General features: G+C 55.0%; 1 protein-coding gene and 1 long non-coding RNA gene across 2 annotated transcripts; both read left to right on the top strand.

Annotated features, from left to right (window-relative positions):
• Positions 1-47,061: 47,061 nt before the first annotated feature.
• On the top strand, positions 47,062-50,634 carry LOC135404890 (serine/threonine-protein kinase pim-3-like). The gene is made up of 4 exons (XM_064639617.1): positions 47,062-47,712; positions 47,918-48,284; positions 48,924-49,522; positions 49,712-50,634. The coding sequence occupies exons 1-4, from the start codon at positions 47,062-47,064 to the stop codon at positions 49,736-49,738; spliced, it is 1,644 nt and encodes a 547-aa protein (XP_064495687.1). The 3' UTR covers positions 49,739-50,634.
• Positions 50,635-50,670: 36 nt separating this feature from the next.
• On the top strand, positions 50,671-56,694 carry LOC135406445 (uncharacterized). Its single transcript, XR_010426255.1, has 2 exons — positions 50,671-50,970; positions 51,337-56,694. It is a non-coding gene; the product is annotated as an uncharacterized LOC135406445 (long non-coding RNA).
• Positions 56,695-69,627: the final 12,933 nt, after the last annotated feature.

The raw sequence follows: 69,627 nt of genomic DNA, 5'->3' as shown, positions 1-69,627 counted from the left end.
CTCTGTCCTCACCTTTGGTGCCGGAGCTTTGGGGGGAGCGGAAGAGCTGCACGAGCCGGGTCAGGGCTGATCTCCAGCTCACAGAGCGGCGCCACAGAGCTGACAGGGCCATGGTCAGTCACGCTCGGTGGCCGGTCGCTTCTGTTGACTGGACACAGGTCTGGATGCTCCTCTTGGAGCGTCTCCAGGGATGGAATGTCGGGCCTCCCATTGTGTCATAGAGACAGCAGTAATGCTGGGGCTTCCCTGAGGTGCTGTTCAAGGCACGAACCCCACTCTGACACGAACAAGTGCCAGAGCAGAATTACCGTTTATTCAAACTGCCCAGGTTTAAATACCACACCTGAACATGTCACGTGACCCTCTAACCAATGACAATCAAATATTGTCTGAGAACCCGGGAGACCACAACTCCCATGGTTCATTGCTACATTCTTCCTGCCACATCTCCCTCCTCTTTTTATTAACAAGTTGAGAAACACTATGTTTTTAACATTCTTATTAGAACCAATCTTATTTCAACTAATTATAAAAAACAGGGCCTATCGTCACAAGGCCTTTATTGAACTGTTGACAACTTTATTGGTTCGTGCAATATTCAAGCAATCTCAAATTACCCAGGGTTTGTAGGTGTGGATAACCTTTTATCTGAGGGTGACTTTGTGTAATGGCATCATCTTTATTTAAAAGGGAAATGTGTTGGGTTGTAGATGTTGTGTCTGAGGTGGTGTTGTCTGAAGTAGTGTTTAAGATGTCTTGCTATAAAGTGTACTTGCTTTCACACACACATACATGCGTCCACTCAACTTTCTCATTCATACTCTGGTGGCCACCGTTTCATTCTCTCCTTACACATGCACTCTTAAACCCTTTATTGTGTTTGACTCATGGAGTTTTGGTTCTGTATTGGTTACTGTTTATGTGTTTCTTTTGGTTCTGCCTTGGTTACTGTTTATATGTTTCTTTTGGTTCTGTTGTATCATTTACTGCTTCTTTGTGATTCTCCCTGTTTTAAGGAAATGTTAATGTAGATTTACACACATAGGGAACAGACCCATATCTCTTTTCCCCCTTTTTTTTTTTTTTTTTCTCCCCACTGTGTGATGTGTTTACTATTGTTGGTCGTGTTTCTTCTAATCCAAATCCTTCACTTATTTCTTCTGGTGGTTGCTCCTGTTGTGGTGGAGGGCTAATATAAGGCCTGACACATCTAGAAGGGACCCATTGTAATTTGGTACCCTTGGATACACAGGCATATCCCCTTCCCCATGTTATGAGATCTACTGGTCCTGACCATTGCCCAGATATTAGATCTTTGATCATAACTGGTGGTTTGGAAGATGAAAGTATTTGAGTTTTCTGTTGGCGTTCATACCTGCTATGGTCTGTATCATCACAGTTTAAGAAATTTAGAACATATGACGCTTTCCGTAAGCGTTCCTGGGGGCTATATACCGACTCCCCTCTTTTTTGTCTTTGAAGCATTTCTTTTAGTGTACGGTGAGCTCTTTCTACAATCGCTTGTCCTGTGGGTGAATGCGGTATACCTATGGAATGGAGCATTCCCCAATCTGTGAGAAATGTTTTGATTTTTTCAGAACAATAAGCAGGGCCATTGTCGGTTTTTATGGTTTTTGGAATTCCTAGGATTGCGAAACAACTGAGCCAGTGTCTGATAACGTCTTTGGCTTTTTCTCCCGTGTGTGCTGTTGCATTAATGTATCTGGAATACATGTCTACTGTAACATGGACATATTTTAGTTTACCGAATTCAGCTATATGTGTAAGGTCTGTCTGCCAGATTTCATTGGCTGTTATGCCCCTGGGATTAACCCCTTCCTTAGCTGGCATGGGGGTAATTCGCTGGCAGTCAGAGCATGACATAATTATGTCTCTGGTCTGGTTTATTGTAATTTGGAATTGTCTCTTTAATGAACGTGCATTTTGGTGGAAGAACTGGTGTGAGACTTTAGCCTGTTCCAGAATTTTGGGAACTGTAGTTGCCATAGCAGTTGCATCAGCTTTTTGATTGCCCTCTGCTATGGGTCCTGGAAGTTCTGTGTGTGACCGAGTGTGCATTATGTAAAAATCAAATTTTCTGTGGTTGATAAGAAACCATATGGTACGAATTTCTGTAAATAAGTGAGGATTAGTGACATCTCGAAGGAAGGAGGCTTCGAGACGTGAGACCAACCCTGCTGCATAGTGAGAATCTGTGACAACATTCATAGGTTGATCATGGAACAATTCAAATGCCATGCGGATAGCTGCTAGTTCTAAAACCTGTACAGAACCTTGGTCCAAGGTTTGTACCTTATTGTCCCATTGTCCTGTGGCAGGGTTCTTCCATGTCACGATGGCTTTTTTCGATCGTCCAGATGCATCAGTGAAGACTGTGACTCCATTTACTGGTCGTAGTTTGCAGCGACGCGTGGCCATCAGGGGTAGATTTCCTATTTCCGCCCAGAGTTTATGTTTCGGGAAGTGAATGGAAATATTACCGTGGAAGTCCGCTAATGCAGTCTGAAACCCAGCGTCCTCTGCAAGAAGCCAGTCTAAGTTGTCTTTTGTGGCTGGAATGTAGATCGTCTCAGGATCCCTTCCATCCATCTCCTGCAGATGTCCTCTACCTTTCATAATGAGCTTAGCAAGCATGTCATTAACGGTCCAAACAGTCTTAGGTGGAGAGTGGGGAAGAAATAACCATTCTAGAATTCTCAAAGGGTCAGATTCTGCCTGATCCCATTGGAAAAGGACAGCAAAAGGTTGGAACTTGCTGGATATGATGGCGAGGCGAATGTGCAGGTCAGGGGGTTGTCGTCTGCTTTGCCTGTTTTCGACAGCTTGGGAGCATACTTCCAGAGCTTGTTTTGCTTCTGGGGTTAGGGATCGAATAGATGTGAGAGTTGGGTCGCCTTTAAGTAGCTCGAAGAGGGGGTGCAATTCCTCTGTTGTGATGCCCAAGACAGGCCTCAGCCAGTTAATGGCTCCTAAAAGCCCTTGCAAATCATTCAGGGTCATAGTGTCCGTTACTTTGAAAGTCACTGGTTGTGGCATGATTTCCTGTTGAGTGATCCTCCATCCGAGGTAGGTCCAAGGTTGGGTGCGTTGAATTTTTTCTGGGGCAAGCTGCAGACCTGCTTTTTGGATGGCGTCAGTTAAGGCAGTCAAGGTGGATTGTAGTTCAGTCCCGTGTTTTGCTGCTATCAGGATGTTTGATATTCCTGTCTTTGCCTCCCATTCTAATTGTTCAATTTGGGTATAGGTCAATTTATGCATGTTTGTGTTTTGAGTAGATCTAGAGGTGTGTATTGCTGTATGTTGCAACTTTGTGGAGCATCTTTGGGCTTGTGTTGTATGAAGGTTTTGTTTGTTTTGCTTTCTCAAGGCTCTTGCAGTGACTGTGTATAAAGAGTTATGTGTTTCTGCAGTTGAAATTGTAACTGGTTGTTTGTTTGCTACTTGTTTAAGTTTGGCTTTCCATGTTGTGTATGGCATATTGTCTAACAGCATTTTAAAATAGTGAGAAGTAAATACTTGATTTGGGGCCCCTCTTATTATTATTCTTACCCTCTGTAACACAAAAGAACTTTTTATAATAGCAGATCATCTGTCAATTAGTAAAGTTGTCCTTCTGTGACTTAGAAAATTAAACATGGTAGTTGATAGCTGTATGTCTGCTGTGTTTTGCAATGCTACCTCTAGGTTGTTGGTTCTGTCAGGAGGTGGATGGTGTTGTCCCAGCTGAAATTCTCGCAGTACAAAACCAACCACTGTCATTGCCAGCAACGCCGTCAGTACACGTGCTGTCCACTTCAACGTTGGTAGCTTTGACTTTGCTGATGGTCTGGGCTTGGGTAGGCAGATGTTCTGTGTGCTTTCCCAGTCTACATCTTCTTCCTCGAGCTGAAGTAGTAGCTGTAGCCATGTTTGCTGTTCTTCCTCTTTTGCAGGATTCAAAACTGCTTGTCCTTTTTCTGGTTCTCTTGTCTCACTGAGTTCAGTTTGCCACAGCTCAGCTAAGCTTTCTAGGGAGTCAATATCTCTTCTTCCTCCTCCATCAGGCCATCTTCGGCATAGAAGCTGTTCTGAGGCTGGTGAGGGCTGTGGGTTGGTTTCTGGGTAGGAGAGCCACAGTGATGCTTTAACTGTTGTGCATTTGTTGTGAGTTGGTTGAACTGGTGGTGACGGAAGAGGCACTTTCACTTCCGCCTCACGGCCGGAGTAAGCTTGCTGCATCCATGTTGCTGCGTGGTTGTTCTGCAGCGGTCTCATGGCCGCTGCGCAGCCAAAGGGTGTTAGTGGAGCGCCCTGGCTAAAGGGAGCTAGCAGATTCTCTTCTGTGTCCTCTATAGACTCGCTGTCTATTTGTCCGTCACAGTCATCCTCCCCCCTTCCCGGCGAAATGCCTGAACCTGGGGGTGGCGGCTTCACTTCCGGCACACGGCAGGGGCAACATGGCAGTGCCTCCGGTGCCACTCTCCTTCTGCACGTTGACTGTGCAACCACCGTGTCACGGTCGCCCCGTAACGGTCCAGGGGTCGGCGCTGCTCTGTAATGGTCCTCGGCTCCAGCAGCACTGCTTGCTGCTCTGTATGGCATGGTCTCAGCTGCAGCCATGGGCGCTGGCATAAAGCCAGCATCCCCCCCGGCTGCCATGCTCATGCTGCCAGCCCCCAAGCCATGCTCCTTCACACCACACGCTGCCACTGCACTGTTCCCCCCAAGGGCTCCCCCTCCCCCTCATCCCCCCTGACCAACGTGCATTCCCCCCCTGCCCCACTCGGTCGGTGGGGGGGCTGGGGTTGAAGGGGGGGGGGTTGAGGGGAAAGGAGTGAAGGGGGGGGAAGTCCACTCTCCCGGGTGCATTTGCCTTTCTGTAGTGCTTATTCAAGGCTATCATAATGTCTTTCCATGTAGCCAAATTCTTGAGGGCGTCTGTTTTTCCCTCACTGGCTTTTTCAATAATTTTGTTCCCTATTTTCCTCCAAGATGACACTTGACAAGGTCCAGTCAGAGGGAATGCAGGTTCAGGCAACGAAATCCAATATAACAAGTCCCATAACTTACTTTCTTCTATGGTTGTTCTTGTAAAAGTTGAGAGACAGCTTCTGCTGTTTGTTTGATTTTTGGAGTAATTCCCTCCTGACGGGTAAACCACCCTCCCATATTCACCAATTTTTGGTTACCTCTGTGCGGAAGCTCTGTTGTCCTTTCTTCTGGTCCTTTTTTCTTCCTTTTTTGTTCCTTTTTGCAGAGGTAACCCAGCGCGCTGAATTCTTTCTTTTCTTCCTTTTGGTTTTGGCGATATGGACACCCCCGGACAGGTTCCCCAGAGCTTCTGCTCCTGGTTGCCGGTAACCTGCTGAAGACCCTGTTCGGGCTCCATTTGAGGTGCTGTTCAAGGCACGAACCCCACTCTGACACGAACAAGAGCCAGAGCAGAAATACCATTTATTCAAACTGCCTAGGTTTAAATACCACGCCTGAACATGTCACGTGACCCTCTAACCAAAGACAATCAAATATTGTCTGAGAACCCGGGAGACCACAACTCCCATGGTTCATTGCTACATTCTTCCTGCCACACTTCCCTTCTTCTGCCCCACCCCCAACAGCTTTGCCAGCTCTTCCTGGCCAGAGGAAGGCTTAACCAAAGAGCTCGAATCACATAACATCCTGCCTTGGAAGGGACCCACAAGGGTCGCCCAGTCCAACTCCTGGCCCTGTGCAGGACAGCACAGCCATCCCACCGTGTGCCTGAGAGCGTTGTCCAAACGCTCCTTGAGCTCTGGCAGCCTTGGGGCCGTGACCACTGCCCTGGGCAGCCCGTTCCAGTGCCCGACCACCCTCCGGGGAAAGCACCAGGGCAGTTGAAGTCTCCACGAGAAGCAGGGACTGTGACCTGGAGGCTGCTTCAAGCTGCCTGTAGAGGTCTCCTCCCCATCTTGCTCCTGCTCAGGAGGCCTGGAGCAAACCCCCACAGCAGTGTGCCCATTCCCAGCCTGCCCGCCCTTTGATCCTGACCCATCAACTCCTGAGTGGCTCGCCATCCCCCCCAAGACAGAGGTCGAGACCTTCCGAGTGTCACCTCCCTGAGATCTACGGATGTCGTCTCCCTGGGCTCCTGCGAGGCCCCGCATGTGGTTGCCAGCGCATTCTTCCCTCTCCCTTATGGGCCCTGTCCAATGCAGCCCCAGGGCAGCCCGGAGGAACCCTGTCTGGGGCTGCGCTGGGGTGACCGGGGACACGGTGGGCTCACTGGGAGCAGCCTTCCAAAGCCCCAGAGCGGCAGGATGGTGCCCAGGCTCTGCTCAGGGCTACTTTGGGCGTGGGGCCGTCTGCGCGAGTCCTGCACGGGACCCATGTGTCCTGGCTGCCACGCCAAAGGGCTGCTTCCCCAGGCGAAGGGGACAGGGGAGTGACCCTGCGTGAGAGCCTGCACCTCTGGCAGTGACTCAGGCCCGGGGTGCCCTTTGGGTGCCCTTGGTGCCCTTTGGGCCTTGCTGGATCTGCTTGCTGCCATTTGCTGGGGCCACCCTGCACTCCCTCCCCATTCCAGGCAGACACAGGCAGGTGTTGGAATAAAATCTTTTCTTCCGTAACCAGAAGAAAACTGTTAACTATATCTATGGAACGGCGGAGGGGGTCAGACAGAAATGCACACAAATCAGCAGGATTGGCAAAAATGTCTGCTTTATTAGAGGACAGACAGCTCATATGCTGCCTGCGACACACAGACATGTGGTTCTTCCCCAGGTTACATTGGATACATAAGGCAAACATACTGTGGTGTACAGTACTAATTGGATATCAGCAGGTGTCCATAAGCCTTGTTTTCCTGCCAGAACAACTCCTCCTTCACCTTGGCACAAGGCCTGCGCCATAGAAGTGGCGCAGTATTTTTTACTCTCTGCACCCAGCCATGCCAAGGGGAAGGTCTCAGAAATGCAACTGAAATTGTTCACACAATTTCTGTCCACCGACATCTACGTCTACATCTATCTCTACATCTTCCCTACATCTCTATCTACATCTTCCCCACATAAACACCCTCCCTCCCTCCCGCTGGGATAGATCCCCAAACGATCTATCCCTCCAACTGGCATAGATCCCCAAACGATCTATGCCTCAACCTGGGATAGGTCCCCAAACGACCTATCCCTCAAACAGGGATAGGTCCCCAAACGACCTATCCCTTTAACAGGCCTAAGCCAATCTTCCTGCCCCAGCCCCGGCTGCGGGAGCCTTGATCTTGATGGCAGGCCCTGGCTCAGAGCCCCCCTTCCTCTTCGCCCCGCGCCTTTCCAGCTTGGTGTCTCCGCGGTCCGTGGGCGCGGGGACGCTGCTGCCACCATCCTGGCTGGTCCCTGCAGCCCCCGGGGAGGAAGCCAAGTGCCCCTGAGTCCCCTGCGGCAGGACCTTCCCACTCAGCAGAGCGCGGCTGGTTGGAGTCACCCCAGGCTCCCTGGTGGCTTGGAGCTGGGGTGCGGCTGAGGGGCTGGCGGTGGTGTGCCTGGGCGGGGAGGTGTCCTCCTCCATGGCGACATCGCTGGCCAGCGAGAGGTCGCAGCCTCTGGGGGCGTCCTCCTCCATGGGGACGTCGCTGGCCAGCGAGAGGTCGCAGCCGCGGGCGGTGTCCTCCTCCATGGGGACGTCGGTGGCCAGCGAGAGGTCGCAGCCGCGGGGGGCGTCCTCCTCCATGGAGACGTCACTGGCCAGGCTGATGTTAAGTGCCGGGGTGACGTCCACATCCATGGGGGTGCTCCCGTCTGGGGGGCTGCCACTGCCCAGGGGTGTCCCGGAGGGGTTGGCTGAGCTGGCAGGGCTGCGCTGGCTGTGCCGCGCTGCTGGGACCGGGGCCACTGCTCTCCCCTGATGGTGGTAGGGCTGCAGTTGACCCTGGGGGGCACGTTGGTCTGCCCCAGCCAGGGGCTTCCCACTGCCCTGGGGCCCCCCCCGGGCAGTGTTGGATGGAACAGCAACGCCAGGGCTGCTTGCCAGTGGGGCTGGTGGAGGCAGGTTGGCTGAGCCTGTGAGAAAGAGCAAAGCCTGGAAGTCACATCCCGAGCTGGGGCCATCAGGCGCTGAGAGGACTGAGGAGGAGGAGGAGGAGGGCGAGGTGCAGGGGAGGAAGGGCTGTGAATGTCCCCACCGTGCACTGCGGGGCTTTCGGGGTCAGGCTCTGTCCTCACCTTTGGTGCCGGAGCTTTGGGGGGAGCGGAAGAGCTGCACGAGCCGGGTCAGGGCTGATCTCCAGCTCACAGAGCGGCGCCACAGAGCTGACAGGGCCATGGTCCGTCACGCTCGGTGGCCGGTCGCTTCTGTTGACTGGACACAGGTCTGGATGCTCCTCTTGGAGCGTCTCCAGGGATGGAATGTCGGGCCTCCCATTGTGTCATAGAGACAGCAGTAATGCTGGGGCTTCCCTGAGGTGCTGTTCAAGGCACGAACCCCACTCTGACACGAACAAGTGCCAGAGCAGAATTACCGTTTATTCAAACTGCCCAGGTTTAAATACCACACCTGAACATGTCACGTGACCCTCTAACCAATGACAATCAAATATTGTCTGAGAACCCGGGAGACCACAACTCCCATGGTTCATTGCTACATTCTTCCTGCCACACTTCCCTTCTTCTGCCCCACCCCCAACAGCTTTGCCAGCTCTTCCTGGCCAGAGGAAGGCTTAACCAAAGAGCTCGAATCACATAACATCCTGCCTTGGAAGGGACCCACAAGGGTCGCCCAGTCCAACTCCTGGCCCTGTGCAGGACAGCACAGCCATCCCACTGTGTGCCTGAGAGCGTTGTCCAAACGCTCCTTGAGCTCTGGCAGCCTTGGGGCCGTGACCACTGCCCTGGGCAGCCCGTTCCAGTGCCCGACCACCCTCCGGGGAAAGCACCAGGGCAGTTGAAGTCTCCACGAGAAGCAGGGACTGTGACCTGGAGGCTGCTTCAAGCTGCCTGTAGAGGTCTCCTCCCCATCTTGCTCCTGCTCAGGAGGCCTGGAGCAAACCCCCACAGCAGTGTGCCCATTCCCAGCCTGCCCGCCCTTTGATCCTGACCCATCAACTCCTGAGTGGCTCGCCATCCCCCCCAAGACAGAGGTCGAGACCTTCCGAGTGTCACCTCCCTGAGATCTACGGATGTCGTCTCCCTGGGCTCCTGCGAGGCCCCGCATGTGGTTGCCAGCGCATTCTTCCCTCTCCCTTATGGGCCCTGTCCAATGCAGCCCCAGGGCAGCCCGGAGGAACCCTGTCTGGGGCTGCGCTGGGGTGACCGGGGACACGGTGGGCTCACTGGGAGCAGCCTTCCAAAGCCCCAGAGCGGCAGGATGGTGCCCAGGCTCTGCTCAGGGCTACTTTGGGCGTGGGGCCGTCTGCGCGAGTCCTGCACGGGACCCATGTGTCCTGGCTGCCACGCCAAAGGGCTGCTTCCCCAGGCGAAGGGGACAGGGGAGTGACCCTGCGTGAGAGCCTGCACCTCTGGCAGTGACTCAGGCCCGGGGTGCCCTTTGGGTGCCCTTGGTGCCCTTTGGGCCTTGCTGGATCTGCTTGCTGCCATTTGCTGGGGCCACCCTGCACTCCCTCCCCATTGCAGGCAGACACAGGCAGGTGTTGGAATAAAATCTTTTCTTCCGTAACCAGAAGAAAACTGTTAACTATATCTATGGAACGGCGGAGGGGGTCAGACAGAAATGCACACAAATCAGCAGGATTGGCAAAAATGTCCGCTTTATTAGAGGACAGACAGCTCATATGCTGCCTGCGACACACAGACATGTGGTTCTTCCCCAGGTTACATTGGATACATAAGGCAAACATACTGTGGTGTACAGTACTAATTGGATATCAGCAGGTGTCCATAAGCCTTGTTTTCCTGCCAGAACAACTCCTCCTTCACCTTGGCACAAGGCCTGCGCCATAGAAGTGGCGCAGTATTTTTTACTCTCTGCACCCAGCCATGCCAAGGGGAAGGTCTCAGAAATGCAACTGAAATTGTTCACACAATTTCTGTCCACCGACATCTACGTCTACATCTATCTCTACATCTTCCCTACATCTCTATCTACATCTTCCCCACATAAACACCCTCCCTCCCTCCCGCTGGGATAGATCCCCAAACGATCTATCCCTCCAACTGGCATAGATCCCCAAACGATCTATGCCTCAACCTGGGATAGGTCCCCAAACGACCTATCCCTCAAACAGGGATAGGTCCCCAAACGACCTATCCCTTTAACAGGCCTAAGCCAATCTTCCTGCCCCAGCCCCGGCTGCGGGAGCCTTGATCTTGATGGCAGGCCCTGGCTCAGAGCCCCCCTTCCTCTTCGCCCCGCGCCTTTCCAGCTTGGTGTCTCCGCGGTCCGTGGGCGCGGGGACGCTGCTGCCACCATCCTGGCTGGTCCCTGCAGCCCCCGGGGAGGAAGCCAAGTGCCCCTGAGTCCCCTGCGGCAGGACCTTCCCACTCAGCAGAGCGCGGCTGGTTGGAGTCACCCCAGGCTCCCTGGTGGCTTGGAGCTGGGGTGCGGCTGAGGGGCTGGCGGTGGTGTGCCTGGGCGGGGAGGTGTCCTCCTCCATGGCGACATCGCTGGCCAGCGAGAGGTCGCAGCCTCTGGGGGCGTCCTCCTCCATGGGGACGTCGCTGGCCAGCGAGAGGTCGCAGCCGCGGGCGGTGTCCTCCTCCATGGGGACGTCGGTGGCCAGTGAGAGGTCGCAGCCGCGGGGGGCGTCCTCCTCCATGGAGACGTCACTGGCCAGGCTGATGTTAAGTGCCGGGGTGACGTCCACATCCATGGGGGTGCTCCCGTCTGGGGGGCTGCCACTGCCCAGGGGTGTCCCGGAGGGGTTGGCTGAGCTGGCAGGGCTGCGCTGGCTGTGCCGCGCTGCTGGGACCGGGGCCACTGCTCTCCCCTGATGGTGGTAGGGCTGCAGTTGACCCTGGGGGGCACGTTGGTCTGCCCCAGCCAGGGGCTTCCCACTGCCCTGGGGCCCCCCCCGGGCAGTGTTGGATGGAACAGCAACGCCAGGGCTGCTTGCCAGTGGGGCTGGTGGAGGCAGGTTGGCTGAGCCTGTGAGAAAGAGCAAAGCCTGGAAGTCACATCCCGAGCTGGGGCCATCAGGCGCTGAGAGGACTGAGGAGGAGGAGGAGGAGGGCGAGGTGCAGGGGAGGAAGGGCTGTGAATGTCCCCACCGTGCACTGCGGGGCTTTCGGGGTCAGGCTCTGTCCTCACCTTTGGTGCCGGAGCTTTGGGGGGAGCGGAAGAGCTGCACGAGCCGGGTCAGGGCTGATCTCCAGCTCACAGAGCGGCGCCACAGAGCTGACAGGGCCATGGTCAGTCACGCTCGGTGGCCGGTCGCTTCTGTTGACTGGACACAGGTCTGGATGCTCCTCTTGGAGCGTCTCCAGGGATGGAATGTCGGGCCTCCCATTGTGTCATAGAGACAGCAGTAATGCTGGGGCTTCCCTGAGGTGCTGTTCAAGGCACGAACCCCACTCTGACACGAACAAGTGCCAGAGCAGAATTACCGTTTATTCAAACTGCCCAGGTTTAAATACCACACCTGAACATGTCACGTGACCCTCTAACCAATGACAATCAAATATTGTCTGAGAACCCGGGAGACCACAACTCCCATGGTTCATTGCTACATTCTTCCTGCCACATCTCCCTCCTCTTTTTATTAACAAGTTGAGAAACACTATGTTTTTAACATTCTTATTAGAACCAATCTTATTTCAACTAATTATAAAAAACAGGGCCTATCGTCACAAGGCCTTTATTGAACTGTTGACAACTTTATTGGTTCGTGCAATATTCAAGCAATCTCAAATTACCCAGGGTTTGTAGGTGTGGATAACCTTTTATCTGAGGGTGACTTTGTGTAATGGCATCATCTTTATTTAAAAGGGAAATGTGTTGGGTTGTAGATGTTGTGTCTGAGGTGGTGTTGTCTGAAGTAGTGTTTAAGATGTCTTGCTATAAAGTGTACTTGCTTTCACACACACATACATGCGTCCACTCAACTTTCTCATTCATACTCTGGTGGCCACCGTTTCATTCTCTCCTTACACATGCACTCTTAAACCCTTTATTGTGTTTGACTCATGGAGTTTTGGTTCTGTATTGGTTACTGTTTATGTGTTTCTTTTGGTTCTGCCTTGGTTACTGTTTATATGTTTCTTTTGGTTCTGTTGTATCATTTACTGCTTCTTTGTGATTCTCCCTGTTTTAAGGAAATGTTAATGTAGATTTACACACATAGGGAACAGACCCATATCTCTTTTCCCCCTTTTTTTTTTTTTTTTTCTCCCCACTGTGTGATGTGTTTACTATTGTTGGTCGTGTTTCTTCTAATCCAAATCCTTCACTTATTTCTTCTGGTGGTTGCTCCTGTTGTGGTGGAGGGCTAATATAAGGCCTGACACATCTAGAAGGGACCCATTGTAATTTGGTACCCTTGGATACACAGGCATATCCCCTTCCCCATGTTATGAGATCTACTGGTCCTGACCATTGCCCAGATATTAGATCTTTGATCATAACTGGTGGTTTGGAAGATGAAAGTATTTGAGTTTTCTGTTGGCGTTCATACCTGCTATGGTCTGTATCATCACAGTTTAAGAAATTTAGAACATATGACGCTTTCCGTAAGCGTTCCTGGGGGCTATATACCGACTCCCCTCTTTTTTGTCTTTGAAGCATTTCTTTTAGTGTACGGTGAGCTCTTTCTACAATCGCTTGTCCTGTGGGTGAATGCGGTATACCTATGGAATGGAGCATTCCCCAATCTGTGAGAAATGTTTTGATTTTTTCAGAACAATAAGCAGGGCCATTGTCGGTTTTTATGGTTTTTGGAATTCCTAGGATTGCGAAACAACTGAGCCAGTGTCTGATAACGTCTTTGGCTTTTTCTCCCGTGTGTGCTGTTGCATTAATGTATCTGGAATACATGTCTACTGTAACATGGACATATTTTAGTTTACCGAATTCAGCTATATGTGTAAGGTCTGTCTGCCAGATTTCATTGGCTGTTATGCCCCTGGGATTAACCCCTTCCTTAGCTGGCATGGGGGTAATTCGCTGGCAGTCAGAGCATGACATAATTATGTCTCTGGTCTGGTTTATTGTAATTTGGAATTGTCTCTTTAATGAACGTGCATTTTGGTGGAAGAACTGGTGTGAGACTTTAGCCTGTTCCAGAATTTTGGGAACTGTAGTTGCCATAGCAGTTGCATCAGCTTTTTGATTGCCCTCTGCTATGGGTCCTGGAAGTTCTGTGTGTGACCGAGTGTGCATTATGTAAAAATCAAATTTTCTGTGGTTGATAAGAAACCATATGGTACGAATTTCTGTAAATAAGTGAGGATTAGTGACATCTCGAAGGAAGGAGGCTTCGAGACGTGAGACCAACCCTGCTGCATAGTGAGAATCTGTGACAACATTCATAGGTTGATCATGGAACAATTCAAATGCCATGCGGATAGCTGCTAGTTCTAAAACCTGTACAGAACCTTGGTCCAAGGTTTGTACCTTATTGTCCCATTGTCCTGTGGCAGGGTTCTTCCATGTCACGATGGCTTTTTTCGATCGTCCAGATGCATCAGTGAAGACTGTGACTCCATTTACTGGTCGTAGTTTGCAGCGACGCGTGGCCATCAGGGGTAGATTTCCTATTTCCGCCCAGAGTTTATGTTTCGGGAAGTGAATGGAAATATTACCGTGGAAGTCCGCTAATGCAGTCTGAAACCCAGCGTCCTCTGCAAGAAGCCAGTCTAAGTTGTCTTTTGTGGCTGGAATGTAGATCGTCTCAGGATCCCTTCCATCCATCTCCTGCAGATGTCCTCTACCTTTCATAATGAGCTTAGCAAGCATGTCATTAACGGTCCAAACAGTCTTAGGTGGAGAGTGGGGAAGAAATAACCATTCTAGAATTCTCAAAGGGTCAGATTCTGCCTGATCCCATTGGAAAAGGACAGCAAAAGGTTGGAACTTGCTGGATATGATGGCGAGGCGAATGTGCAGGTCAGGGGGTTGTCGTCTGCTTTGCCTGTTTTCGACAGCTTGGGAGCATACTTCCAGAGCTTGTTTTGCTTCTGGGGTTAGGGATCGAATAGATGTGAGAGTTGGGTCGCCTTTAAGTAGCTCGAAGAGGGGGTGCAATTCCTCTGTTGTGATGCCCAAGACAGGCCTCAGCCAGTTAATGGCTCCTAAAAGCCCTTGCAAATCATTCAGGGTCATAGTGTCCGTTACTTTGAAAGTCACTGGTTGTGGCATGATTTCCTGTTGAGTGATCCTCCATCCGAGGTAGGTCCAAGGTTGGGTGCGTTGAATTTTTTCTGGGGCAAGCTGCAGACCTGCTTTTTGGATGGCGTCAGTTAAGGCAGTCAAGGTGGATTGTAGTTCAGTCCCGTGTTTTGCTGCTATCAGGATGTTTGATATTCCTGTCTTTGCCTCCCATTCTAATTGTTCAATTTGGGTATAGGTCAATTTATGCATGTTTGTGTTTTGAGTAGATCTAGAGGTGTGTATTGCTGTATGTTGCAACTTTGTGGAGCATCTTTGGGCTTGTGTTGTATGAAGGTTTTGTTTGTTTTGCTTTCTCAAGGCTCTTGCAGTGACTGTGTATAAAGAGTTATGTGTTTCTGCAGTTGAAATTGTAACTGGTTGTTTGTTTGCTACTTGTTTAAGTTTGGCTTTCCATGTTGTGTATGGCATATTGTCTAACAGCATTTTAAAATAGTGAGAAGTAAATACTTGATTTGGGGCCCCTCTTATTATTATTCTTACCCTCTGTAACACAAAAGAACTTTTTATAATAGCAGATCATCTGTCAATTAGTAAAGTTGTCCTTCTGTGACTTAGAAAATTAAACATGGTAGTTGATAGCTGTATGTCTGCTGTGTTTTGCAATGCTACCTCTAGGTTGTTGGTTCTGTCAGGAGGTGGATGGTGTTGTCCCAGCTGAAATTCTCGCAGTACAAAACCAACCACTGTCATTGCCAGCAACGCCGTCAGTACACGTGCTGTCCACTTCAACGTTGGTAGCTTTGACTTTGCTGATGGTCTGGGCTTGGGTAGGCAGATGTTCTGTGTGCTTTCCCAGTCTACATCTTCTTCCTCGAGCTGAAGTAGTAGCTGTAGCCATGTTTGCTGTTCTTCCTCTTTTGCAGGATTCAAAACTGCTTGTCCTTTTTCTGGTTCTCTTGTCTCACTGAGTTCAGTTTGCCACAGCTCAGCTAAGCTTTCTAGGGAGTCAATATCTCTTCTTCCTCCTCCATCAGGCCATCTTCGGCATAGAAGCTGTTCTGAGGCTGGTGAGGGCTGTGGGTTGGTTTCTGGGTAGGAGAGCCACAGTGATGCTTTAACTGTTGTGCATTTGTTGTGAGTTGGTTGAACTGGTGGTGACGGAAGAGGCACTTTCACTTCCGCCTCACGGCCGGAGTAAGCTTGCTGCATCCATGTTGCTGCGTGGTTGTTCTGCAGCGGTCTCATGGCCGCTGCGCAGCCAAAGGGTGTTAGTGGAGCGCCCTGGCTAAAGGGAGCTAGCAGATTCTCTTCTGTGTCCTCTATAGACTCGCTGTCTATTTGTCCGTCACAGTCATCCTCCCCCCTTCCCGGCGAAATGCCTGAACCTGGGGGTGGCGGCTTCACTTCCGGCACACGGCAGGGGCAACATGGCAGTGCCTCCGGTGCCACTCTCCTTCTGCACGTTGACTGTGCAACCACCGTGTCACGGTCGCCCCGTAACGGTCCAGGGGTCGGCGCTGCTCTGTAATGGTCCTCGGCTCCAGCAGCACTGCTTGCTGCTCTGTATGGCATGGTCTCAGCTGCAGCCATGGGCGCTGGCATAAAGCCAGCATCCCCCCCGGCTGCCATGCTCATGCTGCCAGCCCCCAAGCCATGCTCCTTCACACCACACGCTGCCACTGCACTGTTCCCCCCAAGGGCTCCCCCTCCCCCTCATCCCCCCTGACCAACGTGCATTCCCCCCCTGCCCCACTCGGTCGGTGGGGGGGCTGGGGTTGAAGGGGGGGGGGTTGAGGGGAAAGGAGTGAAGGGGGGGGAAGTCCACTCTCCCGGGTGCATTTGCCTTTCTGTAGTGCTTATTCAAGGCTATCATAATGTCTTTCCATGTAGCCAAATTCTTGAGGGCGTCTGTTTTTCCCTCACTGGCTTTTTCAATAATTTTGTTCCCTATTTTCCTCCAAGATGACACTTGACAAGGTCCAGTCAGAGGGAATGCAGGTTCAGGCAACGAAATCCAATATAACAAGTCCCATAACTTACTTTCTTCTATGGTTGTTCTTGTAAAAGTTGAGAGACAGCTTCTGCTGTTTGTTTGATTTTTGGAGTAATTCCCTCCTGACGGGTAAACCACCCTCCCATATTCACCAATTTTTGGTTACCTCTGTGCGGAAGCTCTGTTGTCCTTTCTTCTGGTCCTTTTTTCTTCCTTTTTTGTTCCTTTTTGCAGAGGTAACCCAGCGCGCTGAATTCTTTCTTTTCTTCCTTTTGGTTTTGGCGATATGGACACCCCCGGACAGGTTCCCCAGAGCTTCTGCTCCTGGTTGCCGGTAACCTGCTGAAGACCCTGTTCGGGCTCCATTTGAGGTGCTGTTCAAGGCACGAACCCCACTCTGACACGAACAAGAGCCAGAGCAGAAATACCATTTATTCAAACTGCCTAGGTTTAAATACCACGCCTGAACATGTCACGTGACCCTCTAACCAATGACAATCAAATATTGTCTGAGAACCCGGGAGACCACAACTCCCATGGTTCATTGCTACATTCTTCCTGCCACACTTCCCTTCTTCTGCCCCACCCCCAACAGCTTTGCCAGCTCTTCCTGGCCAGAGGAAGGCTTAACCAAAGAGCTCGAATCACATAACATCCTGCCTTGGAAGGGACCCACAAGGGTCGCCCAGTCCAACTCCTGGCCCTGTGCAGGACAGCACAGCCATCCCACCGTGTGCCTGAGAGCGTTGTCCAAACGCTCCTTGAGCTCTGGCAGCCTTGGGGCCGTGACCACTGCCCTGGGCAGCCCGTTCCAGTGCCCGACCACCCTCCGGGGAAAGCACCAGGGCAGTTGAAGTCTCCACGAGAAGCAGGGACTGTGACCTGGAGGCTGCTTCAAGCTGCCTGTAGAGGTCTCCTCCCCATCTTGCTCCTGCTCAGGAGGCCTGGAGCAAACCCCCACAGCAGTGTGCCCATTCCCAGCCTGCCCGCCCTTTGATCCTGACCCATCAACTCCTGAGTGGCTCGCCATCCCCCCCAAGACAGAGGTCGAGACCTTCCGAGTGTCACCTCCCTGAGATCTACGGATGTCGTCTTCCTGGGCTCCTGCGAGGCCCCGCATGTGGTTGCCAGCGCATTCTTCCCTCTCCCTTATGGGCCCTGTCCAATGCAGCCCCAGGGCAGCCCGGAGGAGCCCTGTCTGGGGCTGCGCTGGGGTGACCGGGGACACGGTGGGCTCACTGGGAGCAGCCTTCCAAAGCCCCAGAGCGGCAGGATGGTGCCCAGGCTCTGCTCAGGGCTACTTTGGGCGTGGGGCCGTCTGCGCGAGTCCTGCACGGGACCCATGTGTCCTGGCTGCCACGCCAAAGGGCTGCTTCCCCAGGCGAAGGGGACAGGGGAGTGACCCTGCGTGAGAGCCTGCACCTCTGGCAGTGACTCAGGCCCGGGGTGCCCTTTGGGTGCCCTTGGTGCCCTTTGGGCCTTGCTGGATCTGCTTGCTGCCATTTGCTGGGGCCACCCTGCACTCCCTCCCCATTGCAGGCAGACACAGGCAGGTGTTGGAATAAAATCTTTTCTTCCGTAACCAGAAGAAAACTGTTAACTATATCTATGGAACGGCGGAGGGGGTCAGACAGAAATGCACACAAATCAGCAGGATTGGCAAAAATGTCCGCTTTATTAGAGGACAGACAGCTCATATGCTGCCTGCGACACACAGACATGTGGTTCTTCCCCAGGTTACATTGGATACATAAGGCAAACATACTGTGGTGTACAGTACTAATTGGATATCAGCAGGTGTCCATAAGCCTTGTTTTCCTGCCAGAACAACTCCTCCTTCACCTTGGCACAAGGCCTGCGCCATAGAAGTGGCGCAGTATTTTTTACTCTCTGCACCCAGCCATGCCAAGGGGAAGGTCTCAGAAATGCAACTGAAATTGTTCACACAATTTCTGTCCACCGACATCTACGTCTACATCTATCTCTACATCTTCCCTACATCTCTATCTACATCTTCCCCACATAAACACCCTCCCTCCCTCCCGCTGGGATAGATCCCCAAACGATCTATCCCTCCAACTGGCATAGATCCCCAAACGATCTATGCCTCAACCTGGGATAGGTCCCCAAACGACCTATCCCTCAAACAGGGATAGGTCCCCAAACGACCTATCCCTTTAACAGGCCTAAGCCAATCTTCCTGCCCCAGCCCCGGCTGCGGGAGCCTTGATCTTGATGGCAGGCCCTGGCTCAGAGCCCCCCTTCCTCTTCGCCCCGCGCCTTTCCAGCTTGGTGTCTCCGCGGTCCGTGGGCGCGGGGACGCTGCTGCCACCATCCTGGCTGGTCCCTGCAGCCCCCGGGGAGGAAGCCAAGTGCCCCTGAGTCCCCTGCGGCAGGACCTTCCCACTCAGCAGAGCGCGGCTGGTTGGAGTCACCCCAGGCTCCCTGGTGGCTTGGAGCTGGGGTGCGGCTGAGTGGCTGGCGGTGGTGTGCCTGGGCGGGGAGGTGTCCTCCTCCATGGCGACATCGCTGGCCAGCGAGAGGTCGCAGCCTCTGGGGGCGTCCTCCTCCATGGGGACGTCGCTGGCCAGCGAGAGGTCGCAGCCTCGGGCGGTGTCCTCCTCCATGGGGACGTCGGTGGCCAGTGAGAGGTCGCAGCCGCGGGGGGCGTCCTCCTCCATGGAGACGTCACTGGCCAGGCTGATGTTAAGTGCCGGGGTGACGTCCACATCCATGGGGGTGCTCCCGTCTGGGGGGCTGCCACTGCCCAGGGGTGTCCCGGAGGGGTTGGCTGAGCTGGCAGGGCTGCGCTGGCTGTGCCGCGCTGCTGGGACCGGGGCCACTGCTCTCCCCTGATGGTGGTAGGGCTGCAGTTGACCCTGGGGGGCACGTTGGTCTGCCCCAGCCAGGGGCTTCCCACTGCCCTGGGGCCCCCCCCGGGCAGTGTTGGATGTTACAGCAACGCCAGGGCTGCTTGCCAGTGGGGCTGGTGGAGGCAGGTTGGCTGAGCCTGTGAGAAAGAGCAAAGCCTGGAAGTCACATCCCGAGCTGGGGCCGTCAGGCGCTTGGAGGACTGAGGAGGAGGAGGAGGAGGAGGGCGAGGTGCAGGGGAGGAAGGGCTGTGAATGTCCCCACCGTGCACTGCGGGGCTTTCGGGGTCAGGCTCTGTCCTCACCTTTGGTGCCGGAGCTTTGGGGGGAGCGGAAGAGCTGCACGAGCCGGGTCAGGGCTGATCTCCAGCTCACAGAGCGGCGCCACAGAGCTGACAGGGCCATGGTCAGTCACGCTCGGTGGCCAGTCGCTTCTGTTGACTGGACACAGGTCTGGATGCTCCTCTTGGAGCGTCTCCAGGGATGGAATGTTGGGCCTCCCATTGTGCCATAGAGACAGCAGTAATGCTGGGGCTTCCCTGAGGTGCTGTTCAAGGCACGAACCCCACTCTGACACGAACAAGTGCCAGAGCAGAATTACCGTTTATTCAAACGCTCCTTGAGCTCTGGCAGCCTTGGGGCCGTGACCACTGCCCTGGGCAGCCCGTTCCAGTGCCCGACCACCCTCCGGCGAAAGCACCAGGGCAGTTGAAGTCTCCACGAGAAGCAGGGACTGTGACCTGGAGGCTGCTTCAAGCTGCCTGTAGAGGTCTCCTCCCCATCTTGCTCCTGCTCAGGAGGCCTGGAGCAAACCCCCACAGCAGTGTGCCCATTCCCAGCCTGCCCGCCCTTTGATCCTGACCCATCAACTCCTGAGTGGCTCGCCATCCCCCCCAAGACAGAGGTCGAGACCTTCCGAGTGTCACCTCCCCGAGATCTACGGATGTCGTCTCCCTGGGCTCCTGTGAGGCCCCGCATGTGGTTGCCAGCGCATTCTTCCCTCTCCCTTATGGGCCCTGTCCAATGCAGCCCCAGGGCAGCCCGGAGGAGCCCTGTCTGGGGCTGCGCTGGGGTGACCGGGGACACGGTGGGCTCACTGGGAGCAGCCTTCCAAAGCCCCAGAGCGGCAGGATGGTGCCCAGGCTCTGCTCAGGGCTGCTTTGGGCGTGGGGCCGTCTGCGCGAGTCCTGCACGGGACCCATGTGTCCTGGCTGCCACGCCAAAGGGCTGCTTCCCCAGGCGAAGGGGACAGGGGAGTGACCCTGCGTGAGAGCCTGCACCTCTGGCAGTGACTCAGGCCCGGGGTGCCCTTTGGGTGCCCTTGGTGCCCTTTGGGCCTTGCTGGATTTGCTTGCTGCCATTTGCTGGGGCCACCCTGCACTCCCTCCCCATTGCAGGCAGACACAGGCAGGTGTTGGAATAAAATCTTTTCTTCCGTAACCAGAAGAAAACTGTTAACTATATCTACGGAACGGCGGAGGGGGTCAGACAGAAATGCACACAAATCAACAGGATTGGCAAAAATGTCCGCTTTATTAGAGGACAGACAGCTCATATGCTGCCTGCGACACACAGACATGTGGTTCTTCCCCAGGTTACATTGGATACATAAGGCAAACATACTGTGGTGTACAGTACTAATTGGATATCAGCAGGTGTCCATAAGCCTTGTTTTCCTGCCAGAACAACTCCTCCTTCACCTTGGCACAAGGCCTGCGCCATAGAAGTGGCGCAGTATTTTTTACTCTCTGCACCCAGCCATGCCAAGGGGAAGGTCTCAGAAATGCAACTGAAATTGTTCACACAATTTCTGTCCACCGACATCTACGTCTACATCTATCTCTACATCTTCCCTACATCTCTATCTACATCTTCCCCACATAAACACCCTCCCTCCCTCCCGCTGGGATAGATCCCCAAACGATCTATCCCTCCAACTGGCATAGATCCCCAAACGATCTATGCCTCAACCTGGGATAGGTCCCCAAACGACCTATCCCTCAAACAGGGATAGGTCCCCAAACGACCTATCCCTTTAACAGGCCTAAGCCAATCCTCCTGCCCCAGCCCCGGCTGCGGGAGCCTTGATCTTGATGGCAGGCCCTGGCTCAGAGCCCCCCTTCCTCTTCGCCCCGCGCCTTTCCAGCTTGGTGTCTCCGCGGTCCGTGGGCGCGGGGACGCTGCTGCCACCATCCTGGCTGGTCCCTGCAGCCCCCGGGGAGGAAGCCAAGTGCCCCTGAGTCCCCTGCGGCAGGACCTTCCCACTCAGCAGAGCGCGGCTGGTTGGAGTCACCCCAGGCTCCCTGGTGGCTTGGAGCTGGGGTGCGGCTGAGTGGCTGGCGGTGGTGTGCCTGGGCGGGGAGGTGTCCTCCTCCATGGCGACATCGCTGGCCAGCGAGAGGTCGCAGCCTCGGGGGGCGTCCTCCTCCATGGGGACGTCGCTGGCCAGCGAGAGGTCGCAGCCGCGGGCGGTGTCCTCCTCCATGGGGACGTCGGTGGCCAGTGAGAGGTCGCAGCCGCGGGGGGCGTCCTCCTCCATGGAGACGTCACTGGCCAGGCTGATGTTAAGTGCCGGGGTGACGTCCACATCCATGGGGGTGCTCCCGTCTGGGGGGCTGCCACTGCCCAGGGGTGTCCCGGAGGGGTTGGCTGAGCTGGCAGGGCTGCGCTGGCTGTGCCGCGCTGCTGGGACCGGGGCCACTGCTCTCCCCTGATGGTGGTAGGGCTGCAGTTGACCCTGGGGGGCACGTTGGTCTGCCCCAGTCAGGGGCTTCCCACTGCCCTGGGGCCCCCCCCGGGCAGTGTTGGATGGAACAGCAACGCCAGGGCTGCTTGCCAGTGGGGCTGGTGGAGGCAGGTTGGCTGAGCCTGTGAGAAAGAGCAAAGCCTGGAAGTCACATCCCGAGCTGGGGCCGTCAGGCGCTTGGAGGACTGAGGAGGAGGAGGAGGAGGAGGGCGAGGTGCAGGGGAGGAAGGGCTGTGAATGTCCCCACCGTGCACTGCGGGGCTTTCGGGGTCAGGCTCTGTCCTCACCTTTGGTGCCGGAGCTTTGGGGGGAGCGGAAGAGCTGCACGAGCCGGGTCAGGGCTGATCTCCAGCTCACAGAGCGGCGCCACAGAGCTGACAGGGCCATGGTCAGTCACGCTCGGTGGCCGGTCGCTTCTGTTGACTGGACACAGGTCTGGATGCTCCTCTTGGAGCGTCTCCAGGGATGGAATGTTGGGCCTCCCATTGTGCCATAGAGACAGCAGTAATGCTGGGGCTTCCCTGAGGTGCTGTTCAAGGCACGAACCCCACTCTGACACGAACAAGTGCCAGAGCAGAATTACCGTTTATTCAAACTGCCCAGGTTTAAATACCACACCTGAACATGTCACGTGACCCTCTAACCAATGACAATCAAATATTGTCTGAGAACCCGGGAGACCACAACTCCCATGGTTCATTGCTACATTCTTCCTGCCACATCTCCCTCCTCTTTTTATTAACAAGTTGAGAAACACTATGTTTTTAACATTCTTATTAGAACCAATCTTATTTCAACTAATTATAAAAAACAGGGCCTATCGTCACAAGGCCTTTATTGAACTGTTGACAACTTTATTGGTTCGTGCAATATTCAAGCAATCTCAAATTACCCAGGGTTTGTAGGTGTGGATAACCTTTTATCTGAGGGTGACTTTGTGTAATGGCATCATCTTTATTTAAAAGGGAAATGTGTTGGGTTGTAGATGTTGTGTCTGAGGTGGTGTTGTCTGAAGTAGTGTTTAAGATGTCTTGCTATAAAGTGTACTTGCTTTCACACACATATACATGCTTCCACTCAACTTTCTCATTCATACTCCGGTGGCCACCGTTTCATTCTCTCCTTACAATGCACTCTTAAACCCTTTATTGTGTTTGACTCATGGAGTTTTGGTTCTGTATTGGTTACTGTTTATGTGTTTCTTTTGGTTCTGCCTTGGTTACTGTTTATATGTTTCTTTTGGTTCTGTTGTATCATTTACTGCTTCTTTGTGATTATCCCTGTTTTAAGGAAATGTTAATGTAGATTTACACACATAGGGAACAGACCCATATCTCTTTTCCCCTTTTTTTTTTTTTTTTTTTTCTCCCCACTGTGTGATGTGTTTACTATTGTTGGTCGTGTTTCTTCTAATCCAAATCCTTCACTTATTTCTTCTGGTGGTTGCTCCTGTTGTGGTGGAGGGCTAATATAAGGCCTGACACATCTAGAAGGGACCCATTGTAATTTGGTACCCTTGGATACACAGGCATATCCCCTTCCCCATGTTATGAGATCTACTGGTCCTGACCATTGCCCAGATATTAGATCTTTGATCATAACTGGTGGTTTGGAAGATGAAAGTATTTGAGTTTTCTGTTGGCGTTCATACCTGCTATGGTCTGTATCATCACAGTTTAAGAAATTTAGAACATATGACGCTTTCCGTAAGCGTTCCTGGGGGCTATATACCGACTCCCCTCTTTTTTGTCTTTGAAGCATTTCTTTTAGTGTACGGTGAGCTCTTTCTACAATCGCTTGTCCTGTGGGTGAATGCGGTATACCTATGGAATGGAGTATTCCCCAATCTGTGAGAAATGTTTTGATTTTTTCAGAACAATAAGCAGGGCCATTGTCGGTTTTTATGGTTTTTGGAATTCCTAGGATTGCGAAACAACTGAGCCAGTGTCTGATAACGTCTTTGGCTTTTTCTCCCGTGTGTGCTGTTGCATTAATGTATCTGGAATACATGTCTACTGTAACATGGACATATTTTAGTTTACCGAATTCAGCTATATGTGTAAGGTCTGTCTGCCAGATTTCATTGGCTGTTATGCCCCTGGGATTAACCCCTTCCTTAGCTGGCATGGGGGTAATTCGCTGGCAGTCAGAGCATGACATAATTATGTCTCTGGTCTGGTTTATTGTAATTTGGAATTGTCTCTTTAATGAACGTGCATTTTGGTGGAAGAACTGGTGTGAGACTTTAGCCTGTTCCAGAATTTTGGGAACTGTAGTTGCCATAGCAGTTGCATCAGCTTTTTGATTGCCCTCTGCTATGGGTCCTGGAAGTTCTGTGTGTGACCGAGTGTGCATTATGTAAAAATCAAATTTTCTGTGGTTGATAAGAAACCATATGGTACGAATTTCTGTAAATAAGTGAGGATTAGTGACATCTCGAAGGAAGGAGGCTTCGAGACGTGAGACCAACCCTGCTGCATAGTGAGAATCTGTGACAACATTCATAGGTTGATCATGGAACAATTCAAATGCCATGCGGATAGCTGCTAGTTCTAAAACCTGTACAGAACCTTGGTCCAAGGTTTGTACCTTATTGTCCCATTGTCCTGTGGCAGGGTTCTTCCATGTCACGATGGCTTTTTTCGATCGTCCAGATGCATCAGTGAAGACTGTGACTCCATTTACTGGTCGTAGTTTGCAGCGACGCGTGGCCATCAGGGGTAGATTTCCTATTTCCGCCCAGAGTTTATGTTTCGGGAAGTGAATGGAAATATTACCGTGGAAGTCCGCTAATGCAGTCTGAAACCCAGCGTCCTCTGCAAGAAGCCAGTCTAAGTTGTCTTTTGTGGCTGGAATGTAGATCGTCTCAGGATCCCTTCCATCCATCTCCTGCAGATGTCCTCTACCTTTCATAATGAGCTTAGCAAGCATGTCATTAACGGTCCAAACAGTCTTAGGTGGAGAGTGGGGAAGAAATAACCATTCTAGAATTCTCAAAGGGTCAGATTCTGCCTGATCCCATTGGAAAAGGACAGCAAAAGGTTGGAACTTGCTGGATATGATGGCGAGGCGAATGTGCAGGTCAGGGGGTTGTCGTCTGCTTTGCCTGTTTTCGACAGCTTGGGAGCATACTTCCAGAGCTTGTTTTGCTTCTGGGGTTAGGGATCGAATAGATGTGAGAGTTGGGTCGCCTTTAAGTAGCTCGAAGAGGGGGTGCAATTCCTCTGTTGTGATGCCCAAGACAGGCCTCAGCCAGTTAATGGCTCCTAAAAGCCCTTGCAAATCATTCAGGGTCATAGTGTCCGTTACTTTGAAAGTCACTGGTTGTGGCATGATTTCCTGTTGAGTGATCCTCCATCCGAGGTAGGTCCAAGGTTGGGTGCGTTGAATTTTTTCTGGGGCAAGCTGCAGACCTGCTTTTTGGATGGCGTCAGTTAAGGCAGTCAAGGTGGATTGTAGTTCAGTCCCGTGTTTTGCTGCTATCAGGATGTTTGATATTCCTGTCTTTGCCTCCCATTCTAATTGTTCAATTTGGGTATAGGTCAATTTATGCATGTTTGTGTTTTGAGTAGATCTAGAGGTGTGTATTGCTGTATGTTGCAACTTTGTGGAGCATCTTTGGGCTTGTGTTGTATGAAGGTTTTGTTTGTTTTGCTTTCTCAAGGCTCTTGCAGTGACTGTGTATAAAGAGTTATGTGTTTCTGCAGTTGAAATTGTAACTGGTTGTTTGTTTGCTACTTGTTTAAGTTTGGCTTTCCATGTTGTGTATGGCATATTGTCTAACAGCATTTTAAAATAGTGAGAAGTAAATACTTGATTTGGGGCCCCTCTTATTATTATTCTTACCCTCTGTAACACAAAAGAACTTTTTATAATAGCAGATCATCTGTCAATTAGTAAAGTTGTCCTTCTGTGACTTAGAAAATTAAACATGGTAGTTGATAGCTGTATGTCTGCTGTGTTTTGCAATGCTACCTCTAGGTTGTTGGTTCTGTCAGGAGGTGGATGGTGTTGTCCCAGCTGAAATTCTCGCAGTACAAAACCAACCACTGTCATTGCCAGCAACGCCGTCAGTACACGTGCTGTCCACTTCAACGTTGGTAGCTTTGACTTTGCTGATGGTCTGGGCTTGGGTAGGCAGATGTTCTGTGTGCTTTCCCAGTCTACATCTTCTTCCTCGAGCTGAAGTAGTAGCTGTAGCCATGTTTGCTGTTCTTCCTCTTTTGCAGGATTCAAAACTGCTTGTCCTTTTTCTGGTTCTCTTGTCTCACTGAATTCAGTTTGCCACAGCTCAGCTAAGCTTTCTAGGGAGTCAATATCTCTTCTTCCTCCTCCATCAGGCCATCTTCGGCATAGAAGCTGTTCTGAGGCTGGTGAGGGCTGTGGGTTGGTTTCTGGGTAGGAGAGCCACAGTGATGCTTTAACTGTTGTGCATTTGTTGTGAGTTGGTTGAACTGGTGGTGACGGAAGAGGCACTTTCACTTCCGCCTCACGGCCGGAGTAAGCTTGCTGCGTCCATGTTGCTGCGTGGTTGTTCTGCAGCGGTCTCATGGCCGCTGCGCAGCCAAAGGGTGTTAGTGGAGCGCCCTGGCTAAAGGGAGCTAGCAGATTCTCTTCTGTGTCCTCTATAGACTCGCTGTCTATTTGTCCGTCACAGTCATCCTCCCCCCTTCCCGGCGAAATGCCTGAACCTGGGGGTGGCGGCTTCACTTCCGGCACACGGCAGGGGCAACATGGCGGTGCCTCCGGTGCCACTCTCCTTCTGCACGTTGACTGTGCAACCACCGTGTAGCGGTCGCCCCGTAACGGTCCAGGGGTCGGCGCTGCTCTGTAATGGTCCTCGGCTCCAGCAGCACTGCTTGCTGCTCTGTATGGCATGGTCTCAGCTGCAGCCATGGGCGCTGGCATAAAGCCAGCATCCCCCCCGGCTGCCATGCTCATGCTGCCAGCCCCCAAGCCATGCTCCTTCACACCACACGCTGCCACTGCACTGTTCCCCCCAAGGGCTCCCCCTCCCCCTCATCCCCCCTGACCAACGTGCATTCCCCCCCTGCCCCACTCGGTCGGTGGGGGGGCTGGGGTTGAAGGGGGGGGAGTTGAGGGGAAAGGAGTGAAGGGGGGGGAAGTCCACTCTCCCGGGTGCATTTGCCTTTCTGTAGTGCTTATTCAAGGCTATCATAATGTCTTTCCATGTAGCCAAATTCTTGAGGGCGTCTGTTTTTCCCTCACTGGCTTTTTCAATAATTTTGTTCCCTATTTTCCTCCAAGATGACACTTGACAAGGTCCAGTCAGAGGGAATGCAGGTTCAGGCAACGAAATCCAATATAACAAGTCCCATAACTTACTTTCTTCTATGGTTGTTCTTGTAAAAGTTGAGAGACAGCTTCTGCTGTTTGTTTGATTTTTGGAGTAATTCCCTCCTGACGGGTAAACCACCCTCCCATATTCACCAATTTTTGGTTACCTCTGTGCGGAAGCTCTGTTGTCCTTTCTTCTGGTCCTTTTTTCTTCCTTTTTTGTTCCTTTTTGCAGAGGTAACCCAGCGCGCTGAATTCTTTCTTTTCTTCCTTTTGGTTTTGGCGATATGGACACCCCCGGACAGGTTCCCCAGAGCTTCTGCTCCTGGTTGCCGGTAACCTGCTGAAGACCCTGTTCGGGCTCCATTTGAGGTGCTGTTCAAGGCACGAACCCCACTCTGACACGAACAAGAGCCAGAGCAGAAATACCATTTATTCAAACTGCCTAGGTTTAAATACCACGCCTGAACATGTCACGTGACCCTCTAACCAATGACAATCAAATATTGTCTGAGAACCCGGGAGACCACAACTCCCATGGTTCATTGCTACATTCTTCCTGCCACACTTCCCTTCTTCTGCCCCACCCCCAACAGCTTTGCCAGCTCTTCCTGGCCAGAGGAAGGCTTAACCAAAGAGCTCGAATCACATAACATCCTGCCTTGGAAGGGACCCACAAGGGTCGCCCAGTCCAACTCCTGGCCCTGTGCAGGACAGCACAGCCATCCCACCGTGTGCCTGAGAGCGTTGTCCAAACGCTCCTTGAGCTCTGGCAGCCTTGGGGCCGTGACCACTGCCCTGGGCAGCCCGTTCCAGTGCCCGACCACCCTCCGGGGAAAGCACCAGGGCAGTTGAAGTCTCCACGAGAAGCAGGGACTGTGACCTGGAGGCTGCTTCAAGCTGCCTGTAGAGGTCTCCTCCCCATCTTGCTCCTGCTCAGGAGGCCTGGAGCAAACCCCCACAGCAGTGTGCCCATTCCCAGCCTGCCCGCCCTTTGATCCTGACCCATCAACTCCTGAGTGGCTCGCCATCCCCCCCAAGACAGAGGTCGAGACCTTCCGAGTGTCACCTCCCTGAGATCTACGGATGTCGTCTTCCTGGGCTCCTGCGAGGCCCCGCATGTGGTTGCCAGCGCATTCTTCCCTCTCCCTTATGGGCCCTGTCCAATGCAGCCCCAGGGCAGCCCGGAGGAGCCCTGTCTGGGGCTGCGCTGGGGTGACCGGGGACACGGTGGGCTCACTGGGAGCAGCCTTCCAAAGCCCCAGAGCGGCAGGATGGTGCCCAGGCTCTGCTCAGGGCTACTTTGGGCGTGGGGCCGTCTGCGCGAGTCCTGCACGGGACCCATGTGTCCTGGCTGCCACGCCAAAGGGCTGCTTCCCCAGGCGAAGGGGACAGGGGAGTGACCCTGCGTGAGAGCCTGCACCTCTGGCAGTGACTCAGGCCCGGGGTGCCCTTTGGGTGCCCTTGGTGCCCTTTGGGCCTTGCTGGATCTGCTTGCTGCCATTTGCTGGGGCCACCCTGCACTCCCTCCCCATTGCAGGCAGACACAGGCAGGTGTTGGAATAAAATCTTTTCTTCCGTAACCAGAAGAAAACTGTTAACTATATCTATGGAACGGCGGAGGGGGTCAGACAGAAATGCACACAAATCAGCAGGATTGGCAAAAATGTCCGCTTTATTAGAGGACAGACAGCTCATATGCTGCCTGCGACACACAGACATGTGGTTCTTCCCCAGGTTACATTGGATACATAAGGCAAACATACTGTGGTGTACAGTACTAATTGGATATCAGCAGGTGTCCATAAGCCTTGTTTTCCTGCCAGAACAACTCCTCCTTCACCTTGGCACAAGGCCTGCGCCATAGAAGTGGCGCAGTATTTTTTACTCTCTGCACCCAGCCATGCCAAGGGGAAGGTCTCAGAAATGCAACTGAAATTGTTCACACAATTTCTGTCCACCGACATCTACGTCTACATCTATCTCTACATCTTCCCTACATCTCTATCTACATCTTCCCCACATAAACACCCTCCCTCCCTCCCGCTGGGATAGATCCCCAAACGATCTATCCCTCCAACTGGCATAGATCCCCAAACGATCTATGCCTCAACCTGGGATAGGTCCCCAAACGACCTATCCCTCAAACAGGGATAGGTCCCCAAACGACCTATCCCTTTAACAGGCCTAAGCCAATCTTCCTGCCCCAGCCCCGGCTGCGGGAGCCTTGATCTTGATGGCAGGCCCTGGCTCAGAGCCCCCCTTCCTCTTCGCCCCGCGCCTTTCCAGCTTGGTGTCTCCGCGGTCCGTGGGCGCGGGGACGCTGCTGCCACCATCCTGGCTGGTCCCTGCAGCCCCCGGGGAGGAAGCCAAGTGCCCCTGAGTCCCCTGCGGCAGGACCTTCCCACTCAGCAGAGCGCGGCTGGTTGGAGTCACCCCAGGCTCCCTGGTGGCTTGGAGCTGGGGTGCGGCTGAGTGGCTGGCGGTGGTGTGCCTGGGCGGGGAGGTGTCCTCCTCCATGGCGACATCGCTGGCCAGCGAGAGGTCGCAGCCTCGGGGGGCGTCCTCCTCCATGGGGACGTCGCTGGCCAGCGAGAGGTCGCAGCCGCGGGCGGTGTCCTCCTCCATGGGGACGTCGGTGGCCAGTGAGAGGTCGCAGCCGCGGGGGGCGTCCTCCTCCATGGAGACGTCACTGGCCAGGCTGATGTTAAGTGCCGGGGTGACGTCCACATCCATGGGGGTGCTCCCGTCTGGGGGGCTGCCACTGCCCAGGGGTGTCCCGGAGGGGTTGGCTGAGCTGGCAGGGCTGCGCTGGCTGTGCCGCGCTGCTGGGACCGGGGCCACTGCTCTCCCCTGATGGTGGTAGGGCTGCAGTTGACCCTGGGGGGCACGTTGGTCTGCCCCAGCCAGGGGCTTCCCACTGCCCTGGGGCCCCCCCCGGGCAGTGTTGGATGGAACAGCAACGCCAGGGCTGCTTGCCAGTGGGGCTGGTGGAGGCAGGTTGGCTGAGCCTGTGAGAAAGAGCAAAGCCTGGAAGTCACATCCCGAGCTGGGGCCGTCAGGCGCTTGGAGGACTGAGGAGGAGGAGGAGGAGGAGGGCGAGGTGCAGGGGAGGAAGGGCTGTGAATGTCCCCACCGTGCACTGCGGGGCTTTCGGGGTCAGGCTCTGTCCTCACCTTTGGTGCCGGAGCTTTGGGGGGAGCGGAAGAGCTGCACGAGCCGGGTCAGGGCTGATCTCCAGCTCACAGAGCGGCGCCACAGAGCTGACAGGGCCATGGTCAGTCACGCTCGGTGGCCAGTCGCTTCTGTTGACTGGACACAGGTCTGGATGCTCCTCTTGGAGCGTCTCCAGGGATGGAATGTTGGGCCTCCCATTGTGCCATAGAGACAGCAGTAATGCTGGGGCTTCCCTGAGGTGCTGTTCAAGGCACGAACCCCACTCTGACACGAACAAGTGCCAGAGCAGAATTACCGTTTATTCAAACGCTCCTTGAGCTCTGGCAGCCTTGGGGCCGTGACCACTGCCCTGGGCAGCCCGTTCCAGTGCCCGACCACCCTCCGGCGAAAGCACCAGGGCAGTTGAAGTCTCCACGAGAAGCAGGGACTGTGACCTGGAGGCTGCTTCAAGCTGCCTGTAGAGGTCTCCTCCCCATCTTGCTCCTGCTCAGGAGGCCTGGAGCAAACCCCCACAGCAGTGTGCCCATTCCCAGCCTGCCCGCCCTTTGATCCTGACCCATCAACTCCTGAGTGGCTCGCCATCCCCCCCAAGACAGAGGTCGAGACCTTCCGAGTGTCACCTCCCCGAGATCTACGGATGTCGTCTCCCTGGGCTCCTGTGAGGCCCCGCATGTGGTTGCCAGCGCATTCTTCCCTCTCCCTTATGGGCCCTGTCCAATGCAGCCCCAGGGCAGCCCGGAGGAGCCCTGTCTGGGGCTGCGCTGGGGTGACCGGGGACACGGTGGGCTCACTGGGAGCAGCCTTCCAAAGCCCCAGAGCGGCAGGATGGTGCCCAGGCTCTGCTCAGGGCTGCTTTGGGCGTGGGGCCGTCTGCGCGAGTCCTGCACGGGACCCATGTGTCCTGGCTGCCACGCCAAAGGGCTGCTTCCCCAGGCGAAGGGGACAGGGGAGTGACCCTGCGTGAGAGCCTGCACCTCTGGCAGTGACTCAGGCCCGGGGTGCCCTTTGGGTGCCCTTGGTGCCCTTTGGGCCTTGCTGGATTTGCTTGCTGCCATTTGCTGGGGCCACCCTGCACTCCCTCCCCATTGCAGGCAGACACAGGCAGGTGTTGGAATAAAATCTTTTCTTCCGTAACCAGAAGAAAACTGTTAACTATATCTACGGAACGGCGGAGGGGGTCAGACAGAAATGCACACAAATCAACAGGATTGGCAAAAATGTCCGCTTTATTAGAGGACAGACAGCTCATATGCTGCCTGCGACACACAGACATGTGGTTCTTCCCCAGGTTACATTGGATACATAAGGCAAACATACTGTGGTGTACAGTACTAATTGGATATCAGCAGGTGTCCATAAGCCTTGTTTTCCTGCCAGAACAACTCCTCCTTCACCTTGGCACAAGGCCTGCGCCATAGAAGTGGCGCAGTATTTTTTACTCTCTGCACCCAGCCATGCCAAGGGGAAGGTCTCAGAAATGCAACTGAAATTGTTCACACAATTTCTGTCCACCGACATCTACGTCTACATCTATCTCTACATCTTCCCTACATCTCTATCTACATCTTCCCCACATAAACACCCTCCCTCCCTCCCGCTGGGATAGATCCCCAAACGATCTATCCCTCCAACTGGCATAGATCCCCAAACGATCTATGCCTCAACCTGGGATAGGTCCCCAAACGACCTATCCCTCAAACAGGGATAGGTCCCCAAACGACCTATCCCTTTAACAGGCCTAAGCCAATCTTCCTGCCCCAGCCCCGGCTGCGGGAGCCTTGATCTTGATGGCAGGCCCTGGCTCAGAGCCCCCCTTCCTCTTCGCCCCGCGCCTTTCCAGCTTGGTGTCTCCGCGGTCCGTGGGCGCGGGGACGCTGCTGCCACCATCCTGGCTGGTCCCTGCAGCCCCCGGGGAGGAAGCCAAGTGCCCCTGAGTCCCCTGCGGCAGGACCTTCCCACTCAGCAGAGCGCGGCTGGTTGGAGTCACCCCAGGCTCCCTGGTGGCTTGGAGCTGGGGTGCGGCTGAGGGGCTGGCGGTGGTGTGCCTGGGCGGGGAGGTGTCCTCCTCCATGGCGACATCGCTGGCCAGCGAGAGGTCGCAGCCTCGGGGGGCGTCCTCCTCCATGGGGACGTCGCTGGCCAGCGAGAGGTCGCAGCCGCGGGCGGTGTCCTCCTCCATGGGGACGTCGGTGGCCAGTGAGAGGTCGCAGCCGCGGGGGGCGTCCTCCTCCATGGAGACGTCACTGGCCAGGCTGATGTTAAGTGCCGGGGTGACGTCCACATCCATGGGGGTGCTCCCGTCTGGGGGGCTGCCACTGCCCAGGGGTGTCCCGGAGGGGTTGGCTGAGCTGGCAGGGCTGCGCTGGCTGTGCCGCGCTGCTGGGACCGGGGCCACTGCTCTCCCCTGATGGTGGTAGGGCTGCAGTTGACCCTGGGGGGCACGTTGGTCTGCCCCAGCCAGGGGCTTCCCACTGCCCTGGGGCCCCCCCCGGGCAGTGTTGGATGGAACAGCAACGCCAGGGCTGCTTGCCAGTGGGGCTGGTGGAGGCAGGTTGGCTGAGCCTGTGAGAAAGAGCAAAGCCTGGAAGTCACATCCCGAGCTGGGGCCGTCAGGCGCTTGGAGGACTGAGGAGGAGGAGGAGGAGGAGGGCGAGGTGCAGGGGAGGAAGGGCTGTGAATGTCCCCACCGTGCACTGCGGGGCTTTCGGGGTCAGGCTCTGTCCTCACCTTTGGTGCCGGAGCTTTGGGGGGAGCGGAAGAGCTGCACGAGCCGGGTCAGGGCTGATCTCCAGCTCACAGAGCGGCGCCACAGAGCTGACAGGGCCATGGTCAGTCACGCTCGGTGGCCGGTCGCTTCTGTTGACTGGACACAGGTCTGGATGCTCCTCTTGGAGCGTCTCCAGGGATGGAATGTTGGGCCTCCCATTGTGCCATAGAGACAGCAGTAATGCTGGGGCTTCCCTGAGGTGCTGTTCAAGGCACGAACCCCACTCTGACACGAACAAGTGCCAGAGCAGAATTACCGTTTATTCAAACTGCCCAGGTTTAAATACCACACCTGAACATGTCACGTGACCCTCTAACCAATGACAATCAAATATTGTCTGAGAACCCGGGAGACCACAACTCCCATGGTTCATTGCTACATTCTTCCTGCCACATCTCCCTCCTCTTTTTATTAACAAGTTGAGAAACACTATGTTTTTAACATTCTTATTAGAACCAATCTTATTTCAACTAATTATAAAAAACAGGGCCTATCGTCACAAGGCCTTTATTGAACTGTTGACAACTTTATTGGTTCGTGCAATATTCAAGCAATCTCAAATTACCCAGGGTTTGTAGGTGTGGATAACCTTTTATCTGAGGGTGACTTTGTGTAATGGCATCATCTTTATTTAAAAGGGAAATGTGTTGGGTTGTAGATGTTGTGTCTGAGGTGGTGTTGTCTGAAGTAGTGTTTAAGATGTCTTGCTATAAAGTGTACTTGCTTTCACACACATATACATGCTTCCACTCAACTTTCTCATTCATACTCCGGTGGCCACCGTTTCATTCTCTCCTTACAATGCACTCTTAAACCCTTTATTGTGTTTGACTCATGGAGTTTTGGTTCTGTATTGGTTACTGTTTATGTGTTTCTTTTGGTTCTGCCTTGGTTACTGTTTATATGTTTCTTTTGGTTCTGTTGTATCATTTACTGCTTCTTTGTGATTATCCCTGTTTTAAGGAAATGTTAATGTAGATTTACACACATAGGGAACAGACCCATATCTCTTTTCCCCTTTTTTTTTTTTTTTTTTTTCTCCCCACTGTGTGATGTGTTTACTATTGTTGGTCGTGTTTCTTCTAATCCAAATCCTTCACTTATTTCTTCTGGTGGTTGCTCCTGTTGTGGTGGAGGGCTAATATAAGGCCTGACACATCTAGAAGGGACCCATTGTAATTTGGTACCCTTGGATACACAGGCATATCCCCTTCCCCATGTTATGAGATCTACTGGTCCTGACCATTGCCCAGATATTAGATCTTTGATCATAACTGGTGGTTTGGAAGATGAAAGTATTTGAGTTTTATCTTGGCGTTCATACTTGCTATGGTCTGTATCATCACAGTTTAAGAAATTTAGAACATATGACGCTTTCCGTAAGCGTTCCTGGGGGCTATATACCGACTCCCCTCTTTTTTGTCTTTGAAGCATTTCTTTTAGTGTACGGTGAGCTCTTTCTACAATCGCTTGTCCTGTGGGTGAATGCGGTATACCTATGGAATGGAGTATTCCCCAATCTGTGAGAAATGTTTTGATTTTTTCAGAACAATAAGCAGGGCCATTGTCGGTTTTTATGGTTTTTGGAATTCCTAGGATTGCGAAACAACTGAGCCAGTGTCTGATAACGTCTTTGGCTTTTTCTCCCGTGTGTGCTGTTGCATTAATGTATCTGGAATACATGTCTACTGTAACATGGACATATTTTAGTTTACCGAATTCAGCTATATGTGTAAGGTCTGTCTGCCAGATTTCATTGGCTGTTATGCCCCTGGGATTAACCCCTTCCTTAGCTGGCATGGGGGTAATTCGCTGGCAGTCAGAGCATGACATAATTATGTCTCTGGTCTGGTTTATTGTAATTTGGAATTGTCTCTTTAATGAACGTGCATTTTGGTGGAAGAACTGGTGTGAGACTTTAGCCTGTTCCAGAATTTTGGGAACTGTAGTTGCCATAGCAGTTGCATCAGCTTTTTGATTGCCCTCTGCTATGGGTCCTGGAAGTTCTGTGTGTGACCGAGTGTGCATTATGTAAAAATCAAATTTTCTGTGGTTGATAAGAAACCATATGGTACGAATTTCTGTAAATAAGTGAGGATTAGTGACATCTCGAAGGAAGGAGGCTTCGAGACGTGAGACCAACCCTGCTGCATAGTGAGAATCTGTGACAACATTCATAGGTTGATCATGGAACAATTCAAATGCCATGCGGATAGCTGCTAGTTCTAAAACCTGTACAGAACCTTGGTCCAAGGTTTGTACCTTATTGTCCCATTGTCCTGTGGCAGGGTTCTTCCATGTCACGATGGCTTTTTTCGATCGTCCAGATGCATCAGTGAAGACTGTGACTCCATTTACTGGTCGTAGTTTGCAGCGACGCGTGGCCATCAGGGGTAGATTTCCTATTTCCGCCCAGAGTTTATGTTTCGGGAAGTGAATGGAAATATTACCGTGGAAGTCCGCTAATGCAGTCTGAAACCCAGCGTCCTCTGCAAGAAGCCAGTCTAAGTTGTCTTTTGTGGCTGGAATGTAGATCGTCTCAGGATCCCTTCCATCCATCTCCTGCAGATGTCCTCTACCTTTCATAATGAGCTTAGCAAGCATGTCATTAACGGTCCAAACAGTCTTAGGTGGAGAGTGGGGAAGAAATAACCATTCTAGAATTCTCAAAGGGTCAGATTCTGCCTGATCCCATTGGAAAAGGACAGCAAAAGGTTGGAACTTGCTGGATATGATGGCGAGGCGAATGTGCAGGTCAGGGGGTTGTCGTCTGCTTTGCCTGTTTTCGACAGCTTGGGAGCATACTTCCAGAGCTTGTTTTGCTTCTGGGGTTAGGGATCGAATAGATGTGAGAGTTGGGTCGCCTTTAAGTAGCTCGAAGAGGGGGTGCAATTCCTCTGTTGTGATGCCCAAGACAGGCCTCAGCCAGTTAATGGCTCCTAAAAGCCCTTGCAAATCATTCAGGGTCATAGTGTCCGTTACTTTGAAAGTCACTGGTTGTGGCATGATTTCCTGTTGAGTGATCCTCCATCCGAGGTAGGTCCAAGGTTGGGTGCGTTGAATTTTTTCTGGGGCAAGCTGCAGACCTGCTTTTTGGATGGCGTCAGTTAAGGCAGTCAAGGTGGATTGTAGTTCAGTCCCGTGTTTTGCTGCTATCAGGATGTTTGATATTCCTGTCTTTGCCTCCCATTCTAATTGTTCAATTTGGGTATAGGTCAATTTATGCATGTTTGTGTTTTGAGTAGATCTAGAGGTGTGTATTGCTGTATGTTGCAACTTTGTGGAGCATCTTTGGGCTTGTGTTGTATGAAGGTTTTGTTTGTTTTGCTTTCTCAAGGCTCTTGCAGTGACTGTGTATAAAGAGTTATGTGTTTCTGCAGTTGAAATTGTAACTGGTTGTTTGTTTGCTACTTGTTTAAGTTTGGCTTTCCATGTTGTGTATGGCATATTGTCTAACAGCATTTTAAAATAGTGAGAAGTAAATACTTGATTTGGGGCCCCTCTTATTATTATTCTTACCCTCTGTAACACAAAAGAACTTTTTATAATAGCAGATCATCTGTCAATTAGTAAAGTTGTCCTTCTGTGACTTAGAAAATTAAACATGGTAGTTGATAGCTGTATGTCTGCTGTGTTTTGCAATGCTACCTCTAGGTTGTTGGTTCTGTCAGGAGGTGGATGGTGTTGTCCCAGCTGAAATTCTCGCAGTAGAAAAACCAACCACTGTCATTGCCAGCAACGCCGTCAGTACACGTGCTGTCCACTTCAACGTTGGTAGCTTTGACTTTGCTGATGGTCTGGGCTTGGGTAGGCAGATGTTCTGTGTGCTTTCCCAGTCTACATCTTCTTCCTCGAGCTGAAGTAGTAGCTGTAGCCATGTTTGCTGTTCTTCCTCTTTTGCAGGATTCAAAACTGCTTGTCCTTTTTCTGGTTCTCTTGTCTCACTGAATTCAGTTTGCCACAGCTCAGCTAAGCTTTCTAGGGAGTCAATATCTCTTCTTCCTCCTCCATCAGGCCATCTTCGGCATAGAAGCTGTTCTGAGGCTGGTGAGGGCTGTGGGTTGGTTTCTGGGTAGGAGAGCCACAGTGATGCTTTAACTGTTGTGCATTTGTTGTGAGTTGGTTGAACTGGTGGTGACGGAAGAGGCACTTTCACTTCCGCCTCACGGCCGGAGTAAGCTTGCTGCATCCATGTTGCTGCGTGGTTGTTCTGCAGCGGTCTCATGGCCGCTGCGCAGCCAAAGGGTGTTAGTGGAGCGCCCTGGCTAAAGGGAGCTAGCAGATTCTCTTCTGTGTCCTCTATAGACTCGCTGTCTATTTGTCCGTCACAGTCATCCTCCCCCCTTCCCGGCGAAATGCCTGAACCTGGGGGTGGCGGCTTCACTTCCGGCACACGGCAGGGGCAACATGGCGGTGCCTCCGGTGCCACTCTCCTTCAAGGGGGTGCCAGTGCCCAGCCTGCCCGGGCCCTTTGCTGTGCCCTGCCAGCAGCAGCCTCCCCGTGCTGTGCCCAGGCTGCTCCTTTCAGCTGCGGGCACAGACAGGGCCCAGCTGTGCCTGCTGCTGTCCCATCCTGCGCTCAGCACGAGGGACGGGGCAGCCCAAAGAGAAGCCCTGTTGCTGGAGGGAGCCCAGGCCCTCAGGCACAGGGGATCTCCCAGGGCCTGTGCCAGCCAGGGGCCTTGTGCTGGGCTGTCACAGGCCAGGGCAGGGGCAGCTGGAGAGCCCCTGGCCCAGCCCTGAGTCACGGGCTGAGCCATCAACTCCTGCAGAGAGAAGGGACCTCACAGGCCCTTCCCCAGCTTGAGGGCAGAAATGTTCCTCACAGGAACTGCTGTGTTTATCCTGCTGCATTTGACAGCTGCACTTCTGCCTCTCTCTCACTTGGGCCTTCAAAGAGCTCTCCACGGAAAAGCTTCATTGAGTCCCAGAATACCAGAGGCTGGCAGAGCCCCCTGAGCAGCCCTGCCCTGGCTGTGGCTGGGCTGCAGTTCCCTTTGCCCAGAGCAGCCCCTGTCCTGCTGGGTTGGTGCTCGTGGCTGCAGCGCTGTTGGTCCCAGCCCAAGGTTTTGGCTGTCCCTGGGCAGTGCTGGCCCCGCAGGAAGCGTCTCTGCAACCACCCCCACCCAATGGGCTCTGCTGGGCAAGTGTTTCACAGGGGACATGGCTGGGACGGCTGGGCTGGACTGACCCAAGGGATATTCCATTCCATGGGATGGCATGATCAGCAATAAACTGAGAGAAAGGAAGGCAGAAAGGAAGGTGGGCAGGGGGCAGACGTGGATGTCCTTCATTAATACATTTGTCTTCCAAAGAAACCTCTCCATGGACTGAATTCTTGCCTCCCAGGGGTTTTCTTGGTTTCTGCATGTGGCCTTTGCTTTTTGCTTTCCTCTCTCCAGTTAATCTCCCTTTCTGTTGACCAAGGATTTCTTCACCTGCTTTTCTCCTGTTGTCTGACTGAGGAGGGGAAGGGAGAGAGCAACTTGGCTGTCCCTGGATGGCCAGACAGGTTTAACCACAGTCACCTTGCCCAAAGCTTCTCTTCTAGGCACCCCCAGAAATGTCAGGTGTCCACACCTGAGCTTGGTTATGCCCTGCTCACCCCCTCCCCCAGGGCGGTCAAGTGCAGAACCCACGTGGATCTCTGCAGTGACAGGGGGATGCCAGGAATTATCAGGGTTGGAGGTTGAAGGGAGTTGAACAGGGGACAATTGGGAAAAGCCCCCCATGGGGACTGGCCCAGAGCATGCGCAGTCCCTCAGCACCTTCCCGGCCACAGCTCCTCATTGGCTGCCCGTCCGCTCGGGGTCCCATTGGCTGGCTATTGGCTACACTTGGCTCCATCGCACTCTCCCATTGGCTGGCCCTTCGCGCCACCACGCAGCTTCCCCATTGGCTGCCTCTGGGCAGCTCCCCATTGGCTGCTCCCCGGCAACAGGGCTGCTCTCTTAGCAACAGCACCGACCCTTCAACCTGCACTTTAATTCAACTGGGCCAGTTCCAGGGCAACTCCACATCCTCCCCATCCACCGCAGCTTCACATTTTCCCTTAGCAATAGCAGTGGAACATTGGCCCAACAGCAACTTCACCTTTTCCCTTAGCAGAGTTCCAAAGCCTTGGTGCCACAGCCGGGCTGCTGCAGGAGCCGAGCTCCTTGCAAAAGCTCCAGGAGGCACCCATCAAGCCAGCAGAGGCAGGCAGAGGAGCAAACAAGAGAAAAACTTGTTACAATCAAAAAATGGGAGAAGGTGTACCAGGCGGATCTCGCTTGGAGACCGGGGAACCAGCCAAGGGACACTCGGGGCCCATCTCGGTGCCAGGAGACCTTTGCTTGGATCCTGGTGAACGGGCCAGGAGGCATCCAGGGGTCCCACGGTGAGGGGATTTAAGGCCGTGCCCGGGGACTGTGGGGAGCTGTTGCAGGACTGCTGCGGGAGCTGCTGCCACCCCCTTCCCCTGCGGGTTGGGTTCGTTCCTCGGAGGCTACAAGGCGACCAGGGCAGAAGCCCAGCAGAGATCTACCAGCTTGCAAGGCAGCGGCACTTCCTGGTGCTGCTAACTCCTGTCCTGTGCTTTTAACAGTTCCCCTTAGCTTGTCCCACTGCCCTATCTCCCTTCTTTCTCTCTGCTCTTTTGTGTTCCAAAACAAAGTGGAATTCTCGTTTTGGGATCCAGCATCTGGCCTCGTTTGTGCCTTAACCTGGCTTATGGGAGTGTTTTAGAACCTGGTTCCCCTCTGCATCGAAGCGGATCGGAACAGCTGGGGTCCCCAAATGGAGAAGGAGGGGGGTGGGACCCACAAAACTGAGAGAAAGGGGGAGGTAGGACTCCCAGATTTAGTGGGAGCAACTGGGGCAGCTGGAGTTTGGGGGTCTGATGGGAAAGGGCTGGGAGAGGGGGGAAAAGGGACGAGCTTTGCATCGTCAAAGTGAGTGAGAAGGGGCTGAGACCTTGAACTGAGCAGGGGGGGGGAGGGGGCCACCCCCAAACCGAGCTGTGGGGGGAGTAGAGGATTGCAGGGAGGGTGGGAAACAGGTGGGACAGTGAGGGAAAGGGTGAGAAAGGGCATAGGGGGTCCCATGGGGGTCCTGTAGCAGGATGCTCTGCCTGGAACGGGGTAAAACAACTCCAACAAGGCCCTGTTTGCAAAACCCCCGGCAGGAAATGAAGAAGGGGAGTCACGCTGCTTTTGGGTTGAATAATGCTGAAACCAGCCTGACTCCTCAATTCCAAAGGGAAACATCCTGAGAGAGAGGGGAAGATGTGGCAGAGCTGGGAAAATCCCCGGGCAAAGGAACAAAGGTGACACCCCTGAGAACTTCTCCAAGGCTGCTGGGCTGGCACAGCCTGGACACACCTGACTGACAGTCCAGCACTTTATACGAGAAAAGCCCCACATTTTAAGGACAGGGTCTTGTGACGTGTCCCATCAGACCCCCAGGGATGGACAGGGACTCCCCCAGTGTGGATCCAACCCCCCTGAGCTCCAGGGAATCCCTCCAAGCCTCATGTGATGGGGGACACAAAGGGACCCCTCGACCTTCTGTCCCACCTCCCTCTTCCCCCCTCTCCCTCCTCTTTCCCAACGTCCCCCCAATCTCCAGACCCTCCGTGCTCAACCGGGGGCTCCCAACCCCTCCCACTTAGGCTGGGGGTCGCAACCCCCCTCACACTCAGTTTTGGGGATCCCACCCCTTTTCCCTTCTCTCCCACCTCTTTCTGATCATCCCGTCAAACCACAGCTTCCCCGTGCTCTGCTCTGGGGGTCCCACCCCCTCAACCGCTCAGCTGAAGGGGTCTCACCCCCTTTTCCCACCTTTTCTCCCCTTTCCCCTCCCTTTTCCTTGTCACCCCCTGTTGCCGGTGGCAGTGGAAGGCTTAGACAAAGTTCATTAAAGAAGTCCTGCCCTTGAGTCCCGAGGTGCAGAAAGGACTCCCTGGCTTTCTAAACTCCTGCTCAGAGAGGAGCCTGGGGGCAGCTGGATCCAATCTCAGCCCCGGATTATGCCAAGGGTTGGAATTTAAGGAATTACAGAGCTGTGATTGAACCACTTTTGTCCTGCAGGTTTTAATGATGGAAAATCAGATATACTGATATAAAATGAACTATTCATTATCACAGATGAACAGACAAAAGATTTTAATCAGAATTATTTACTACACAATCTAAACACTAAAACTACCAGTAGTACAGGATAAGTACAACATAATTGAAGGAATTATACTAAAGCTGGCAAAAAATGAATAACTATTAAGTTGACATTTGATGTAACTCCCCCAGACCAAGGCTCCTGGGGAGATCTCTTTTGCTCACCCTCGAGGACTGACCTTGAGGGGGGTTCCCCAGCCAAGGGGGGAATCTCCAACCATACACCCCAAGAAGGGTTATGTTGGAAGAACCTGCCCCTGGGAAAGGGGACTGGAACTTTACAGTATAAAGTGATGGACTGACAGCCCTTGGACTCCAGGGGTTGCCTCACCATCAGGATGTTAATTCAGGGTTGAACCCAGACTGGTTCCAACATCTCCTGGCCTGGCCTGGGCCCCTCTCAGCCCAGCACTGATACATTTGCAAATAGGGCATTGTCTTGGTCCCATTCCAGGGGGGAATGTCCTGCCACAGTGTCCCAGTGTGCCTGTAATTCCATCAGGCCCTGCAGTGTCACAATGGTCCCTTGATTCCACAACTTCCCAAATGTTTCCAGGTTCCTTTGGTTCCATGAGGCCCCCATGTCACAAAGGCCCCTGGATTCCAGGAGTTTCCACAGTGTCTCAGGGTCCCTTTTTTCCAGGAGGCCCTGCAGGCTCCCAATTGTCCCTTGATTGCAGGAGGTTCCCAAATGTCTCAGGGTTCTTTGGTTCCAGGAGGCCCTGCAGTGTCACCTTGGCCCCTTCATTCCATGCAGGCCCAGGCAGAGGAACCCCAGCACGGAGCCCCCGACCCCCGTCAGCATCTTGGGGGGCGGCGTCCGACGGCAGCTCGGGGTGGGGGGGCAGCTGGGGGCAACTGGGATATACTGGGAGAGACCAGGAGTGACTGGGATCATCCTGGGACTGACTGGGATCATCCTGGGACTGACTGGGCCCTGTGGAACACCCTGAAAGTTCTGGAGGGGCTGTTTTAAGTGAGCTCTGGAAAACTGTCCTGGCTGTGCAGGGCAGGAAATGCTGATGTTCTGCAGGCCCCCAGCTCTGCTCTCTGGCTCCTGGTTTCCCTCGTGCTGGGCAGTTGGAGCCCAGGCAGGGGCAGCCCTACAGGAGGTTGTGGTGCTGCAGGGCCCAGGGGCTGCACCCCGAGGAGCTCCTGCCCCAGGGGCTCAGGGACCTGGCAGTCTGTGCTGCTGGGGGCAGGATCGTGCCCCGCGTCCCGGGAGCATCGCCCCCCGCATCCCGCAGGTGACCGGGGAGGGGGAGCTCGCCCCAAATATCTTGAGGGGGATGTTTGGGTCTTGCAGGACCCCAAAGCTGAGCCGCAAATGCCCCTTGGGGGGATATTGGGGATCCCCGGGAGGTGTTTTTTGGGGGTCCCGGGGTGGGTTCCTGGCACAGCCCCGACGATGAGCAGGGGGATGTTGGGTCCTCGGAGCCACGTGGCGATCGCCGGATACCGGCGGGGAGTGGGGGGGACACGGGACAAACCCACCGGCTTTGGGGACCCCTGGGACAGGCGGGGGTTGGAATCTGAAACGGGGGCCCGGAGAGGGGGATCTCCCGGCAGTCTGGAGAGGAGGGGGGAGCAGCGAGGGCTGTAGGGGGAGCCGGGACCCCCGGCAGCCTGGAGAGAGGGCTGGACACCTTGGGATCGCCAGCACCCCGAAGGCGAGAGTCAGGGGAGAAGGGACCCTGGGACCCTGAAACCCCCCGACCACCCTAAAAGGGACCCCGGAGAGGGGAGCCCCCGGGACCCCCGGGACCCCCAGCAGCCCAGAGAAGGGGGATCCCCAGAATGGCAAAGTGAGGAGCCCATAAAGGAAGGACCCCTGGGATTCCCGGGATCTCCGGCAGCCCAGAGAGGGCGGGAACCCTGGAGAGGGGGTTCCCCAATACATGTGAGACCTCCAGCAGCCCACACAGCAGGGACCCCAGAACCCCAAAGTGGATGGACCAGCGAGGGGGAACTCCACTGCTGAGAGGGTTGTTTTGGGCTGAATCTTGGTGGTTTGGAGGTGATTCCTGGTGATTCCAGGTGACTTCTAGAGACGGAGCTGGGCAGGAGGGTGTCAGAGACTGGAATAGTTAAGGATTTCTGCATTCTAAGAGACTTCTGCAGGCTTTTGACTTTCTGATGGGCAACTGGGCCCATCCTCCCTCCTCCAGTGCAGAAGATGTCAAGCCCCGAAAAGAAAAGGTGGGAAGAGACCACGAACTCCGCGCCAAAAAGGGAGACAGCACCCTATGGAAACAACTCCCCGCCTTGGGGGAGCTGCAAAGGATATAGATACTGACTGGTGACTTTGGGGGTTTTGACGGGGTTTTTCTTCTTCTTCTCCCTCACCGCCTGCGGATCAAGACGTCGCTGGATCCAGTGGGTGGTGATTATACCACTCTCACCTTTCCTTTTTTTTCTCTTGCTCTCCCTTACTCTTACCCTGTCTTTCTCTCCCCTATGCATTTGTTTTCCTCCTCCCCCGAAAGGTTATGACAGCACCCAAAATGTTAACATCCCTATTGATACAAAATTGTGAAAATAAATCTTGTCAATATATGTTTTCAGACACCGATTATTTAGTGTCGTTTTGCTTTAATCCACCCCAAAGGAATTATTGATAAAACCTGGGTTACCCCCCCTCTTTTCCTGAGGTGGGTTGTAACAGAGGGACCGCCAACCCAATGCACCCACACCTTGTTTTCCCTCCTAAACCAGGAAAAATTCATCCCTTTGGGAAGTCTGTCTCTAAACTCCATGGCATGAGCCTGTAAGTCTGATATATGTGTATTAGTTTGAGTTACTCTGGGCAGAAGGGAATGAGTTTATATAGAATAATTCCTTCCCAAAGCTTGGCCAGATGGAGGAGGAGGCTGCGAGGAAGAGGAAGATGCCCCAGGACCCCCAGGCAGGTGAGGAGGAAGTCAGTGCCCCTTTGCCCTGTCTTGTCCTGTATCTCCCAGCTGAGCATCGCCCCCGGCTGCAGGACAACCCCGCTGCCGCCACCGTCCTGCCGGGGCCGGAGTTGGGGGGATGTCCTTGGCCTTCCCTCTGGGCCGGAGGCAAATCCCCTCCCTGTCCTTCTTCCCTCCTGCCCCAGGTCCCGAGCTGAGGACGGAGAGCCCGGAGGACAAATCCCCCCGGCAGAGCCTGGTGGGAGAGGCAGTTTTGAAGGGCTCCACGGCGCAGGAAGGCAGCGGGGAGGGAAAGCCACGAAGGTACCCCAGGAGGAGGGTCTCCAAAGGCAGCCCAGAGTGCTCTGAGGAGGAAAGACCCACCCTGCGCCAGGAAGGCGACGAGGGCTTGAGCCAGAGCCCTGACCTGGATGTCCATGAGCAGCCTCACACCAGGAAAAAGCCCTCCAAGTGCTTGGACTGTTGGAAGAGCTTCAGCCAGAGCTCCCACCTGATCTGCCACCAGCGCACCCACACTGGGGAACAGCCCTACATGTGTGGGGAATGTGGGAAGAGCTTCATCTGCAGCTCCAACCTGATCTGCCACCAGCGCACCCACACTGGAGAACGGCCCTACAAGTGCTTGGAATGCAAGAAGAGGTTTCAGACCAGCGGGAATCTCCTCCTGCATGAAAGGACACACACAGGGGAGAGGCCCTTCCTCTGCACCCACTGTGGGAAGGGCTTCATCCAGAACTCCCACCTCGTCAGGCACCGGCACATCCACAGCGGGGAGAGGCCCTACAAGTGTGGGGAGTGTGGGAAGAGCTTCAGCCAGAGCTCTGCCTTGACCTCACACCAACGGACCCACCAGTAAGGGAAGCCCTAAAGGTGCCTTGACTGTGGGAAGAGCTTTGTCTGCTGCTCCAACTCCATCACCCACTGGAGGAGTGATGTCTTCCCACATTGGGAAGACACCTGGCTGGTGGTCTCCACATCCTCCTGGTTCCCCTCAGGCACCTGGGTGAACACAGTGGGAGAAACATCCATGGGGTCACAAACTGACCTGGGAAATTCAGTGGGAAGAGCTGATTTGTTGAATTTAAAACAAAGACATTCAACAAAGACATCTAAAGCCCCACCATTTTACTGGCATTTGGGGTCATTTGGAGATCCAGGGGAATATTTGGGAGGATTTGGAGTTTCTGGTGGGATGTGGGGGAGATTACCCCAAAAATGGGGGTTCCCAGGCCGGGCAAACAGGGCCACATTGTCGTAGTTGTGCCAGCAGTTCATGTCCCCTGATCCTGTCTGTTCTCCAGGAACTCCCCTTGGCTGTTCCAGGGCCTGGCCTGGGTCTCCCCACACGGGGTGTCCCCCTCAGGTGCCCAAATCTCTGCTGAAGTGCCTGAGCTGCTCCCAGTTGGAGATGTACCCGGGCAGGAACCTCTCCCGGTCGGGGCCGTTCACTCGGCTTTTCCCAGGACCTGGAACAGCCCTGGGTGTGCAGGGACACAGGTCAGGGGGTGCCCCCCCAGCAGCCCTCAGCCCCCCCAGCAGGTTGGGAGCTCAGGGGGCCACCCCGGAGCCCCCTTTCCCACCCCCCTCTGCCCCACAGCTGCTGCAGCACCAGTTACTGGGTGGGGGAGTCCCCCCATCAGCCCCCCAGGGACGGACAGGGGGGTTGGGCACCTGTGGGCAATCGTCACCAGAGCAAGCACACAAAGGGTTACAGATGCAGTGGACATTCCCAGGGCGGATCTGCCCCCTCCCAGAGCCCCAGGGAACCGCTCCAGGGCTCAAGTGATGGGGGGCAGGGGAGACCCATGTGGGAACCCCCTGCCCTCTGTCCCCCTGCCCACTGTCCAACACCCCTTTTCTCCCCTCTCTCACCCCTTTCCCACCATCCCCACCGTCCCCAGCTCCCCCCCAGCTCGGTTTGGGGGTGTTTCTTCCCCCTGCCCTGCTCGGTTTCACAGTCTCAGCCCCCTCCTCGCTCACTTTGAAGGTCCCAGCCCCCCTTTTCTCCCGTTCTCCCCCCTTTTTCCCATTGTCCCCTGAAAGGCAGCTGTTAAATATTGGGTGCTGAAAAAGCTGCTCCATCGTGTCCATTCCAAATTAAGCCTGCATTTATTAGGAGGGACTGGCATCCAAACGGCAGCAAGAAGGGTCTTCTAATTCTCTTCTGCTTAATCCTCTCTGCAGCCGCTGATTTTCCCTCAAACCAGGCGGGAAAACAGGACCAGCCCTGGTGTGGTCGGGGAGCAGCGCTGACCCCAAAGGGCTGCATTTCCCCTGCCGATCGTCCTGCTCTGCCCTCCCCCGGGGCTGGCTCTGCCTGGCGCTGGCCGGACGTGCCGGGGCTCCTCACTGAGCAAAGCCCTTGCCAAAGTTGAGGGGCAAGTGCCGAGCCCGGCTGGCCTGGGAGGAAGCGACAGCAGCGCGGGCCGAGCGGGCGGGATGGGGTCCGAGCAGCGGCGGGAAGTTGCAAACTTGGCAGCCAAGAAGTTGAACTAAAGTGAAGCAGCTCCAAAAGGCCGTGGTCTTGGCGTGGGGGCGGGAGGAAGGGGAGCTCCGTGACTGCGGCCGGGGCTGGTTGGGAGCGGAGCGGCCGGGGCTGCCCCCGGGGCTCGCGGGGGCCAACGGGGAACGGACAAACGGACCAACGGACCAACGGCCCCTGCGCTTCGGCAGCAGCAGCGGCAGCAGCAGCGACTGTAGTGACGCGCTCTCGCTCTGACTCTTGTTCGGGCTCTCCTTGCTCGAGCTCTTCGTCCTCCTCTCCCTCTCCCGGTGTCCCGCTGTCCCAGTGTCCCTGTGCCGGTGTCCCATTGCCGGTGTCCCTGTGCCAGTGTCCCACTCCCGCTGTCCCTGTCCCGTTCCCGGTCCCCCCTCCCCTTGCCGGCCCGGGCCATGGCCCCGGCCGTTCCCCTGTGCCGGGCGGGGCCGCCCCGTCCCCGGCCCTGGGCGGCCCGGCGCGGTCTCGCCCTCGCCCGGCTCCCGGCGCGCCGGTTGTGGCGCTGCTGGGCGCTCCTGTGGGGCTGGCTGTGGGACGGGCTCGGCCTCGCCGCCCCTTGGCTCCGCCTGGCTCGAGCCCGGCGCCTGCCGGGGCCGGCGGGGGCCGCGGGCGCCGCGGCCGCTGCCGCCTCCTCGGCGGCTTCCCCGGCCAGAGCTCCGCCGCTCGCCAGCCCGGCCGCCGGCAGCGAGCCGCCGCTGCCCGCTGCGGCTGGGGAAGCCCGGCCCGGGCCGCTTGAGGGGCGCTCGGGGGCCGTGCCGGGCCCCGGCCCCAACGCTGACGGCCACGTCTCGCCCGCACCGAAGGCCAAGGAGCCGCTGCACGAGCGCTACCGGCTGCATTCGCTGCTGGGCAGCGGCGGCTTCGGCCGCGTCTACGCGGGGTCCTGCCTGGCGGACGGAGCCCCGGTGAGTGCAGCAGGAGGAGGAGGAGGAGGAGGAGGAGGAGGAGGGCGGGACGGGCGGCGAGCTCAACCCGCCCTTCCCCTTGGCTTGCAGGTGGCCATCAAAGCCGTGTCCCGGGATGGCATCCGGCGCTGGGGCGAGCTGGTGAGCGAGCGGGGCCAGCGGCAGAAAGCGGGGCGGGACGGGCGGGGACGAGTCGAGGCCCGGCAGGGTGGAAGCCACCGGGACACCTGGAGGGAGAGTGGCCGTGGGCTCGGTGGGGGACGGGGAGCATCCAGGGCTGGCCGAGGGGGAGCAGGCAGACAGGCACGGCATCAGCCCCACTGACGACCCCGTGGTCCCCCCGCAGCCTGACGGCACCCGGGCCCCCCTGGAGATCGTGCTGCTGGACAAGGTGTCCAATGGCTTTCGTGGTGTCATCCAGCTCCTGGAGTGGTTCGAGCTCCCCAACGGGTTCCTGTTGGTGATGGAGCATCCGGAGCCGTCTCAGGACCTCTCTCGCTTACTGAGGGCGTGGGGGTTCCTGCCGGAGGAGATGGCGTGGGGGCTGTTCCGCCAGGTGCTGCAGGCCGTGCGGCACTGCACCAGCTGCGGCGTCCTGCACCGGGACATCAAGCCCCAGAACATCCTCCTCCACCTGGCCACCGGCGAGGCCAAGCTCCTCGACTTTGGATGTGGCACCTTCCTTAAGGACACGGTCTACACCCAGTTTGCAGGTGAGCCCACAGCCGGGGGATGCTCCTGGTGCCGGGCATCGCATGGCCATGCCCGGGTGTGGCAGTGGAGATTGCCCCTTTGGCTGAGGGGGAACAGGATTAGTTCTTCAGCCAAGTTGCTTTTGGATGGGGCTGGGGGTTACTGTGAGACAGGCCCCGGCCTTGCCGACAGCCTGTGCCACCCACCCTGTCCCGGGCTGGGTCTGGGGCAGGGGGGAGCCAGCCTGACCAAAACCCCCGTGAGGGTAGCAGAGAAGGGGGTCAGAACTGTGCACCAGCTGGCTTGGTGTGCAGGCGAGGAAGGGCTTGGGCTGCTCCGCTCGCCTTGTTTGCCTTGGCTTATGATGAATTGTTGGGGGCAGTGCAGTGGGGCGGGGAGAAGGCACGGCTTTTCCCCACCACTGGGTGGGTTTTTCCCTTGCATGAAATGGTTGGGCCTTGCCAGGGCTTCCGCTGCCCTCTTGGACACCAGCGGCTTCTTCTCCAACCCAGAGTTTGTAACCAAGAGTCAGGGGCCGGCGAGAAGGCAGTGGGTCACAGCGTGTGCCACTGGGGCAGGCCCCACATTGCCAGGGCTGCTGGGGTGAGGCTCTGGGAGCAGGCAGCATCCACCTGCTGAACTGCGTCTGTATTCCGTAGGAACACTGTCATACAGCCCGCCAGAGTGGATCTACCTCAAGCGCTACCACGGCGAGGAGGCGACCATCTGGTCCCTGGGCATCCTGCTCTACCAGATGGTCTGCGGGAAGCACCCTTTCCGCAAAGGCCCCAACACCATCTGGGCCCAGCTCCCGTTCCCAGCACGGGTCTCTCCAGGTGGATACCAATCTTTGTGGCACGGGGGGAATAACGGTGTTGGGAGAGGGCAGCGGGCTCACGAGGATGCCGCTCTTGAAGCTGTTTGTGTCCCATGGGTGGCTGGAGGAGGTGGCCTGTGTCCTGCCATCCTGCTCTCCTCCAAAAGGGAGAATCGATGGAGAAGTTTGGGCACAGCTCTGAGCACAGCCAGCACAGCCTGGGCACGTGGACAGTGGGACAGAGGGGACAGGATCCTTCTCCAACTGACCGGCCATTTTCCCCCCAGGCTGCCAGCACCTTATCAGGTGGTGTTTGTCCATCCGCCCCTCGGACAGGCCAGCACTGGAAGACCTGTTGTGCCATCCTTGGGTGCAGGACATTCCCCTGCCCTAGAAGACGGGAGAGATCCACGTGCTCCCTTTGATCCAGGGGCCTGGCAGGTAACACCTCCACACATCTCTTGGCAATAAGAACCAAAGGAAACCAGACTTTTTTGTCAGCCTGTAGCACTGGGGGGGGGTCATCCCACGGGAACACGCCCCTCTTTGTGCTGGAGCTGGGCTGCAGACCCGGTCTCCCAAGTGCTGGTGGCCACCATCCAACCTGGTTTTGCTCGTCCCGCTTCACAGACAGCTGGGCCCTCGGCAGAACGCTGACAGCCTGGTCTGGCCCCCAGGGAAGGAGAAGGGGCCTCTGCAGAAGCTGTGCCGGGTGGGCCTGCTGCTGGAGACATCGAGGACGACGTCAGGGATGACAAGCTCTCAGCTGACCTGGACGCCGGCGAGCTGAAGAGGATGGACTTTGATTCTGGCCCCTTCCTCCAAGCCGTGCTCCACACACCGTTTGCAGATGAGTCCACACCCAGGGGGTGCTCCCGGACACGGGCATTGCTCAGCCTGGCTGGGCACCGAAGGTTCCCCCTTTGCTGATGGGGAACCTGAGGAATTCTTCAGCCGGCTGCCAAGCTGCTTCTTGGCAGGAGGGCGGGCGGGTGCTCTGGGCTGGGTGTGAAATGGGAGCCCGGCTCTGCCCCCAGCCTCTGCCACTGCCCCTTTGCTGGGCGGGGCTGGGGCAGGGGCAGCCAGCCTGCCAAAAACAAACCCCCGTGGGGGGAGCAAAGGCGGGGCTGCAGAACACCAGCTGCTTTGGGCTGCAGGCCAGGAAAGGCTTGGGCTGCCTTGGCTTAGGAGCCTTTCTTTGGGCCAGTGCAGCAGGGCAGGGAGAAGGCCTGGGTTTTCCTCAGCTGGAGGAGGGGGGGTTTTCCTTTGGCCTGCAGGGCTTGGGCCTTCCTCAGAACCCTGACAGAAGGTTAACATTTTACCTTTTTTTCTTGTTTCCACTTTTGGTTTGTAATCTCTGTTCATGAATTTGTTGTTTGTTTTCCAGGGAAGAGTTGGAGCTGGTGCCCAGTCCGGGTTGGGAAGGGCTGGGACCATCCCTGGAGAGGATCTGACGTCCCCTCTGAGAAGGCTGAGGACATCCTTTGGGACACGCTCTTCTTGCGGCAGCAGATCTTGGGAGGTAGATGCTCATCTTGCCCATCTTGTCAGCAGCAGTGGGATAATGGCTTTGGGGAGAGGGCAGCAGGCACATGAACATCCCGCTCTTGCAGCTGCTGAGGAGGTTGATCTCCTGGGCTTGGCTGGAGGAGGTGGCACCTGTGTTGAGTAATTGCTGAAATCCAATCGATCTGGGATGACCCCAAATGACAGTTTAGTTTTCAGCTTGCTCGAGCTGTATCTCAGCAGCTTTTGGGTATCATTTTTGGCCCCCAGACAGGACACCTCTGCCTGATCTCCCGCGGATCCGAGGGATCTCTGGATCTTCACGCCAGCACCAGGACTTTGCTGCAGAAGAGCACAGATCCCCAGCCCAGTCTGGGACACAGGTAAGATCCCAGTGGATAACAAGGCATTCTTTTGGGGAATCCTGCCCATGTCAAACGTATGGATCTTTCAGTGCACTGGGGGTTCTTTGGTATTTTGGGAATCCTGCTCATCTGAGACCTGTGGATCTTCCAGCCCTTTGGGTGGGTTCTTTGGAATTCTGGAATTTGGTCTTTGGCTTTGTTTTATCAATCACTATTGTTCTGTACTTGTAAATTCTCCCAGGGAGAATTTAATGGAGTGTTGGAATCAATGGGTGGCTGTTCTGGAACACTGAATTAGAATCCATTGTTGCAGTTGATGCTGTTTGAGAAGGGGAACAGAAGTGGAAGGAGGTTATGTCTGGTGCTGTGTTTTTCCCTTTGCAGAACGTGTGAAAGGGCAGAAAGATTGTGGTGTGAATGCAGCGCCCTCAGAGCCCTTGGTGTGAGCCCGGAAAGGAAAATCAAGCTGAGGGACAAGATCAGTCTAATTTGGGGACATTGTTGGAGGTTGGAGTTGCAGTTCTGGAAGAAATCCCTGAGGAAATGGTGCCCCGGGGAGAGGAAGAGGATGAGAGCGTGGGCAGCCTGCTTCAAACATCCCCCCAGGAGACTTGGGATCAGTCCCTGTGCATCCTGTAAGAAAGATGGACACTGGAAATGGGATTGTCCGCAACTGAAACTTCAGAACCCTCCGAACCCTCTCGTGGCATCACTGAAGACGACTGAGGGGGCACCAGAGGATTCTTCCCCATCAGAACATCTGGTTCCAGCCAAGCTAAGCACAATTGTTTGTGGCTGTGGGAACTTGTTCCTCTGTGTTAAATCCAGGGAAATGAAACTCAAGGGACAATTCTAGAACAATTGTCTGGTGTGCCAGGGAATTGGGAAACTGGGCCATTTTTAATGCTGTGGCTTTGAAATTGGGAAAACAGTGGTTGGCTCCCCAGTTTTTGTATTTCCCCAATTCCCCAAAGCCTCTGCTTGGGAGAGATCTCTTGGCAAAATGAAATGCCACAATCCAATTGAAAAATGGTCCAATATAGCTTATTATTGCAGAGCCTAATTCTGTGGAAGTTTCTAGTTTTGCATGAGAGTCTCCCAAAGCAGAAGTAATCCATCTGCCACCATCACTTGGGGATGCAGTGGTTCCAACAGGATGGGCTGGAGAGGTGCCTCCATGATCCAAGAGAGCAGAACCCGTGAGAATTCCAGAGAAACCTGGAGTGGGGTTGGTGAGGCCAAAGCAATGTCCTTTGCAAATAGAAAGTTGTAAGGGATTCTCACCCTTTGTAGAACAATTGATGAAATTTTGCTTGTGAAAAGAAGGTGAATCTAAATGGAATGCTCCAGTTTTGCCAGTCAAGCAGGCAAATGGAAGGCTATGCCAGTTAGTCCAAGACCTTAGAGCTGTAAAGAACAGAGTAGAAGATATACAAGCAGTCATAGTGAATCCTTACACTTTGCTAACTCCCCTAAATGAGGGTTTAATATGTTTCACAGCATTAGGTTTGAAAACTGCCTTTTTGTGTCTCCCTTTGAGTTGGGAAAGTCAAGAGCTTTTTGCTTTCCAATGGGAAAATGCAAAGCTGGGGAGGAAAACCCATCTGACTTTGGTGGTCCTCTTGCAGGGGTTTAAAAATAGCCCCCCAATATCTGGAACTCAATTGGCAAAGGGACTGGAGGAATGGAGAAGTCCAAACCCACCCTCTTGGAGCCTTATTGCAGTGTGGGGATGATCTTTTGATGCCACTGATGCTGAGCAGCAACGTTGGGGTCAGACTGTGGCCCTGTGGAATTTCCTTGGGCTGAGTGGATATGGGGTATCCCAAACACAAAGTGCAAGTAGTCCAGAGCCCAGGAGCCTCCGTGGGCTTTGGAATTCTCCAAGGACAAGGGAGGCTGGGCCAGGAAGGAAAGAAGCAACCTGTCAACTGCCCCAGCCCCAGCAAAGGAAGCCCAGAGCGGGATTGCTTCCAGACTAGAGGAGAAGTGTATTGGCAGAGCTGACTTAGGAGACAGCCCCTTGGAAAGTCCTGGTTGGGAATTGTTTCCCAGTGGGGGCAGCTTTGTCCGGCATGGAAAACAATTCTCTGGATGCACAGAACTCCCCACCACCAGGTCAGAGATCCTGACAGAGATCCTTCTCCCAGTAGAAGAAAATGAGTCTAGTGCTAAGGATTGTCAACTCCTTGAAACCTTAGAGCAAACTTTGCTCCAGGAGGCTGGGCAGTTCCCCCAAGTGGGCAAATAATAGTCCCTGAGCCAATCTCCTGTGACCTGGTGGATGGGGAACATGAGGGGATTCCTTGGAGTGAAGCAAATTATTGAAACATTTGCCCAAGTGGGTTCTTGGTCCAAAACTGACCCCAGTTGTACAAGCAGTGAGTCAGCAGTGTGGTGTGTGGAAGAGAAATAATCCAAACCCTGCCACTGGAGTGGGAACAGGTGATGGAAAATGCAGAAATGCTGCAGGTGAATGTTGGCAGATGGATGTGACTGAATTGCCCAGACAAGGGGGGTGTAAAGATCTCCTGGTCTTGGGGGATACCTTCTCTGGGTGGCCAGAGGCTGTTCCTTGTTGCACTAAGCAGGTTGGGAAAGAGACTGCAATCCTGTTCAGTGCAATCCTCCCTGTATTTGGGATGCCTTTGGGAATGTCATCAGACAGAGGTTCCCACTTGACTGCAGAAACAAAATGCTTCACTCTTGTTTTGCTCTTCTGACAACAGTTCAAACACTGTTGACGTGGGAGGAAAATTTACATGTCTTTTTAGTGCCAAAGGTGATCCAAGTGTTGCCCACAAGTGTCTGTATTAAGTAAGCAAGACTCTGTAAGGAATCTGGAAACTGTGTGTGTAATGTAAAGCCCTGTGTGGCTGTCACTGAAGTGCTGAGGCTGAACAACAGCCCCTGAGCCAAAGCTGAGCTCTAGATGAACCTTCCAACCTAATGGGCTGTGTCTCCATGTATCTGCTCCTGAGCTAAAACTGGGTCTATTTGTTGGTACAAATGTGGTGGGATGGGACTCCACCTGTGTATCTGCTCCTGAACCAAACAGGTGTGCTTCTTAGGAAGATCTGTTAGTCTGGGCTCATCAGTGAATCCTGTTTGTATCTGTTCCTTAACAAAAGATGTCTGATTGTGAGCAAAATCTGATCTTTCTGTATCTGGAGAGTGGTGGAGGCCATGGCAGTCGATGTCTGGCCTTGTTTGGCAGTGGCTGGTGCAGGGGGAGCCTTGGTTTGGGAGAAGTAGAACATTGCTCCCAAGATTCTGCTCTGGCCAAATAAGGAACAACAGAATCTTAGAGAAGTCCTGGAGAATTGGATCAGGGCTGGAACTCAAGCAAACAGGATGTGAGCTGAGCTCTGGGGACCCAGAGAAGATCAAACCAAACATGACGGTCTCTGTGGGGAAAAGCAGTGATGCTGAGAACCGAGGTCAAGAAGCAGACACCTGAGCTTTGGGGGGCACCAGATGCCAAAAAACCCACCAGAGACCCCCAGAGAAGACCCCAAATGACCAAGTAGGGACTTGCAATAGGGGTGTGACTGTGTAAAGCACAGTAATGGACATGTGTTCAGTAAGGGGGAATATCCAATGCCTCTGGAATCAGTGTGTGTAATCCCAAGCCCTGCCTGTGTCCCTGAGCAGGCTGGATTAGAAGAACTCTCCTGCAGGCGTCCAGCACGCTGCCCTAAAGAATGCCTGCTTCTTAACACCTCCCAGCTGGGGTTAAGGACTTGCTTTCTGCTGCTTTTGGGCACCATTTCTGGCCCCAGATGGGACCCTCTGCCTGATCTCCCGTGGATCCGAGGGATCTCTGGATCTTCACGCCGGCCCCAGGACTTTCCTGGAGAAGACCACAGATCCCTGGACTGGTCTGGGATGGGGGAAGATCCCATTGGATAATAAGGCATTCTTTTGGGGAATCCTGTCCCTCTAAGACATGTGGATCTTCCAGCTCTTTGGGTGGGTTATTTGGTGTTCCCCCATTTGGTCTCTGGCTTTGTTTTCTCCACTGATCCTTGTTTTGTGTTTGTATTTGTTTCTGCACTGTAACATTTGTCCAAGTGGGTTCTTGGTCCAAAACTGACCCCAGCTGTACAAGCAGTGAGTCAGCAGTGTGGTGTGTGGAAGAGAAATAATCCAAACCCTGCCACTGGAGTGGGAACAGGTGATGGAAAATGTAGAAATGCTGCAGGTGAATGTTGGCAGATGGATGTGACTGAATTGCCCAGAAAATGGGGGTGTAAAGATCTCCTGGTCTTGGGGGATACCTTCTCTGGGTGGCCAGAGGCTGTTCCTTGTCACACCAACTGGGCTGGGGAAGTGAGTGGAATACTGTTGAATCCAAGAATCCCTGGATTCGAGGTACATTTGGGAATGTCATCAGACAGAGGAGCTCACTTGATTGTAGAAGTGGTACAGCAAGTCAAATCAGGGATGCATTATTGCAGAATTCCAAAGGCCAGAGCCCCTTGGGTAACTGAGAGGTTGTCTGAGAAGAAACCAAATGCTTAAGTCTGCTTTGGCTCTCCTGACAATAGTTAATTGGGTCTTGACTTGGGAGCAAAATTTACATCTCCTTTTAGTCTCAAACGTGACCCAAGTGTTGCCTCCAAGGGATTGCTGGGTGTGCACTCCTTTACCTGAAAAGACAAGGAAGCCATTCACCATTTCTGCCTTCCCTGTTCTGGCAGAAATGATTCCTGGTCACTGGGTGAGCACTTGTGTTCCCCAAAAAGTAGACCAGCAGTCAGTGTGCAAGTACCCCCCACCACCTCTGACAATCCTGCCTGTGTCCAAAGCTGTAACCCCCACTAAAGGAACAGGACAAGTGGATTGTGTTAATGAGAGTGGCCCGTTTGTGGGAAATCACCCCAATGTCCTCAAACCCTTCCTGCTGGGGAAATGACTGATCCTTGGCCGGTCCCCAAAGGAACGGGGTGGGATTGGTGTGTGGAAATAACACCTGGGAAGGGTTGCCCCAAAGCTGGAAGGGCATTTGTATTTCAGCTTGCATCAGGATTCAGTGCTGTAGCTGTTCTAATGCCTTGAGCTGTAAAATGAAATAAAGCTCCTAAGACACTCCATCCCTTCAGGAGCTTAGTCTGAAAAAAGGGGGATTTGATGTGGGATATAGAAGACTGCTCCCAACATTTCTCTATGGCCAAGGAAGGAGAACTGTAATCTTGGAGAGGTCCTGGAGAACTGGATCAGGGATGTAACTAAGCAAACAGGATGGAAGCTGAGCTCTGTGGGCCCAGAGAAGATCAAACCCAAACGTTCCAGTCTTTGTGGTGAAAGGTAATGACACTGTGTCTGCTCAGAACCGAGGTCAAGAAGTGGACACCTCAACTTTGGGGGGCACCAGATGCCAAAAAACCCACCAGAGAGCCCTGAAGGAGACCCCAAAGGACCAACTAAGGACTTGCAATAGGGGGGGTGATTGTGTAAAGCAAAGTAACATCTATGTCTTAAGTAAGGGAGAATATCTAATGAATCTGGAAACTGTGTGTGTCATGTAAAGCCCTGTGTGGCTGTCACTGAAGTGCTGAGGCTGAACAACAGGCCCTGAGCCAAAGCTGAGCTCTAGATGAACCTTCCAACCTAACAGTCTGTTTATCCCTGTATTTGCTCCTTAGCTAAAACTGTGTATGTTTGTTGGTCAAAGATGTAGTGTGGAAAGACTCCCCATGTACCTGCCCCTGAACAAAATAAATGTGCTTATTAGTGAGATCTGTGAGTCTCAGCTCATTAGTGAATGATATTTGTATGTGTTCCTTAATCAAATCTTATGTCTGATTGTGAGCAAAATGTGATCTTTATCTTCCTGTCTTTAGAGAGTGGTCAAGGCCCTGGCAGTGGATGTGTGGCCTTGTTTGGCAGCAGATGGGGCAGGTTGACTGCCTGGGTTTTCCCCTTAAGCCCTGGCCAGGCTGTGGGTGGAACCCAGGAGGAGAAGGGAGCCAGATGGTTTTGCACACTCGTAGCTCTGTGAGCTTGTTTCTGCAAGGCCAGAAAAGCTGGACCCCCTCCCAGCAGAGGTGGAGCCCTCCCCTATGAGTGGACGCCCTGGGTGGGATTTCCCGGGCCCGGGAGGGGTTCTCCAACCCTTGGCTGCGACCGGGGCTCCCCCGCTGCCGGGCGGGCCTGGCTGAGGGGAACAGATGAGGGCAACTGGGCAGGGAGCTTTTCTACTCACTCCAGGCACTCTTGGTAGGAACGATGAGGTGCGTTACTGAGCTCAGCCTTTTGTCATTCTTTGCTGCTCTGCACTGCAGGAAAATTACACACTTGTTCTCCAAAGTTGGTGTCGGTGTCTCTTGTGCTGACCCTCGTCGCAGGCAAAAGAGTTCCCTGGGGCCCTGCAGTGTCACAACGGTCCCCTAATTCCATGGGACAACATTCCTAATTCACCCCTGAGAACTTCTCCAAGGCTGCTGGGCTGGCACAGCCTGGACACACCTGACTGACAGTCCAGCACTTTATACGAGAAAAGCCCCACATTTTAAGGGCAGGGTCTTGTGACGTGTCCCATCAGACTCCCAGGGATGGACAGGGACACCCCCAGTGTGGATCCAACCCCCCCGAGCTCCAGGGAATCCCTCCAAGCCTCATGTGATGGGGGACACAAAGGGACCCCTCGACCTTCTGTCCCACCTCCCTCTTCCCCACTCTCCCTCCTCTTTCCCAACGTCCCCCCAGTTTCCAGACCCCCTCCGTGCTCAGCCAGGGGCTCCCAACCCCTCCCACTTAGGCTGGGGGTCGCAACCCCCCTCACACTCAGTTTTGGGGATCCCACCCCTTTTCCCTTCTCTCCCACCCCTTTCTGATCATCCCATCAAACCACAGCTTCCCCGTGCTCTGCTCTGGGGGTCCCACCCCCTCAACCGCTCAGCTGAAGGGGTCCCACCCCCTTTTCCCACCTTTTCTCCCCTTTCCCCTCCCTTTTCCCTGTCATCCCCTGTTGCCGGGGGGAGTGGAAGGCTTAGACAAAGTTCATTAAAGAAGTCCTGCCCTTGAGTCCCGAGGTGCAGAAAGGACTCCCTGGCTTTCTAAACTCCTGCTCAGAGAGGAGCCTGGGGGCGGCTGGATCCAATCTCAGTCCTGGATTATGCCAAGGGTTGGAATTTAAGGAATTACAGAGCTGTGATTGAACCACTTTTGTCCTGCAGGTTTTAATGATGGAAAATCAGATATATTGATATAAAATGAACTCATCATTATCACAGATGAACAGACAAAAAATTTTAATCAGAATTATTTACTACACAATATAAACACTAAAACTACCAGTAGTACAGGATAAGTACAATATAATTGAAGGAATTATACTAAAACTGGCAAAAAATAAATGATTATTAAGTAGACATGTGATGTAACTCCCCCAGACCAAGGCTCCTGGGGAGATCTCTTTTGCTCACCCTCGAGGACTGACCTTGAGGGGGGTTCCCCAGCCAAGGGGGGAATCTCCAACCATACACCCCAAGAAGGGTTATGTTGGAAGAACCTGCCCCTGGGAAAGGGGACTGGAACTTTATAGTATAAAGTGATGGACTGACAGCCCTTGGACTCCAGGGGTTGCCTCACCATCAGGATGTTAATTCAGGGTTGAACCCAGACTGGTTCCAACATCTCCTGGCCTGGCCTGGGCCCCTCTCAGCTCAGCACTGATACATTTGCAAATAGGGCATTGTCTTGGTCCCATTCCAGGGGGGAATGTCCTGCCACAGTGTCCCAGTGTGCCTGTAATTCCATCAGGCCCTGCAGTGTCACAATGGTCCCTTGATTCCACAACTTCCCAAATGTTTCCAGGTTCCTTTGGTTCCATGAGGCCCCCATGTCACAAAGGCCCCTGGATTCCAGGAGTTTCCACAGTGTCTCAGGGTCCCTTTTTTCCAGGAGGCCCTGCAGGCTCCCAATTGTCCCTTGATTGCAGGAGGTTCCCAAATGTCTCAGGGTTCTTTGGTTCCAGGAGGCCCTGCAGTGTCACCTTGGCCCCTTCATTCCATGCAGGCCCAGGCAGAGGAACCCCAGCACGGAGCCCCCGACCCCCGTCAGCATCTTGGGGGGCGGCGTCCGACGGCAGCTCGGGGTGGGGGGGCAGCTGGGGGCAACTGGGATATACTGGGAGAGACCAGGAGTGACTGGGGTCATCCTGGGACTGACTGGGATCATCCTGGGACTGACTGGGCCCTGTGGAACACCCTGAAAGTTCTGGAGGGGCTGTTTTAAGTGAGCTCTGGAAAACTGTCCTGGCTGTGCAGGGCAGGGAATGCTGATGTTCTGCAGGCCCCCAGCTCTGCTCTCTGGCTCCTGGTTTCCCTCGTGCTGGGCAGTTGGAGCCCAGGCAGGGGCAGCCCTACAGGAGGTTGTGGTGCTGCAGGGCCCAGGGGCTGCACCCCGAGGAGCTCCTGCCCCAGGGGCTCAGGGACCTGGCAGTCTGTGCTGCTGGGGGCAGGATCGTGCCCCGGGCTGTGGCTCCTGGGTGCAGAGGAGGAAGGAGAAGCACAGCTTTGGTCCCCACTCTTGTGGCCGGAGGTGCAATAGGCTGGGCTGGGGGTGGTGGCCTGGCTGGTCTCTCTTTGGCCTCAGTTGTGGGGTCTGCAGGGCCAAGTTTTGCCCTGCCCTGTTTGCAGCCTGGTGCTGACCCACTGCTGGGGCCCCCGGGCAGGTGGGTGTTTCTGCCCTGGGCTGTTCTCACTCACACCACATGTATGTGAGGGGGCACTAAGGTGTGTTCCTGCCCCAAATCCTGTGTCTTGGACCCTCTTGGTCCTTTCCTGGAGCATCTTCTCCCAAGCTGGGTCCTTGCCTGTTCCTCCCTGGAGCACAAACCAGGCCATTTGCAGTGGGACCTGCTGGGGGACCTGCCCTGGTCCCCGTGGCTCTGCTCTCTGGGGACAGGGAGAGTTTGGGGACTCCCTCACAAGCCACCCCCACTCATGTCCTGCTGGTCACCCAGGTGGCCCTGGCAGCGCTTGGGAACATGACTGGATGGGGGGTGTGCCCACCCGTGCCAGCAGGGAAGGGCACAAGTTCCAGGGGGGATGTCCAGGGAGACAGGACACTGCAGAGGAAGGGCCTGGGGGGTGCAGAGTGACAATAGAGAGGGGAGGGCGGATCTTTGGCATCCCCTCCTCTGCTTGTTTCAGGCTTCAAGAAGACACCACAGGAGAAATCACATGGAGAAATATTTATTGATCAAAGACTATTAAAAGCCTCAGAAACAGGGGGGAAAACGTCCTTCCTGGGGGACACCAGTCCAAGGAAACTCCTGGTTTCTGTCCAGGCAGGAGCAGGTGCCCGTGGGCTCCAGGGGGTCAATGCAGATAAAATCACTGTGGGGGCTCCTTCAGCAGCAGCATTTAATGCATTTGGACAAGCCAGGGACCATCTCCATGTCCTGCACAGAAGGGCTTCACCCTCCTCAGGATCCCTGAGTGACACAGTGACACCAAAACCCAGGAATGACAGAGCAGCTGCACCCACTAACTTGGATTTTCCCTTTTTCAAATGTCATTTAACTCACTAAATCCATCTCTTGCCTAGGAATGGTACAGCACAGTCAGGCACAGAAAGAATTTGAAGGGCCAACACCCATTTACCAATTCCAAATTTTAATGGTTGAAAGAAAGGCCCATTTTCCTTTTGCCCTGTGCCACCAACAACAGGAATCGTTTCTGACTAAATTGTCCTTTCCTCCTCTTTCAAACCCAACATGCCACTCCAGGATCTCCCAAGAAATCCATGTTCTCCCTCCCCAGTGTCCATGGAGCAGAGGTTCAGCTGGGGATGACACCTCTGGGCCCCCACACACCTTCCAAGGGCAGGAGCCTTCCTGCCTGGCCGGGAGCCCTGGGGGGAGTCCAGGCTGTGGCAGCTCCTGTTTGTCCCTTCCCCACGCACATTCCAAATCCCTGCTCTCACACTAAACCCTCCAAAGCTTTCCAAACCCAAATCCTTTCCTCTGCTCCTCTCTCACTGGGACCATTTCTGCCTCCTTCCCCTGCAGTTGGAGGAACCTCCCCAGCTGCTGCTGCTCCCTGGCATCAAACCACACCTTCCCAAACCCTGACTATTGCTCAGTTCAAAGAACAAATCTAGAGATTTCAGTTCACTTCTCTTTTCTCTGACAAAACAACAGCAACTGAAAAAACGTATTATAATCCACAAACTGAATCTCTAATTCACTAATCACTAATTGGATATCGGCACAATTAACACAAATCCAACCCCTGCAAACACTAAAGCTGACACTAAAGAATGCTCTGAACACACAATCCCAGCTTAACAGCTGCTGTGGCAATTTACCTTCCTTCAAATATTTAATGTGCACCAAATGCTTTAAAATGCACCCAAGAACAAACTACTGCATTTAACACTCTACAACAAGTGAATTTTTTCTTTTTTATATCTATTATGGGCATCCCCGAGTCAGACAGGATTCTAATACTATAACACACACTCCCAGTAACACACACTCCCCAAACACTTCACTTTCTCCAGCACTGACCATTGGCTTTGACAAACACAGTTCCCTGAGCAAAGCCCTCCCCAAAGCAGCTCTATGGGCAAGAGCTCTGTGTGTGACTGATCTGTGGGCAAAGCACACCTGGGGCCTGGAACCCACCCCCTGACCCACACCTGGGGCCTGGAACCCACCCCCTGAACCACACCTGGGGCCTGGAACCCACCCCCTGAACCACACCTGGGGCCTGGAACCCACCCCCTGAACCACACCTGGGGCCTGGAACCCACCCCCTGACCCACACCTGGGGCCTGGAACCCACCCCCTGAACCACACCTGGGGCCTGGAACCCACCCCCTGACCCACACCTGGGGCCTGGAACCCACCCCTTTCACTCAGTCAGTAGGGATTTCTTCTCATAAGCCAAATATCACACTCCTCCTTTTACAGTTCTAGCATCACTTTCACAACCCAATTCTATTCTATTCTGTTCTAGAGCTCCATTTCTAGGATGCTTAGGTATACCTTTTCTATGCTCAGCAATGCCTTAATAAAATTCCAGGGATCTTGCTTTGAACTCACCAGATCCAGGGACTGAGATCTCCCAGAAGAATATTTTCACTGCTCGCTGGAGTCCTCAGGGTCCTGGAATCCCTGGAGGGTCGACAGCATTGTCCCACCTGGCTCACCAAGAATTGTCCCTGAAAAGCGTTGGGAAGAAATGAAACCCTCCAACGCCCCTGGGAAGTGTTGGTGAGCCAGGCACTGCTTTGTTCTGGCTCCCAGAGACAGGGAGCCAATCATTCCAGCCCCACCTGTCCCTTTCCAGACTTTTCACACATTTCTACATTTGAACAAACAAACAAATTCATGTTCATTGCTTCTAATTTACCCCAATTAATGAACTAATGAATTCTCTTCATTAATTAAGACTCTAATTAGTAGTCTATCCTTAACTGGCTAATTTGGTCCACCTTCTTTGGTCCTCTTAGCACTCCTCCTCAGACACAGAGTCTCCAACTCTCAGGCTGCAATGTCTTTGTTAATCCCCTTTGGACCTTCTGGTTCCTCCAACAGGTCCTTGAAGGACCAGGAATTTAAGATCCCAGATGTCCAATCTTCAGCTCCCTCGGGCTTTGTTTATGGAAGCTCATCAGAGCCAGTGCAGAGAAACTCCAAGTTTGGGTGCTTTAAAGATCAAAGCGACAAGAGCCCGTGAAAAGAAACCCGGTCAGCTGCTGCCACTGACGAAAATTTTGGGCAAGTTGGATCATTTCCAACAAGACCAACCCCCACCGCGGGGGGGACCCCGCATCCCCCCGCCCACCGCCGGGGCTCTGCCGGGAACCGCCACCGGGACACCCCCAAAACCAAATCCCCTCCCACGGACCCCCCCCGATCCCCACCAGGGGCATTTGCGGCTCAGCTTTGGAGTCCTTCCAGCTCCAAATATCTTCCCCTGCAAAGAACCCCCTTTCCTGCAGCCCCACCCCCAAAGCAGTGCTCAGCCAATCCGAGCGCGCAGCGCTGATGACTCATCAGTTGCCAGCCAGACCCGCAGCGCCCAGCGCTCCCCCCGGACCCCCCCAGGGTCCCCCCTCGGCCCCAGCGCCCCCCGGGACGGGAATTTGGGCAAAGGGGAGGTGGGGGGTGCCCAGGCCGGGCCCCCCCGCGCCGTCCCGGCCGTGGCGGCTGCGGCGGGGGCCGAGTGCGGGCGGGAGCGGCCAAGAGCCCAGCGCTGCCCCATCCCGACCTGCCCCAGCTCCCACGGGAATGGGAGGAGTGGGAATAGGAGGGGAGGAGAAAGAGAAGGAGGGAGAGGAGGAGGGAGAGGGGGAGGAGGGGAAGGAGGAGGAGGAGAAAGAACGCACGTGGATGCACGGCCCGCTGTATCCGCAGCCCCCGCGTCCCGGGAGCATCGCCCCCCGCATCCCGCAGGTGACCGGGGAGGGGGAGCTCGCCCCAAATATCTTGAGGCACTCTGGCATTTTTTTTTGGGGGGGCGGGGGGATGTTTGGATCTTGCAGGACCCCAAAGCTGAGCCGCAAATGCCCCTTGGGGGGATATTGGGGATCCCCGGGAGGTGTTTTTTGGGGTCCCGGGGTGGGTTCCCGGCACAGCCCCGACGATGAGCAGGGGGATGTTGGGTCCCCGGAGCCACGTGGCGATCGCCGGATACCGGCGGGGAGTGGGGGGACACGGGACAAACACACCGGCTTTGGGGACCCCTGGGACAGGCGGGGGTTGGAATCTGAAACTGGGGCCCGGAGAGGGGGAGCTCCCGGCAGTCTGGAGAGGAGGGGGGAGCAGCGAGGGCTGTGGGGGGAGCCGGGACCCCCGGCAGCCTGGAGAGAGGGCTGGACACCTTGGGATCGCCAGCACCTCGAAGGCGAGAGTCAGGGGAGAAGGGACCCTGGGACCCCGAAACCCCCCGACCACCCTAAAAGGGACCCCGGAGAGGGGAGCCCCCGGGACCCCCGGGACCCCCAGCAGCCCAGAGAAGGGGGATCCCCAGAATGGCAAAGTGAGGAGCCCATAAAGGAAGGACCCCTGGGATTCCCGGGATCTCCGGCAGCCCAGAGAGGGTGGGAACCCTGGAGAGGGGGTTCCCCAATGCATGTGAGACCTCCAGCAGCCCACCCAGGAGGGACCCCAGAACCCCAAAGTGGATGGACCAGCGAGGGGGAACTCCACTGCTGAGAGGGTTGTTTTGGGCTGAATCTTGGTGGTTTGGAGGTTTTCTTGGCCAGAAGCCGCCCAGTAACATCTAGAGATGGCCTTGGGCAGGAGGAACCCCCAGCCAAAGCACTCATCCTTTGTTTTTCCCCACACAGCAGGATTTCTCCTTCCCAAAGCTTGGCCGAATAGAGGAGGAGGCTGCGAGGAAGAGGAAGATGCCCCAGGACCCCCAGGCAGGTGAGGAGGAAGTCAGTGCCCCTTTGCCCTGTCTTGTCCTGTATCTCCCAGCTGAGCATCGCCCCCGGCTGCAGGACAACCCCGCTGCCGCCACCGTCCTGCCGGGGCCGGAGTTGGGGGGATGTCCTTGGCCTTCCCTCTGGGCCGGAGGCAAATCCCCTCCCTGTCCTTCTTCCCTCCTGCCCCAGGCCCCGAGCTGAGGACGGAGAGCCCGGAGGACAAATCCCCCCGGCAGAGCCTGGTGGGAGAGGCAGTTTTGAAGGGCTCCACGGCGCAGGAAGGCAGCGGGGAGGGAAAGCCACGAAGGTACCCCAGGAGGAGGGTCTCCAAAGGCAGCCCAGGGTGCTCTGAGGAGGAAAGACCCACCCTATGCCAGGAAGGCAACGAGAGCTTGAGCCAGAGCCCTGACCTGGATGTCCATGAGCAGCCTCACACCAGGAAAAAGCCCTTCAAGTGCTTGGACTGTTGGAAGAGCTTCAGCCAGAGCTCCCACCTGATCTGCCACCAGCGCACCCACACCGGGGAACGGCCCTACATGTGTGGGGAATGTGGGAAGAGCTTCATCTGCAGCTCCAACCTGATCTGCCACCAGCGCACCCACACTGGAGAACGGCCCTACAAGTGCTTGGAATGCAAGAAGAGGTTTCAGACCAGCGGGAATCTCCTCCTGCATGAAAGGACACACACAGGGGAGAGGCCCTTCCTCTGCACCCACTGTGGGAAGGGCTTCATCCAGAACTCCCACCTCGTCACCCACTGGCACATCCACAGCGGGAACAGGCCCTACAAGTGTGGGGAGTGTGGGAAGAGCTTCAGCCAGAGCTCTGCCTTGACCTCACACCAACGGACCCACCAGTAAGGGAAGCCCTAAAGGTGCCTCCACTGTGGGAAGAGCTTTGTCTGCTGCTCCAACTCCATCACCCACTGGAGGAGTGATGTCTTCCCACATTGGGAAGACACCTGGCTGGTGGTCTCCACATCCTCCTGGTTCCCCACAGGCACCTGGGTGAACACAGTGGGAGAAACATCCATGGGGTCACAAACTGACCTGGGAAATTCAGTGGGAAGAGCTGATTTGTTGAATTTAAAACAAAGACATTCAACAAAGACATCTAAAGCCCCACCATTTTACTGGCATTTGGGGTCATTTGGAGATCCAGGGGAATATTTGGGAGGATTTGGAGTTTCTGGTGGGATGTGGGGGAGATTACCCCAAAAATGGGGGTTCCCAGGCCGGGCAAACAGGGCCACATTGTCGTAGTTGTGCCAGCAGTTCATGTCCCCTGATCCTGTCTGTTCTCCAGGAACTCCCCTTGGCTGTTCCAGGGCCTGGCCTGGGTCTCCCCACACGGGGTGTCCCCCCAGGTGCCCAAATCTCTGCTGAAGTGCCTGAGCTGCTCCCAGTTGGAGATGTACCCGGGCAGGAACCTCTCCCGGTCGGGGCCGTTCACTCGGCTTTTCCCAGGACCTGGAACAGCCCTGGGTGTGCAGGGACACAGGGCAGGGGGTGCCCCCCCAGCAGCCCTCAGCCCCCCCAGCAGGTTGGGAGCTCAGGGGGCCACCCCGGACCCCCCTTTCCCACCCCCCTCTGCCCCACAGCTGCTGCAGCACCAGTTACTGAGTGGGGGAGTCCCCCCATCAGCCCCCCAGGGACGGACAGGGGGCTTGGGCACCTGTGCACAATTGTCACCAGAGCAAGCACACAAAGGGTTACAGAAGCAGTGGACATTCCCAGGGTGGATCTGCCCCCTCCCAGAGCCCCAGGGAACCGCTCCAGGGCTCAAGTGATGGGGGGCAGGGGAGACCCATGTGGGAACTCCCTGCCCTCTGTCCCCCTGCCCACTGTCCAACACCCCTTTTCTCCCCTCTCCCACCGCTTTCCCATCATCCCCACCGTCCCCAGCTCCCCCCCAGCTCGGTTTGGGGGTGTTTCTTCCCCCTGCCCTGCTCAGTTTCACAGTCTCAGCCCCCTCCTCGCTCACTTTGGAGGTCCCAGCCCCCCTTTTCTCCCGTTCTCCCCCCTTTTCCCATTGTCCCCTGAAAGGCAGCTGTTAAATATTGGGTGCTGAAAAAGCTGCTCCATCGTGTCCATTCCAAATTAAGCCTGCATTTCTTAGGAGGGACTGGCATCCAAAGGGCAGCAAGAAGAGTCTTCTAATTCTCTTCTGCTTGATCCTCTCTGCAGCCGCCGATTTTCCCTCAAACCAGGCGGGAAAACAGGAAGAGCCCTGGTGTGGTCGGGGAGCAGCGCTGACCCCAAAGGGCTGCATTTCCCCTGCCGATCGTCCTGCTCTGCCCTCCCCCGGGGCTGGCTCTGCCTGGCGCTGGCCGGACGTGCCGGGGCTCCTCACTGAGCAAAGCCCTTGCCAAAGTTGAGGGGCAAGTGCCGAGCCCGGCTGGCCTGGGAGGAAGCGACAGCAGCGCGGGCCGAGCGGGCGGGATGGGGTCCGAGCAGCGGCGGGAAGTTGCAAACTTGGCAGCCAAGAAGTTGAACTAAAGTGAAGCAGCTCCAAAAGGCCGTGGTCTTGGCGTGGGGGCGGGAGGAAGGGGAGCTCCGTGACTGCGGCCGGGGCTGGTTGGGAGCGGAGCGGCCGGGGCTGCCCCCGGGGCTCGCGGGGGCCAACGGGGAACGGACAAACGGACCAACGGACCAACGGCCCCTGCGCTTCGGCAGCAGCAGCGACTGTAGCGACGCGCTCTCGCTCTGACTCTTGTTCGGGCTCTCCTTGCTCGAGCTCTTCGTCCTCCTCTCCCTCTCCCGGTGTCCCGCTGTCCCAGTGTCCCTGTGCCGGTGTCCCTGTGCCGGTGTCCCATTGCCAGTGTCCCTGTGCCAGTGTCCCACTCCCGCTGTCCCTGTCCCGTTCCCGGTGTCCCACTCCCGCTGTCCCTGTCCCGTTCCCGGTCCCCCCTCCCCTTGCCGGCCCGGGCCATGGCCCCGGCCGTTCCCCTGTGCCGGGCGGGGCCGCCCCGTCCCCGGCCCTGGGCGGCCCGGCGCGGTCTCGCCCTCGCCCGGCTCCCGGCGCGCCGGCTGTGGCGCTGCTGGGCGCTCCTGTGGGGCTGGCTGTGGGACGGGCTCGGCCTCGCCGCCCCTTGGCTCCGCCTGGCTCGAGCCCGGCGCCTGCCGGGGCCGGCGGGGGCCGCGGGCGCCGCGGCCGCTGCCGCCTCCTCGGCGGCTTCCCCGGCCAGAGCTCCGCCGCTCGCCAGCCCGGCCGCCGGCAGCGAGCCGCCGCTGCCCGCTGCGGCTGGGGAAGCCCGGCCCGGGCCGCTTGAGGGGCGCTCGGGGGCCGTGCCGGGCCCCGGCCCCAACGCTGACGGCCACGTCTCGCCCGCACCGAAGGCCAAGGAGCCGCTGCACGAGCGCTACCGGCTGCATTCGCTGCTGGGCAGCGGCGGCTTCGGCCGCGTCTACGCGGGGACCTGCCTGGCGGACGGAGCCCCGGTGAGTGCAGCAGGAGGAGGAGAAGGAGGAGGAGGAGGAGGGCGGGACGGGCGGCGAGCTCAACCCGCCCTTCCCCTTGGCTTGCAGGTGGCCATCAAAGCCGTGTCCCGGGATGGCATTTATTTTTTTAGAAAAATAAAAAAAAAAGGGGCAAAGGTGTGGGAACCCAAACCCAGCTTTCAGCAAAGGAAAACAAGGGCTGACAAAAACCTCGTGATCTGAAGGAGCTGGACCCTTCTCAGAAGACCTGTTAAAGTTCTACCTCATGGATCAAGCTTGGCTCCAGCAGAAATCAGAAAGGACGTTTCAGATGATTGTATCAAACCATGTCTAAACCCCTGTAATCCCTCTGTCCCCCATGTAATCCTACTAGAAGAAAAATTAACTGTTTGGAAATTGCAGTAAAAATTTGTGTAACTCCCCAATTAACATAGGTTGTCCCCTTCATTAACATACAGCCCCAGATGCCTTTACAATAGTGTTCTCGTGTTCAATAAACTATTCCAGTTCCCCATACTGGGATTGTGTCTAGCTTTTATTTTTCAGACCGCCACTCAAAGGGGCTAAAAGGGGGCTGCGACCTGCACTGAGCTGAGCCACCTCACTGCGGTTTGTCCAGTGAAGTCTCCCTTTTATTGCAATAAAAGTTTATTTTTTTTCGTCGGCTCCTCGATCTCCTGGCTATTTCTGTGTTTCCCACTGGCTGGAATTTCAGACGACCACAATCCCATGGTCTCTACAGCCCCGGCTGTCCCGCACCTTCCCATCTCCAACAAGGTCTTTGCTGTGTGTTAGGAAGAGGTGGAGCAGCACAGCGTTCCTTTGGCTTGTCAGAGGCTCCAGCCCCCTGGACCAGGAAGTTGTCGTCACCGCTTTCCGGGAACCTGCTGGACTCTTGGTGCTTGGCTGTGTGGCTTCTCCAGATGCCGCCAGGGCAGTTGAAGTCTCCACGAGAAGCAGGGACTGTGACCTGGAGGCTGCTTCAAGCTGCCTGTAGAGGTCTCCTCCCCATCTTGCTCCTGCTCAGGAGGCCTGGAGCAAACCCCCACAGCAGTGTGCCCATTCCCAGCCTGCCCGCCCTTTGATCCTGACCCATCAACTCCTGAGTGGCTCGCCATCCCCCCCAAGACAGAGGTCGAGACCTTCCGAGTGTCACCTCCCCGAGATCTACGGATGTCGTCTCCCTGGGCTCCTGTGAGACCCCGCATGTGGTTGCCAGCACATTCTTCCCTCTCCCTTATGGGCCCTGTCCAATGCAGCCCCAGGGCAGCCCGGAGGAGCCCTGTCTGGGGCTGCGCTGGGGTGACCGGGGACACGGTGGGCTCACTGGGAGCAGCCTTCCAAAGCCCCAGAGCGGCAGGATGGTGCCCAGGCTCTGCTCAGGGCTGCTTTGGGCGTGGGGCCGTCTGCGCGAGTCCTGCACGGGACCCATGTGTCCTGGCTGCCACGCCAAAGGGCTGCTTCCCCAGGCGAAGGGGACAGGGGAGTGACCCTGCGTGAGAGCCTGCACCTCTGGCAGTGACTCAGGCCCGGGGTGCCCTTTGGGTGCCCTTGGTGCCCTTTGGGCCTTGCTGGATCTGCTTGCTGCCATTTGCTGGGGCCACCCTGCACTCCCTCCCCATTGCAGGCAGACACAGGCAGGTGTTGGAATAAAATCTTTTCTTCCGTAACCAGAAGAAAACTGTTAACTATATCTATGGAACGGCGGAGGGGGTCAGACAGAAATGCACACAAATCAGCAGGATTGGCAAAAATGTCCGCTTTATTAGAGGACAGACAGCTCATATGCTGCCTGCGACACACAGACATGTGGTTCTTCCCCAGGTTACATTGGATACATAAG

Source organism: Pseudopipra pipra, chromosome W (assembly GCF_036250125.1).
Source record: "Pseudopipra pipra isolate bDixPip1 chromosome W, bDixPip1.hap1, whole genome shotgun sequence".
NCBI lineage: Eukaryota > Metazoa > Chordata > Aves > Passeriformes > Pipridae > Pseudopipra > Pseudopipra pipra.
This window is presented reverse-complemented; position numbering and strand designations above follow the sequence as displayed.

What these genes read in the sequence shown, in the direction of transcription:
- LOC135404890 (XM_064639617.1), top strand. Translation starts at nt 47,062, where the DNA reads ATGGCCCCGGCCGTTCCCCTGTGCCGGGCGGGGCCGCCCCGTCCCCGG. An exon ending in TCCGGCGCTGGGGCGAGCTG is followed by an intron (nt 47,713 to 47,917) that starts GTGAGCGAGCGG and finishes GTCCCCCCGCAG; the next exon opens with CCTGACGGCACCCGGGCCCC. An exon ending in GGTCTACACCCAGTTTGCAG is followed by an intron (nt 48,285 to 48,923) that starts GTGAGCCCACAG and finishes TGTATTCCGTAG; the next exon opens with GAACACTGTCATACAGCCCG.